Here is a 72,089-nt window from a genome sequence, read left to right as displayed (position 1 = left end):
CAGATTGTTGTTGTCATCAATCTTCTCAAAATAAATCTTCACAAGATAGTTCTGAAGCCTTTAATACCATGCTCTAGGAGCTCTATTCAAACCATACGAAGCTTTGTGTAGTCTACACACCATGTTCTTATTGTTTGGATTACAAATCCTTCAGGTTATTCTATGTAAACCTCCTCTTCCATTATATCATTCAGAAATTCCAACTTAACATCCATATGATAAACTTTAAATACTTTGTATGTAGAGTAAGAAATCATAGTTCTTACTCCTTCCAATCTTGCAATTGGGGAAAATGTCTTTCCATAGTCAATTCCTTCTTCTTGTGCATATAACTTCACTATTCTCATCCAATTTGTTTTTGTACACCCACTTGGTTCTAATAACATTCTTGTTCTCTGGTCTGGATACTAGGGTCCATGTTCTGTTCTTCTCAATGTGATCAATCTCTTCTTTCATGGTTTTACTTGAGTCTTCATTTTCTAATGCATCCTTCACTAACTTGGGCTCTTGCATGCTTAAAAAACATGTGTCATTTCTCAACCTATTCCTTTTCATTGTTTTATCTTCTTTGTCTCCAATAATTTGTTTCGACATACTTTGACAACCTTGGCTCAACTCTTCTCTCTTCATTGGGTATTTCATGAAGTTCAATTTTAGATTTACTATGTACTTCTCTACCAGTTAACTCAACATTCCTTTTATTTAAAATAATCTCAGTATTAGAATGTACTTCAGCTTTTGATTGCAACTCAGCTTTTGAGTGCATCTTGTCTCTTAAATGAAACTTGAAATCCATTGTATGTGACTCAAAAATTACTGATTCTTGATGATTAAAAACTTTGTACAATTATCAACATCATCAAACATGTCTTCATAGTAGTACATAAAGGTTCTATAATTTTTAGGTTTTTTCTTTGGTTCATCTTCAAGCACTTCTGTATATTCATCAAACTTTACATTTTCACTTTCCATAACTTTTATAGTGTTAGTAATTAAACACTTATAAGATTTACTTCTTGTGGAATAGCCTAGTAATATAGCTTCTTCACTTTTTCATCAAGTTTACCATTTCTTCTATTTCAATTGTTCAACAATTGAGGCTCTATTTGTATCAACATGTCTAGTAGTGATAGTTGATTGTGCATAATCTCTAAGACCTCCTAAATGTAGCTTCATCAAACTTTTCCATGTAGGAAAGTTTTCCTTGTTTAACTTGGGCACCTCTTTTCTATACATATTCATCTTTAGCTTTGAGTACTTTGAAGCTTTGTCTTCACAAGCACTTGGTGCTTTGATACCAATTGTTGAAATACTTTAGAATTACTAAATGGGGGAGGGGGGGGGGGGGAGGGGGGTGAATCAGTTATCCAAGGTCCAAACTTACAAATAAATTTTTTTAGTACTCTAACTTATTCTTATGCATATTGTTGTCCTATGTCAAAATAACTTTGTAGAAATGTAAACATGCAATACCACAAAATCAATCACACATTTTGACACAAGGATTTTATGTGGAAACCCAATTTTGGAAAAACTACCAGTAACATGCTACCAATTTTCACTCATCTAAAGTAAAACTCGTGAGGAGCCAACCCCATTAAAGGTTACAATGCACATTGTTAAATGTGACCCAGTTAAAGGAATTTCAACCACCCTATTAGAAGGGAGCCTTGTTAGAGGACTTTAGAAAATTCCATTAGAATGTCACCCTATTATAGGATTTATTAATGATAGTTAGTTCAACCTTAGTCCAAAATATTTATGCAAAATGATGCAATTGTTACAGAGTAACACTAGGACTTGATCTGATAACAATAAAAAGTCACTTGCAAATTACAAATCTCACATTCAGTCCTCCATTCTTCTTGGTATTCATCCTCTTTGTCTCTAACAACTTGTTCACGCTTCAAGCCTTCACCACCTTAAGCCTTCTTTCTTTATATGCAAACTACAAACTCTTCTATTTGACCACCATCTAAAGCAACACCCTAGACTTCTTGTCTTCCTTAGTTTCTCGCACACGAAACCTATTACTTCTCACCTATTATCTCTATAAATAGAGAACTTAGATATTTTTCTAGTTAATTGCAATTTTCCATTCTAGGGTTAGGTAAGATTAGATGAATCTACCCATCTTTTCATTTTACCCCTTTCTAAAAATTCCTCTACAATCCTTTTTGAATTCATCTCAAAATGGTTTATCTTGAATTCTATGCCACCAACTCATCATAGTTATCTTCCACACACTTCACATAATTCAAGAAATCAATTTTTTCTAGTTAGATTTGATAAATCTTCCATATAACTCATTTTACTCGTAATTGGTCAATAACACTCTATTTTCTCTACAAATATTGTTGTTTGACTCTCGACCAGCATAGGGTAGCTTAGTATCCACTAATTCTTTACTTTGGTGCTTGATGCATACTAACTTTCTTCACTTAGCACCAACTATATTTCTCTTGCTCGACTCATACTAAACTTACTGCTCAGCTTTAACTAATTTTCTACTTGGCTTGCACTAACTTTTCTCTGCTTGCACTATTTGCTCGATTGGGCTTGGCAAACACATTTCTTTACTTAGCCTTCTTCTAATCTTTTCTCAAGTATCCTATCATTATAGCCTTAAGTTGATAAATAATACACTATATCATCAATATCTTTCTTGGTCTTAGTGCTCCTTTTATACACCATATAACTCAACCTTTCTTTAGGTTCTCTTTTTATCCTTTCTTTTACAATCCTCTTCATCAATCAATGAATTGATAGCATTAGAACTAAAGTAAAAAATTATCTTACCAACAAGTAGTAGGTTTTACATTAGTGACAAAATAATGATTGTTTGATTATAGATTTCATCAATCTTCTTCACTTCAATCATCTCCTTTCAACATAGTACATTTACTAGGTCATTGGTAATCGCTCAACTCCTTATTGTTGTGGTCCTTTCTCCCCTGTTCTAGCTTCTCCAAAATAATCTTAATATTTTCAATAGTGACCTTTAAAATTGAGCATCTCAATTCAACAATATTTTTCATTGTCTTCTCTATACCCATGTGTAATGCTCACACTCAGAGATCCTTAGAATAAGGATTCAATACAAGCCAAGATAAAAAAAAAAATTACAATTATGAGTGCACACAACAATGTCATAAAAGGATCATAAAGATCACAAAAAAAGACTTAACCACAATCTTGGCAACCAACAAATCTCCAAATGCCACTATTCAAATTGATATGACCAACCAAAGGATGAAAAACCACTACAACAATAGAACCTAAAATCTCTAAACTATAGAAGTAAGAAAAACCTAGCAAACCCAAAGGGTATTATAATCACCAAAATGCATTTCCCAAAAACCAGTGGAGTTAGCCCCTATTTTTTGTTCAAGGACAACAAACTAATAGAATCTCATGTGAGGAAGTGTAACACTACCTGTGAGGATCTATCTTTTACATGAGGAAATGCATCAAAGGGTGTGAGGAAGTACTTGGCCCAACAACCAAGGTACCAAAAAGTAGTGTGGGGTCTCGCATGAGGATGCACACCAAGCCATGTGGATATAGCCAACACACCACATGAGGTTTTTTACTCTTGCACAAGAAAGTAAAATTTTTTCAAGAACATAATACAACAAGACAATAAAAAGAGAGGTAAAAATCAGGAAATGAATTTCCTCCACATCAGGGGATACTAGATCCACATATTGAGGCAAAGAAACTCAAAAAAATAACAGAAAGATAGAAGCTAAATCTAACCATCTATCAAAGTAGTTAAGGGAAATAATTGAAAGCAACATCACAATGTATAGAAGCAACATTGTAATGTACTAAAACAATGAACTAAGTACATGGTTCCTCCCAACCATAATAGCTCATGAGACCTCAAAGGTCCTAGCCATCCCCTATGCATAACATTCTAAACTGCCAACTACATAGCCAGAGCTATCTTATATGGATGTCACTACTAAAGTGAAATAACATCAAGAATAGAAATCTAACATGCTAAACAACAAGTGGTAGATACTCCAACTAAAAATTAACATAATCTAATCATATGCTAAACATCACAATATAAGGGGATGCATCAATAACTAATAATCACCTAAGCATGATATACAAGCATTTCAATGAAAGCATAAATCACAAGGAAGCATACTCTGGATGTGAAGTACCAAGTGAAAACATCCAACAATGGTCTGAAGACATCAATAGACCATCTTTGTACACCAATCCCCACCAATGGTCAGGATAGTTATGCCTCCCAACCATGTGAAACCCATAGGTCCACTCCAGTCATGCTGGTGGAGATAATGATCCAACTGCAAACACACATAAAGCATAATGTCCATGGCTAACACTCATGCTAGATAGTAAGAATGATAGAAACCAAGACCAATGACAACACATAAACTATAGGTCTTGGTTAGACACTCAATGGGTTACTATGTAGGGGCTTGTTGCATGGAGAGTCACTTGGCATCAAAAAGCCCAAGCTTAGATCATGTAGACTCACTCCCCAATGAAAGGATCTCACACTCACATCTCATTATCTTAAATTTTATTACCAACTAGTGTATTATTTAATTATCTCTTACTTAAAACTTTTTCATGCCAACCCTTGAGAATGGTAATCAGGCTACAGAAAAAGAAGCCCCCTCCATGAAAAGCTACCCTACCCTACCCATGCTCATCAATGATGAGTGCCCTTAGGCATGTATATTACCAACCCAACCCAAAATGATTATAAGTCCTAGAAATGTGATGGAAGATCGGGCCCCACAAGTCACCAGACAAATGTACATGCACATACTCATGTGTGGCACACCACCATCATGAAGATCATAACATAAGGACTAGATGAGAACACAATGTAGAAATACACTCAACTAATAAAAAACTTGGAAGGATAGATGTGACACATATCTCAATGCAACATAAAAGTGCAACAATGGTTTGACTAACATCAAAACAAATGATCTAGGTCCATGACCAAAATCATGTCAAGAAAACTTGAAAAAATAGGGTGGCACACAAAAGGAGGTAAAAACCCCCAAACTAGAAAAATTTAAAATTAAAACTCATTTGGTCCTTGGGAACAAAAGCCTCAAAAATCCAATAAAATTTGGGTTTGGACACTATATGGAAAAATGACTAGCATAATGGTGTGAAACCCCAAACCTTCATCCCAAAAACTAGGAAAAATGCTCATACCCAACCAACCAGGAAGAACAAACAAAAATGGAGGGGAACGCTAGTTCTTAGCCTCCAAACCAACAACTACTAGAAACATATACATAAACTAAGCTAAAAAAATAAAATAGAAGAGTCCTACCTAACAACATAAGGGGCTTAAGCAAGAAACTACACAATAAAATAAATTATCTAAAAAAACTACCGAAAATCATGGCATAGCAAGGTCTCCCTAAGCTGGATCCAATGAGACTAATCTCACAAAGATCCCATGTCCATAGCTCTCACAACAAATAGAAACATGATACCCCAGAAGAGGATCATGATCCTCTAGAATAGGATTCTCAAAAAAGCTCTCAATTTTGTATTTTGCAAGTGAGGAATTAAATTCTTCTTTCAATAGTTATTCACTTTTCAAGTGAATAATTGATTAGGGAAAATAGCTAGTTAGACTAGCTAGACTCCAAATCGACCCAATTAGGCTATTCCTAGAAATAGGAATTCATCTATGGAAAAGATGCTAGAAATTAAATTCAATAAAATTTAAAGCTTGAAAGCCCAAAATCACAAAAAATTCCTTAACAACTTTCATGACAATGCGAACCTCTAAATGCATAGACACACTCATAGGTCTAGTCACATAATGCAAATGAGTTTGGATTTAATAATCAATGAAAGGTTTAATTAAATAATTAAAATAATGATATGCCGACTTAATTAAAATAAGGATATGTTGACCCTACATGGACGATATTGGTAAAATGAACAGTTGAATCACTAACTCCATGTACCACTGCTAGGGATATAAATCTTGCACACTAAAGCACATGATCAAGTATAATTGCATAAAATATCACAGTCGAAGCAATTAATTCTTTAAATACCTAATTTAACCATTTATTCAATTTTACCAAAATAATCCATTTACGTCACTCATGTTTGCATAAAGCATAATAAAAGAAGAACAAAGTAAATATCCATAGCATAAAATCCACATATAACCAAATTAGATATATGACCAAATACTAGATAACTAGATATCATCATAGACCTACTATAATCTCAAAATGACATTATCATGCAAATATGATAAATTAAATAGCATAGTAGTAAAGTATCTATGATACTGAAATCAAAGAATAAGATCTGACCCTCAGGTCATCTCAAATGAAACATAATAAGGGTATCAAGTATCTCTCGAATCAAAATATAGCAAGGTTCAAACTAAAAACATGAAAGGCACTACACCATGACTCTACTACCTAACTTATCAACCCTATTCTAAAACTATTTCACCATTTTTCCTTTATTTTTGAGTGTCTCATCTACGAGTGGAACTCTTTTCATCATATTTGTTACATCTTTAGTAGTACCAACAAGACTAGTAAGTCTATCCAAGTGCTAGCCCAAAGTTTTCTCCCCCTTATTGGTTTTATTGAGATGCTCAAACTCCCTCTAGATATCTTTCATTTGATCCTTAATCAAATCAATATCCCTCCTCATTAGACCTAGGTTTCTAAACAAACTAGTCACATTCTCATGTGTTAGAGTAATTAGATATTTCCTAATTAACTCTAGTTGCATAAGCTAAACTTTAGGAATCTAATAATTAATTAATTTACTAATTATTATGATGCAACCTAGGTTAGACCTTTTTGATGGTTTTAGTCTCATTTATAAGGAAGATCTCTCATTGTAAACCTTTAAAGAATTGAGAACTGATATTCATTCACTTTTGATAATGGCAATTTCTCTTTTTTGTCATCAAGAATGTCTCATCTATGGATCTGGGAATTTCAGCCTCCATAGATTTTTTCTTCTCTCTTTTTGTGATAGGTGTTTGCATGCAAGTGATTCTTGGGAGCTATGGGGTTGATCTTTCATCAACTTCTACACCATGATCTTTAGTGTCAAAGCTTTGTCTCATATTTTCCTCTCCTAGGTTCATGTTAACATTCTCAGTATTATCTCCCAAGTTCAAATTGGCATCCCCTTTGGGAATCTTCTTCTTACCCTTAATGTCCATAGCCTACATATTGGAGAGATGTTCTGCATCTAATTTTTCCCCCTTACTCTTCTTTCCTTTTTTATCCATATTTTCCTCATTAGTACTCAAATCAGTATCATAATCCACCTCATCATTGTTTTGTTTCCTTCTCTTAAAATATGGCCTATGGTGGTAAGAAATCTTCTTATTATTCTCCATCAATTGAAACTCCTCCTCATCTATCTCATCATCATAGATATCTAATTTAAACTCACTCCCTTTCCTATCATAATCCTCAGGAGTCTTCTACTCATACAAGGTTTTTTCACTTTCTTCATTTTCAACAAATTCATGATTAAAGCCATAAGTTGAGATAAAAAGGTGTTGGGTGATGCGACGCGCTCCCCTGCCCACAGGTGGTTAATTATGTGGTGTTCCATGTTCACTAATAGTCATGGCTTTTAGTGCAACGGAAAATGGGCCCCACAATTGGTATCAGAGCCTGGTTTTGGCTTGGTCATGAGTTCAAATCTCCCCGGTGCCTTCCCGACCCACGTAAGCACCTGTATGCACGTCGAGGGGGAGATTGTTGGGTGATGCGATGCGCTCCCCTGCCCACAGGTGGTTAATTATGTGGTGTTCCATGTTCACTAATAGTCATGGCTTTTAGTGCAACGGAAAATGGGCCCCACAATTGGTATCAGAGCCTGGTTTTGGCTTGGTCATGGGTTCAAATCTCCCCGGTGCCTTCCCGACCCATGTAAGCACCTGTATGCACGTCGAGGGGGAGATTGTTGGGTGATGCGACGCGCTCCCCTGCCCACAGGTGGTTAATTATGTGGTGTTCCATGTTCACTAATAGTCATGGCTTTTGGTGCAACGGAAAATGGGCCCCACAAAAGGAAAGTTAATCCTAACCCCATGCCTAAAATGGTTCACCAACATGAAATGATGACCATAAATTTTGGAATAGAACTTATCTAGGGTAATGTACTTGATCAAAACAAACAAAACAAATCTCCAAGGGCTAGAAATACTTTTAGGGCTAAAGTTAGAGTTACTAATTTTAACCAACCTTTTTCTTTCCTTTTTTAACTCTATAAAAACATCAACAGATTTGTCTAAAACTTTTTTGTCCCTCAAGAAATTGATCCCCTCCATTCCCAAACCCATAGCTTCAGTGATAACATCCTCTATAACCTCCATGCATTGATTCCTTACTAGAATTCTTTCATTCTTATAGGTAATTGTGAGAAATTATCTAGTGATGGATGGATTACTACCCTTAATCATTTCTAGGTAGCTCATAATACTGCCCCTTTCCATAATGCTCCAGAATTCAGGTTTTTGTTTCTACTTTGAGCAATTACTAAGCTTGCATCTCTTCTTCTTGTCACCCATATCTCTTTTCCTACTGAAATTATATGTCTCCTCTAAAAAAGCAAGGAAATTCATAGTCTTGGCCTCAAAGAAACAACTATCTCTTATGTTCTCCAAAAGCACCCACAACCCATGTGATAAAAAGTAAATAATCACATCATAATTGTACCCCAGCTAGGAACTCCTTTTCCAACTGACCTCATAATTATACCTCATTGTAAAATTAATCATTTTTCAAATTTGTTTGCTTTTTTACTATCCAATTTTACTCCAATAGAGATTAGCCTTCAATAGGGATGTCACTACCATTATACCATACAATCTTCATGTAACTTTTACAAGCCATGTTAGCAGCCCAATTAGGCACCATATAAGCTTCTTTATAGTTATGGGTAATAACACATTCATCAAAGGAATTAATCATATTTATGGCTTTGTAAATAATATTATGAATAGTCCATGAAGGGCTAGTGACCTTATTAAGATAGTTGATGATGTTTAAAGAGTCCCCTTCAAGCCATATTTTCTCAAGATTCTTACTCTTAGCAAATAAGAGACCATGTAATGCAACACTAGCCTCTGCTATATAATTAGTTTAATTACATATAGGTATCACCATATCCCCATTAATATAATTATTTTCATCTTTGATAATGATCCTACATCCTGCAATCCCTAGGTTTCCCTTCGAAGCACCATAACAATTGATTTTATACCACCCTTTAAGAGGAAAATCCCATCTAGCATTGCTTCTAAGGTTGTTCTCCATATGAAGATGATGAATTCCATCCACCTTCTAGTTCTTAATTAAGGTAGTCTCCTAGTCACCTTTAGGATCTTGATCTTTACCACTCATCCTAACATTCTTAGTCGTCATCCTACTAATCTTGTAAAATATCTGGTTGGAATTTGACTCCTTATCACTAAAGACCCTATCATTCCTTTCTTTCCAAACCCCCCAACAAAAGTGAAGTAGGAAAAAGTTCCAAATATTGATAATTAGAATATTGTGAGACGGATTCTTCTAAACTATAAAAAAATCTTGGATATTGATAAGAAAGACCCAATCAATACACAAGAGTCTAAGAAACTTATCCCATAACTTTTTGACATACGAACAATGTAAAGTCATATGATCAACTGATTCCTCTTCCTCCTTGCAAAGGTAACATCTTTTGATAAGGAATAAACCTTTATTATTTAAATTATCCATGGTGAGAATCTTACTCAACAAAAAAATCCAAACAAATATGTTAACTTTAGGGGTCATACCCTTGAACAAGGCTTTCCCCCAGCAAGGTTCATGGCAATCTTCAAAATTATGAACATATAGAGATGAAACAAAGAATAATCCATTGGGGTTAAGATTTTAAATGAGAGAATCCTCCTCTTCAATTAAAAAGACAACATTCAGCATTATGTTTCGATCCTTGAGAGATAAATCCACTATAGTAAACTCCACCCATTTACCATCTTCCCAATCATTAGCAACATAAGTACCAAAAGCCATCTTACACTGCATCATATAGAAATTCCAATGCTAATCAATATTAAGAGGGTGATTGAGCACCTAGATATCATCCCATAATTTGACAATCTCATTGTTTCCCACTTTCCATCTCACCCCCTTACTAACCATCTTTTTTTTTTTGAGCATTTTTCTAGATTATGGATCCACCTTGAACATTGTCATTGTTAAGAAAATGGTGAAGATTCCCATTATCCATATTATATTTGTTATTCCAAATATTCTTCCATTCTCCATCATTATTAAAAAATCTCCAAATAATTTTATTTAGCAAATAATCATTCATATTTCTAATTCTTCTTGAGCAACCCCAAACTCCCTTTTCCAATATGCTTGCAAACCTTCTCCTAGACTATGAAAACCAATCTTTTTTTTTTTTTTCCATGCCTGTCTATAGGATTTTTTTGGATTCTCTCAATAATATCAACACATTTCCTAGGAATCTTAAAAAAACTAAGAGCATATAGAGGGATGTTTTGAATAGTAGTTTTTAACACAATAATCTTACATGCCTGGCTAAAGAGAGATCATTTCCAACCACAAGCTTGTTCTAAATTCTATCTATCAAGGATCTCCAAAAGGAATTAGGGGGATCAAGAAAAAGGGGTACACCAAGATAACACCCCTAGAGACTACCAACCTCAGAGCCCACAATTCTCTTGATCTTTTCTTTTCTATTCTCATTAACATTTATGAAGTAGATAGAGCTTTTAAGCCAATTAATAAGCTTACCAGTAGCATCTCGATAATTATCAAGAGCTTTCCTAATATTTGTAGCAATTTTCACCATAGCTTCTCCCATCATAATAGAATCATCCACAAATTTCTTATGAGAACAAATTTGATCCTTAGATGAGGGTCTAAGACTGATAAAGTCACCTTTTTGGACCATTTTATCAATGAATATACCAAAGCATTCTGTCATTAAGATAAATAAAATAGGAGATAAAGGGTCACCTTGTCTTAAACCATGTGAGGCTCAAAAGAAATGAGTCAAGGATCCATTAACCAACACCGAGAAAGTGGCAGAAGAGACCAAGATATGAATGATATCCAAGAATCTATCATTGAAACCAAAAGCTTGTAGGCCTAATCTCATAATGTCCCATTCCACCCTATCATAGGCTTTAGATAAGTCTAATTTTAGCAAAAACCATTCTTTGTTAGATTTTGTCAAAGAGTGGATTATCCCATGAACAAAAATAATAGAATCTATGATTTGTCTTCTTGGGAAAAAGCCATTCTACTATCTCAAGATCAAAGAAGGGAGAAAAGTCACAATCCTTAAAGTAATAACTTTGGAGATAATCTTATAAAAAGAGTTACAAAAACTAATAGGTTTGAATTGATCCATACTATCTACCTTCTACTTTTTGGGTATCAAAGCAATGTAAGTGTCATTTAGCTCTTTCAAAAGTTTCCTAGAACCAAAAATCTCCTTGACACCATTAATAACATTTTCTTGTTTGATATGCCAATAGGTATGAAAGAAAATAAAGGGAAAACCATCTAAGCTTGGTGCTTTATCCTGCTCAAAAGAAAAGATAGCCTTCCAAATTTCCTCCTTGGAAGGAATAGTAGTAAGGGCTCTATTCTGGTCTACATTCAAGATGTTAGGAATATAGTCCAGGAAATCTTTCTGCTTATCCCTATCAAGATGGATATCCTTTTTCAAGAACTCACTAAAATACCTAGTAGCTTTACCTCTAAAGTCTTTTTCTTCCTCAATAATAACCTTGGCCACCTTTGGTCTATAACTTTTGTTAGCCATTCTATGTTTCATAGTAGTCATGTGAAAGTACTTTGTATTTCTATCCCCTTCTTTTAAAAAATTATTTCTTGGGAATTTTCTCTAGAAACTTTCTTCTTTAGTAATAATGTCATGTAAGTCCACCAATTTCACCTCCTCCTCCTCCTTAAACACATTCTCATAACCATTCATTTGGATAATATCCTATATCTCTTTTAGCTCCTCCAAAATCTTCCTTTTGTAGTAAAAAATGTTACCAAAAGTTTCTTTATTCCATCTTTTAATTTTATCTTTAATATTTCTCAACTTCTTCACAACTTTAAAAATTGTTGTCCCCTCAACCTTAATAATCCACCATTCCTTTATAAAATTATCCAAGCTTGGATATAAGGTCCACATTTTTTGAAAATGAAAGGGAAAATTCCTTTTCATAGAAATGCGATCAACTAAAACAGAAATAGGATAATGATCAAACCCTGCTCTCACAAAAGATGATAAAGAGCAAGCGTAATTTTGAAACCAAGCATTTCTTATTAGGGCACTATCAAGTCAAACTTGTATGATATCATTTCTTGATCTTCTATTTATCTAAGTGTAGTTTATACCTTGTAAATCATTAGGCAATTTCAAACAATGATAGGGAGGATGAGTGTTAAAAAAAAAATTATCTCCTTTTCCCTACATTATGTCCACTTTTATATGAGTGGGTCCCAAATGACATGTCCCTTAATGGAACTTTTCAATGTGAGGAGTCTGTCTATTTGGTAATTTAATTACCTAATTTAATTAATCATTTCATTCTTTTAAGTGCCTTATAAAGTATGTATCATATCATTGTTATTAGAATTAATCATATATTTTATTTAAATCAATTGCTTTATTCAATATTTATTTATCAATATCATGAAGCTGGTGTTCATCAATAAAATCCATGAGATCAATTATGAAGTCTAGATTAAGTTGGCTCCTCCAATCTTCTCATTTTCTTTCAAAGGAGTATCGAAATCTCCCATAATAACCCATCCCTTGTAAAAAAAGTCCCTCCTTTGATTAGATATTTTAGACCAAAAAAAATTTCTTCCCCACTTTGTATTAGGAGCATAGACATTAGTTTGGACCCAAGAAGTATCATCCTTGGTATTCCAACATTTGAAATTCACCATATTATTGCTCTATGATATACTCTCCCCTTTTATATTACTACAATTCCAAATCACAACTATAACTCTAGAAGCCCCATCAGCATAAACCCCTATGGTTTTACCATTACTAAAAAAAGCCATATTCTCAAATTTATCTTTTGGCATCTTAGTTTCTTGAAGAAGCATCATATCTTGTTTATTATCTCTTATCATATTCTTCACCATATATTTCTTATGGGGGTTATTCAACCCTCTTACATTTCATGAGATGATCTTCATCACTTTTTGAATGATCCCAACTCTAGGATGGTTCTTTGACTACCATATGCTATATTCCCATTCACATCCATAGTTATTTTTTTCTGATTTGAATGCCTTCCTAGCATTGTGTGAGTAAAGCCAACATCTCTTGTTTTATTACTCCTAGTATTTCTAACAACCACCACATTCTCTTTCTTGCTCTTCTGACTATCATCTCTCTTCTTTATTTTATTTTATTTCTTTTCTTGTCTACAACAGTTTCTAATAATTTCTAATGCTTTCATTTTTTTCATGTAAAGCCATAACAACATATTTTAAATCCCCCCATTTGGGGTTGCTAACCTCATTTAGATTTTGTATTCCTACCTTTTGGGGTGACTTCATTCCCATTATGGAAATAGTTTGAGAGCACTCAAAAATTCCAGCCCTAAGAACAATACACTTTTGGGCATCCTAAAAGCTTATCTCATTACTAGTGATAGCACTTTCATAGCTAGCACTTGACATTTGTCTCTCAATAATGCTCACACCATAGATCCCTTTATCAACAAATGTATCTATTATTATACTTTGGTCTTCCTCATCATAGGTATCCTTCATAATCTAAGAGGTTGTCATAGAATACTCATTACTAGAACCCATACATTGAACTATCAAGGATGGGTCTCCATTATTATTATAATTTTTCTTCAACTCTTCAACTTCTAGCCATTATTGCTAGAATCACTATTTTTCTCCTTCAACTTCTAATCATTGCTACTTGTTAGTGTAAATAATTAATTATTATTACACTTTACTTAAGTTCACTTAGGATAATCCATTTTTATATTAGTTGTCATGTAGACACATAGGAATATGCATAGTCATATGAGTTATCTTGTTGACAACACATGAGCTACCAACTTATTTAAGCACATGGTGTCTACAAAATCTCTTTATGAGATACACCTATGTAAATTTATCATCTCATCATCACACAAACTCATGTGCTCAATGGAGGATAATCCACTCTTGGTGGACATGTGCTAAGTTGTAATTCTTATCTCTTTGTTGACTCTTAGTCATTCTAGTTGCCTTTATATACAAGGCACTTCTAGTGTGTATTCATCTCATATCTAATCATCCAATTATCCAATTATCTGATATCCATTCTCATTTGATCATCATTAGTCTCTCTTGTGCTATCTATCAAGAGCATCTTGATCTTGGTGTTGAATTATTTCCTTAGAAAAATTATTACATGGTATCAAAGCTATAGGAGTTTCATTACATAGTTATTGAAGAGATTTTTTTGCAAGTCAAGATTGGAGCTTGGTGGTGCAAATTAGATGTTGCACATTTAGATGGTCAAAAAACCCCCAAATTGACTTTTGTTTCATCAAAATTAGACATTTGAGGTGAAATCTAGAGTCATTTGATTTTTGGAGGTGCGATAGTGGTGATTCAGGAAAAATAATTACAAACAACGATATCTCCCTCATACAGACTCCTTTTGTCGAGCAATTATTTTTGTTTTGGGGTAGAATTTTGTGATCTACACATTGGTGAAAGTTGTTTGAGATCTTTGTTCTTGAATGTTTTTGAAAATTGCAAATCCCTATTTTTGTAACTTCAAATGCTTCATTCGAGCTCATATGGTTACATATTCAGGTGCTATTTTTTTTGAAAGTGCATATTTTTTGTCTACTTTCTAGATCTAGTATCAATTTGAGAAAATTATAAGTAGACATAGTATTTTCAAATTTTGGTCTCATTTTAGCCTATTGGCATTTGTAATTTACTAGAACCTTGAGAGATTTTGTGTCTTATCTTGTTGAGTCTGATATAACTTCATATTTGTTGCTATAACCATCAAAATTAGTAGTCTACTTATGCCCTAAATTGGCAAGTGGCTATTGAAATTGCACTAAATATAAAGTGCCAAATCATGTAGTAGGGGGGGGTTTCTTTGATTTTATTCATTTTGGGGGTGCATACATTATTTGATCTCATGGAGTCATGTCAAAAGTGTCACTTTTGTTTAAGATTCAAGTAAAAGGAACTATTAGAAATGGAGTGCTTTGATGATTGATCATCTAATAGAACATAAGGAAGTGTTTCCTTATCTATATTTGAAGATATTTCCACCTAATACTAATTGGGGACATCTTTCTCTTCTTCTTCACTTTATGTATAACAGTATGAGTAAGGAATATTTTTCTCCTCTTAGTAAGGCAAGTAGTCTTCATGACGTATGGATGTGTCTTTGGGAAGCATATGGAGATCCACGAGTCCCTCCATTACTAGAGGACATTCTACCTCTAGTCACTCTAATTGTGGTACCTACAACTCTAGTTGAGATCATACCTCCTGATGCTCCTATTGCTTCTACTGATCTAGTTCCAACCACAGATGCTCCTAATTTAGTGTAGTAGGAAACACCATGCCTTCCTATTTCAGCTTCATGGGATGACTTTCTTCCAAAGATTGCAGTGTTTTTTGTGGATTCTTACATTGAATATGTGGGAGACATTATTGATGACATCCATCTTTTCTTTGTTGAGGAGAATTCTTCTTCACTTGTTGTGAGGGAACACTCTGACCCTCAACCACCTAATCTTTCTTTTGAGACTGACACGATTGTGGACACTTCTTTTTAGTAGTTGGAGGAGGGCTCTTTTACTTCAAAGGAGACATATTAGTCTTTGGAGAATGTATTCTAGTTTCCTCAAACATCATATCTTTTGAGGATTGTTCCTACTAGTTGGGGAGCATTCTCTACTACACCTATGGCACCACTTCTTCCTACAAGGAGGAACATCATTCAGTTTTTATGGTGCAACTTCTTTAGTCATCAAGGAGCTTCTTTCATGGGTGTGCATTCGTCATTAAGGGGAGGCTACATTACTTCTATTCCCATATCTTCCTATAAGGATTATTCCTTGTATTTGGAGTTTGATTCAATTTCATACATGGACATGTTATCTTGTTTGCCACCTTCTTTTGGTCATCCACTAGATTGGCTTGTGGCATCTACATTCATCAAGGATTTATCAGCATATGAGTAGACTTTAGAGGCAACATCCATATCATACTACATATGGATTCCTCATTCATCTTCCTATCCATAATGGGAAGTATACTTGAACCTATACTTGGTGTATCTTCTTTAGGGAGAAATGTCATTTGTAGGCATTGGATACTTTTTTGTCTTCATGACATCCTTGTAGGATATTACTCAATATGGGAGGATACCATCATGCATTTTTTCTTTGGGGGATATATGCTTGTACATGCATGATGTATATCATACTAGGATGGTCTTGATTACTTCATCCTTGTAGTTTCATGCATCTTGTACTACTTCATCTCTCTTTTTGGAGGAGATTTTTCCCATGCAGTTTTCCCTCTTTCTCTATTTTTGGAGATATTGCATTGCATAACATTGTATGTAGAGCATTGCATTTGTACAAGGGTGCCTAACATGGCTTAGTAGTTAGGACCCACATTGCATCTTGCATTTAGCTCTGTGAGCTCAAGTGCATTCCCCTAAGTTGTAGTTAAGGTAGGGAGGGATGTGAGTTCAAATAATTAATTATTATTACACTTTACTTAAATTTACTTAGGATAATGCAGTTTTATATTAGTTGTCATGTAGACACTTAGGAATATGCATAGTCATATGAGTTGTCTTGTTGAAAACACAAGAGTTAGCAACTTATTTGAGCACATGGTGTCTACAACATATATTTATGAGATACACCTATGTAAACTTATCCTCTCATCATTGCACAAACATTTGTGCTCAATGGAGAATAATCCACTCTTGGTGGACATGTGCAGAGTTGCAATTCTTATCTCTTTGCTGACTCCTAGTCATTCTGGTTACTTATATATATAAGGACCTTCTACTATGTATTCATCTCATATCCAATCATCCAATTATCCAATTATCTAATATCCATTCTCATTTGATCATCATTAGTCTTGTGTGTGCTATTTATTGAGCTTCTTGATCTTGGTGTTAAATTATTGCCTTCAGAAAATTCTTACAAGAATAACTTCTCTTCTCATTATTTGTTAGGGTTTAGCCCTTAGGATTAGAATCCTTGATGCCCTTTTTGACCCATTCTTTCTTGAAATTGTTAGGTATATTGGCTTTTCTAGGGCATTCTCTTTGCCAAGTGTCCAGCTTTTTTGTAATGTAAATATGCAAATGGGATAGACTCATACTCAATTTTTTGCACCCATGTCTGCAATTTTGACTGTAGCGTAATGCATTTAGCCACATCCACACCTTGAATGAAACCAATGCAAATTTTTCATATGTAATTCATTTCCTCAACACCATAAGTAGGTCCATAGAAAGAAGCTCTCTAAAAGTGTTTTTGATGCCTTAAAAAACATCTTCCACCCAAAATTCCAAGGGCATATACCTGGTAGTTCCATCCAAATTGGTGCTTGAAGTGTTATTTCATCTTGAATAATTAGATTGGGTTGCCACTTATGCAGGAACATGGTGTTCTTCCCAATTAGCTACAACCCACTACACAAAATATTTCTATGATCTCCATCACATGAGAAACATAAAGATAAGCTTCTTTTGGATATCACAACCGCATTAACTTTCCCCTTTAGAACCTGTTTTCTCTTTACAAAGGCTTGGACAATCTAAACATTTGGTATGGCTCCCAAGAACCTCCCATTGAGTGTATCATCCATTCGAGAGATATTCAAATTAATGACTTGGTTTAGGATCTCTAACCCAAAAGAACCTCACCTAGAATTTGAAATGTTTTTCACATGGGGTAGAGTGGACTTATCGACCAATTTTATGCCAAATAGACTTGACCATTTTTTGGCATAGACCATCTGAAATGGATCAGAGACTACATGATTGGGTCCCCTTGGGTCTCTAGGAACATTGGCACCATTGGGATCAAAACCATGTTGACAATTCCCATCAGTCATTCCTTGTTGACCTCCATTTCTAGATCATCTTGCTCCGTCCTATACCTTACCACTTCCCTTTGTGTTTGAATTTTGAACTTCTCCTTTCCTACTTACTGCTCCTTCCATCCTACTCAAGACTTCTCTGAGAAACAACTAGTACCAAGAAGAATGAAAATTATTATCAAAGGTGAAGACACATAAATATGTTGTTGAAAATAGATGTATACCCAAAGGGGGAGAATTCATGAAGATGAGGATGCTAAAAAAATATACTAAGTGAACTTGATGTTGAATTTTGTTGCAAAGAACTTGAAATAAGGTCAAAGAGCTAAAATGTTCTATATTTGTCAATGTATACATTTGATTATCTTATGTGCAATGTTTTCTAGTGTAAAGTTTTATGTTTATGTGTTTCCATCACACACACATTTTAACATGATCCTTATAGGCAAAATTATCCTGGAATGAACACTGAGTCATTTAGTCAAAACAAATTTGGCAAATTGATCTGTTTCCTCCTAACTAGATGGATTAAGCTATTGCTATCAGAATGAGAAGTTAGAAACCAAACCTCTAGTATGAATGATTTAATTAAGCTATATGAGAATGCAAACTTCATCTAAATGAAATGCATATATTAAGCTAAGAATAAAAAGAATGTATTATTCTAAATGAATGCATTTTAACACTAAAATGATATTGCAATGCAAGAAATATAATAAGCTATGAATGTATGAGAAAATGGATATTTCAGCATAAGTTTGATGCAAAATCAATTCAACCTCCATAATGAGGAATTGAAGGTTCTTAAATAGAATTCTAGAATTGATCAATGGTCAAGATCAGATAGAACATATAGTTGAGATTGGAAGTGAGATTCAATTAGAGTGGAAACTTCCTTATGTAGATAAAATTAACTATTTCATATCTAAGTGTCATGGAGAGTTAACTGATTCTCTTCTAAATGTGAGAAAGAGTTAACTAAATTAATTCCATTTTGAGCTCTAGTTCACTCAGAATTTCCATTTCTCAACCGAAGAGAAGATTTGGAGAGGATATTTAATAAAATAAAATAGAATATGACCTCATAAATGCATAATCTCAATTAATTGAATAATTAAACTTAATAATTAAATCGAGGACATTATCTTATTAAATTAAATACATTTAATTCCTTTGTACATTAGCTAAAGAGGTAATTTAAATTTAATTAAAGTACGAACACTTATAATTAAATTAAACTTGATTAATAGGTATAATGTAGCTAATTTGAGTCAATACTTAGGAATTAAATAAAGAGTGTGATTAATGCAGATTAGGGTTTTTTAACATTTGACAGTTAGGTCAAGTAGCGAGTATCAAAATCAGAATTGCCTAGTAAAATAGGACTTAGGATTGATTAAATAGACCAAAATTGGTTTAGCATGGCAATGTGCCAATTTTGGGGTATTACATTTGCCCCTCTTTGAATGAATGTGCAAGCAACACATTCGATTCAAAGAAATCAAAAGTATAAAGCATAGATCAAGAAGAGAGACTAGCTTTGAAATTGATGATATAAAGACCAATTGATAAGCTTTTAAAGGTTATCTCTAGAACAAAGCTTAACCTTAGGGAATCGAGATAGAACACCTAAATACCAAGATTGATAAGCTTTTTAAGGTTATCTCTAGAATGAAGCTTAACCTTAGGGGATCCAAATAAAACACCTAGATATCAAAATTGAGAAGATAAAAAAATTTCAAACTTCACATAATTGTTCCCAAGATGAGACTCAATTATAAAGAGTCAAGGTTAGACTATCTTGATACCTATCCATTAGAAGATGACAAGATTAATCAAAATTCATAGAATTATCCCCATAATGAGGCTTAATCCTTAGGAGTTAGGATTAGACTACCTTGATACCTATCCACTGAATAGTGATCCAAAGAAAGAGCTTAGAATTGTCCCTATAATGAGGCTTAATTCTAAGAAAGATTTAGGATTATCTCCAGAATGAAGCTTAATCCTTAGCAAGAATTTGGATTTATCTCCAGAATGGTGCTTAATTCCCTAGAGTGTAGATAGAAAACTTGAAGACTAGTCCATTAAAAAGATAACATGACCTATCATGAGTCATATAATTATCCCCAAAATGAGGCTTGATACTTAGGAGTTAGGGTTAAACTGTCTCGATACCTATCCATTGAACTCTAACAAGACTGTTATATGATTGATCAATTGATGAAAAGACAAGATAGATGACATATATGCTAGATAGAGGGGAAAAACATGCCACAAGTGAGAAGATGCCATGAGTACTGAGGACATAAGATATAGATTGAATTGAAACTAGTTTTGAAAGATTCAATGATGTAATATCCTGCGCCCTTGAGAGTGAAATTGAAAGATGACACACCAAAATAGTGATACAGAGTAGTATACTAAAAGATACTAAAGATAGCTAACATTTAGAAGAATGTAGAATAGATTAGAAGAATATGAAGAAAATTGGGAGTCGATTTGAAGTGATTTTGAGGTCCAAAAGAACAAGTTTGACCAAAGTTGACTAGAGTTGACTTGAGTTGAATTTTTCCAAAAAAAATTGAAAAATTTGAAGAAATTGTGATTTTGAAAAGATTCCCAGATGCACAAAGTATCAGGAAAATGGACTGCACAAGTATTTGGTTGTGTTGGTCCCAAAATTTTAAAATACAATTTTGAGTTGTTTAAGTGTGTTAGATTTCAAATTTGATCTTGAAAATAAGTTCAGAATAGCCAAATTAGCCAGGGGTGATTTTTATGCCAATCAAAGCACTTTGAAAAAATAGGTCAAAACTTATACAAGGGCCCAAAGGGTCATTTTCAATTCATTTATGCTTTCATATTTTGTGGAGAAGAGTGCTCTAAGGAGAAAGATGGTGGTCCCTATGCTTTCACATTCATTCGAGCAGTCCAGGTGAAATAGTTGGCCGACAGAATATGGACATCCAGTGAGTCATTGGTAATCTCACTTTGTTTTGAATTTTTCATGCATTTTGTGTCATTTTTCACATCTTTGAGGGCATTTTTGAATTTTCTATGTTGATTCCTGCATGAGGATGTCATTCCTCACATGAAGAAGTACCACGATAGTACTTCTTCACTGAGTTCTGTGGGTTTCCTTGCATGAAAGAAACTCATCTCTCATGTGAGAAGCCCTAAACTTACTGACCTTTTCACTATTAGTTTTGTCTCTTTTCACACAAGAAAGTGTTTCCTTGCCTAGAGATGTGCAAGCCCGCACAAGAACATGAATTCTTGTGCAAAAATATGGTGTAAATTATAATTTTAATGTTTGAAAATTTGGTTTCTTATTGATTTTTGCGCTTTTGTTAGTCTTTTTCATTTATCTAAGATTGATAATTTGCCTATTGTTCTCGTTTATGCAAGTTCTCTTTCTTGATGTCGGATTAAGATCACATTACCCACCTTACAGAGCTTTGTTATGATAGTTAGATGATGTCAACATGACACATATCAATGCTCTTGGATTGTCACATCTTTTTCGAGTTCCAACATTGGTGGTGAATCATGACCTTTTGACTACATTGATTGAGTGTTTCCATTTAGAAATGACTACCTTCCATCTACCCCAGGGAGAGATGACCATCACCCTGGAGGATATCTACAAGATTCTATGGATCCCATTCCATGGGCCATGGGTTGTATATGACATAGTACCATAGACAGGTATAGAGACACTGAGGGCCATATTTTAGGAGGATCTGATCATGGGTAGAGCCATCACATGGGATGAGCTAGTACATACATATGAACCCACTCACAGGTTGCCATCAGTATTGGGTATATTTATTAGCTACTTTCTAATGCTAGATAGAGGTTAGCATGGGTTGGAGTGTGGATGGGGATAGATGTTGTAGATGATGTTAGGGGCACTTGAGCGATATGGATGGGGTTAGTGTATGCTCACCCATATGTTCCACAAGATGCACAAGATTGTATACCATGAGAGGAAGAGCATGGCCGCTAGGGTCTATGTTCTTTAGGTATGGGCATAGGAGCATTTTCCCATGACAAGACCCTTTTTTGTAGATGAAAGAGAGCCTATGGAGCCATACATATGTAGATATAGAGGCTAGTTGACCCAGGTAACTCTACGGAAGACTGAGCAGTGGAGAGGTCAATTGGATGAAATAGTAGCAATAGTATGGTGAACATGGAGGGAGACAAAGGCATGGGATGATGCATAGGTGGAGCTAGGATTCATGTTTGTATCTCAACCACTAATTGGTCACTCTGTGCAATTAATAAAGAGGTTCCCATTTACACAAGTCTGGTGATAGTATGGTCAGCCACATGACATATCATAGGAGTATTGTTCTTATGCCTAGCTTTCCATAGATGTTGATTATGGGTGGTCAACAAGATTATACCCAGGACAGTCGATGATCCATGTGTGCATCCTAGTGATGACCTAGTGGGATTACTTAATAGCCATAGCTAATGGGGGGATAACTTCATCATATTAGACACACATTATGAGTAATCCCTTTTTATGGTTCATCGACCTAGTGGGGATGACTGTACCTATTCGACCAATACAGGCACCATAGCCACTAATACAATAACCATAGCAGGAGAGAGCTAGGCAAAGGACATGTTAGGTTCCTATTCTGCCTTGACAGATGAGATTAGACCTAGATGTTGGTGGTAGTGGGATAGGACAAAGATGTCCTTGAGGTGAGATGGGTTCCCTAAGAGTTATCAGAAGAGACACCTAGAGACTGTGCATAGAAGCAGAGCAGGTGGGGGTGATGAGGAGATGCAAGATCAACCTATTGGTCTATAAGGAAGAGATATCCTAGCATAGAAAAAGGTCAAGAGATTGAGTTTGGACTGTGTAACAGCAATTGGTAGAGATGACCATATAGTTCACTGTGAGAGACACATGTGTAGTAGAGTGGGATCATGAGATCCACAACTTATGAGAGAAACTAGAGCGAGAGGCTCATAGGTCAAAGTAGTAGTAGGATGAGATCTGGCTACATTCAGTGAGAGTGGCATACTACTATATAGTGTATGAGGTAGCAGTCCCAAATGAGGTAGAGTAGGTGCCTCAATTTTCATAATATGTGCAAAAGTCAGGGGTGTATGGCCCCTAGCAAGACCATATATGCCTCTTCATCCTCCTTGTCTAGTTAGAGGTGAGGGAGAAGGACAAAGTTAGCTCATTTTGTTCTAATTTTTCTCTGTCTATGTATCAATTGGTGTGCTAGCACCATTTTGTATCATTTTGAGATTGATAGTGCTTAAGTAGTATACAATTTTGTAGTGATGTGTATAGTGGACTCCACACACACACACACACACACACACACACACACACACACACACACACACACACACACACACACACACACACACACACATATATATGAGATTTTTTATTTGAGTACCTTTGCATGTGTCATATTTCTTTCTTTATAGTTTTTTGTACAAGAGATGTTTATGTCATGATTATGAATGCAAATTGATATGATGTATGAATGTAGTGTAGATGAGATGAATCATGAAATTATGTATGAAATTCAAAATTTGGTTGAACTAACGTCTCATGCAGTGTTCCATTTTGTTGGTAGTGATAGGTATCTTATGAAGATTGAGAGGGAAAGTAGAAGAATTGAATGCTTGTGTAGTTGTGAAGGAATGTGATACTTTGAAGAAGCCAAAAATCCCTCGTTACAAAGGTTGCAAGTAAGTTAACGATTGAATCATGTGCTTATGCAATGTAGCCCTATGGTAGATACAACCCTAAGTCTAGTTACTAAGCTTAAAAAGTTATCATCACTAAGAATTCAGCTAAATCCAAAATGTCAAACAATTCCTACTGACATTGCAATCATGGGAATATGAATAGGACATGTATTCCTTTTTTTTTGGGATTAAATGTAAGCATTCAAGGCACAAGAAGCTAGAATGAGTAGAACATTTTTCTCTTTTGATGTAGCAAGTGAACATAAGCATTAGAGCATAAATGCTAGGATGATTAGAATGTTTCTTGCATGTAGACACACTAGACACATGAGAGATCCTTCTTAGGCTAAGTAATCAGTAAGTATTCTATCCACAATGACCCTTGCATTCATAACCTAGGATAAAGGTGTGCTAAGTATACTTGCAATGACCCATACATTCACTTAGCAGGACAAGTTTCAATATTACTATAGCATAAAGAATTCACTCAAACAAACAAGGAAAAGAACCGACCTCACTAAAGTATTTGTATTAAAGGAGTCAAGGCACACCTAGCCATCCAATATGAGATGGAGGCTTTTATAGTGGACACCCTTGTTATATGGACATTTCAGATCATCATAACTAAACCATCAAATAGAAAGAAAGGAAAGATCATACCCCCAATCCTCACTTCTCTAGTAAAAGGTGACATCATCAAGGTGCTCAAAGAGACATGATAATGAAAAAGAAAAAGAAAACAAACAAAAGCTCATCATTTTGCAAATAACTTCATTGTTTTGAGTTCAGTTTCTGTGTTATAGGATGGATGTTAAGTGTCAATGTTTAGAACACAAAATGAAAGAAACCTCCTTAGTAGAATGACAATAGTAGATAGAGAGAGTTAGAATAATTGGTGACTAAAGTCAAAGAGGACTCTTCAGTAAGAAGAACCTTAGTAGAAAAATGAGCAATAACAGGTAGACATAGTTAGGACAACTAGTGATTGATGTGAGAGATCTTCCATGAGGGAGATCTTAAAATTGACACAAGTGATAGTAGGTAGACATAGTTAGAACAACTAGTCACTAATGCAAGAGAGATCTTCTATGAGAAGAATCTCAAAAATGATATAAGTGACAATAGGAAGATGTAATTAGAACAACTAGTGACTGACGCAAGAGATTCCTATGACACTATAGGGTGTTGCCCCCAAGTTATGATAAGATTAAATCCATGAATACATGAGTGAAAACAAAAAACTAAAGCAATAAAGCAACTGTACAAGAGCTAGAAGATGTGCTACAAGATATAGCATTTGGAGCACGAGGCACTTGTTTACTAGGTTTTCACCTTCTTGGCAAAGATTCTTTTTTTTTTTTTTTTGCTATCATGATGCCTATTTGCTAGGTTTTCATCAATGACACTTTTTTTATTCATATTTTTTCAATTTTTGAATATTTCCATTTTTTTGGTAGTACCAAGACACCTATTGCTAGGTTTTCACCAAGGTAATATTTTTTTGAGGACTTTTTTCAACTTTTAGACTTTTTTTAGGACAATTAAGTATATACAGAGAGCAAATCAAATCAGTTATAGAACTGCTCCAGATGGAGAGTGTTGATAGCTAGTTTGGTTTGAACTTCCCTTTTTCCACCCAATGTTGTTGATTATTAAGCATTTCTCTAACAAAAAGATCACCCAGTTGGAAGTCATGTGACTTAACTTTCTTATTTTAACTTCTAGACATACACTACTGATAAGTTTAAAGATGATCACATGCCACTTACCAATGTTCATCTAATAATTCTAGCTCTTGAAGCTAAGATATTCTCTAGTCATCATCAGTAATGAGGCCCTTCATGGAGATTATCATAGTAGGGATCTCAACCTTAATTGGAAGCACAACATCTACTCCATATACCAAATTAAAGGATGTTGTACCTGTTGGAGTTCTGATACTAGTTCTATAATCCCATAAAGTTGGACTAATTTGAAGGTGCTAGTCCCTTCCAAATTTTTTAACTGTGCAATGCAAGATCTTAAGGATCACCTTTTTTGATGCCTTTGCTTGGCCATTACCCTAGGGGTAGTAAATGGAATACCACTGTTGTTTGATTCTGATTTTTTTGCACAATTGCTTGAGATCTTTGTTTTTAAATTGTCCTCCATTGTCAATAATGATGCAGGAAGGTACACCATACCTACATATGATGTAGTTCATAATGAAAAGAGCTATAGTTTTGTCAATTTCTATAAAGAGAGGGACTGCCTCTACCCATTTAGTCAAGTAGTTTGTAGCCGTAATGATGAATTTGTGTCCATTTGAAGAGGATGGGTGAATCTGACCCACAAGATCAAAGGTCCATTGTTGGAATGGCCACATCATGATAGGTAGAATTAGCTTCCTAGTTGGAGCACAAATAAAATTCCCATGGAGTTGGCATTGTTTGCAGGACTTGGCCTATTTGATTTCCTCTTGCTCCATATTTGGCCAATAGTAACTAGCTCTAATAATTTTATGAGCTAGTGTCAAGCCATTAGAGTGAGATCCATAAAGGCCATTATGTACATCTATTAATATGTGTTTAGACTCATCAAATTCTAGAAACCTAAGGAGTGTTCTATCAAGACCTCTCCTAAACAAGTCATCAACAATAATAACATACTTTGATGCATTGCAAATAAGGTGACATTTTTCATTCTGGGTTAGATTGTTTGAGATGGTTTGGTCACATAGATACGAGTATATATGGTGGTAGTGGGATGAGTCATGTCCTACAATAGAATAGATCATCCAAGATTCAAAGAAATTATAAGCAAGGTAGAGTTACATTTCCACTAGGAACTTGTGTCAAAGATCATTCTCTAGCATTTGTAACATGGAAGCAAGAGTAGTCATTACATCAGCTACGTTGTTGTCTTCCAAAGGAATTTTTTGGAAAGTGATATGAGGAAAGTATTTCTTTAGTTAGCCACCATGCATTTATAAGGGATCAATTTCTTATCTTTGATTTGACATACATCATTGACTTGGTTGATTATGAGTTGTAAGTCACCAAAGACATTTAATTCATCTAGTCTCCATTCAAATGCAATCTTCATATAATTAATTAGGGCTTCATATTTTGTAATGTTGTTTGTATAAGGAAACAAATTCATGTACACCTTGGGTGGTGAATACATCTGTAGTGTTATGAACAATAGCCCAACATTAGATCCCTATTGTATGAGGGAACTATCAAAGAACATTACCCAAGTCTAGTGTGTTAGGATGAGAATTGATTCATAAGGAAAGTCAATATTTAGTAGAAGAAGACTCTGCATTAGTGCTTTTGCTAATTTATTAGCAATCACTTGTCCTTTGATAGCCTTCTATTCAACATATTGAATGTCAAACTCACTTAGTATCATGACCCACTTAGCTAACCTTCCTGTTAGAGCTGCCTTAGTGAGTAAGTATTTCAGTGGATCAATTTGAGCAACCAGTCACATAGTATGAGTGAGCATGTAGTGTCTTAATTTTTGGGAAGCAAAGATGTTTGCCAAGCAAGCTTTCTCAATGATACTATAATTCATTTCATAAGAAATTAGTGTGTGACTCAGATAGTAAATAGCTCTTTCCTTGTTATCATTAGCTTCTTGAGCTAGCAAGATACCAAGAGATGACTCTATTGCTAAGATGTAAAAAATTAGAGGCTTCCCATAGATAGGAAGCATCAAAATTGGTGGATTAGCAAGATATTTCTTTATCTATGTTAGACTCTGATCACACTCTTGGCTCAAGTTGTATTTCACACCTTTATGTAGAGTCTTGGTAAAAGTTTGCGATCTATCCGTGACCTGTGAGATGAATCTGTGAATGGATTGAAGTCTTCCTTATAAGCCCTTCATCTGACTGATATTACAAGGTGGAGGCATGTCCATGATTGTTTGAACATTCTCTAGATCAACCTCAATTCCTTTTGCAAACACAATGTAACCAAGTAGTCTCTAAAATGTTACCCCAAATGCACATTTCTTGGGGTTGAGTCTCATATTGAATTTCTCCATGTAGTCTAGGATATGTCCCAAATCTTGAAGGTGAGTGTAGCATTTTGTGCTCTCAGTCAAAGTATCATCAGCATAGTCTTCCATTGTATTATGCATCATATTGTGAAAAATTGTAGTAACTACCCTCTAATATGTGGCACCGGTATTTTTCAGACCAATGGCATCATGTTCCAACACAACATTCCCCATGCACAAGTGAAAGTAGTCTTTTCCTAATCTTCTAGTGCAATTTTGATCTAATTATAGTCAGAAAATCCATCCATGAGTGAGTACATTTCATATCCTACTGTCATGTCCACTATCATATCAATGTTGGGGAGTGGAAAATCATCCTTTAGACATGCTAAGTTTAGATCTTGAAAATTTGTATAGAATTTGATAGATTTTTTGTTCTTGGAGATTGGAACAATGTTGGATATCCATTCAGTGTAATCAATAGCATGGATGAAACCAAATTTTAGAAGCTTTTCCAATTTAGCTTTTACACGTAATGCAACATGATGTATTTTCCTAAGTTTCTGTTTGACTAGTTTAACTCCTGTTGCAATAGATAAATGGTGCATTATGAGGTTAGGGTCCAAGCCTAGCATGTCTGAGTATGTCCACAAAAAAATTATCTTTTTCTCTTGGAAGAAGGCAATGAATTCCTCTTTTTCTTCTAGAGATAGCAACTATGCAAGATGTATCATGTGAGGATATTCCTCTATTCCCAAGTTGATTAGTTCTATTGGCTCTATCAACACTGATGATCTTTCTTGAAAATAACTAGGAAGTGCATCAAATATCTCATTGATAGGTGCCTTAGAGAGGTTTTCACCTTTGGATACATCTTTTATTTTTACTATTTTTGGTTTTGATATTGCCACAATGTGGTTTTCACCATTGGACCTTCTATTTCTTTTCTTTTTGATTATGTGATTGAGATATTTGATGTCAACTTCAATCATATTGATACACTGTTCACTAGCAGAAGATGTTATAGGTTCGATAGTGTTTAAGTAATAGCCAAGAGCATAGTCATTATAGAATGTAGGGACTTCACTAGATGCATTGAATTTCTAGTCTATGACCTCAGGATAGTTGAGTGAAAGAGATGTTGTGGGTTTGATTGCATCAATAGTATAATCATTAAATGCTTGGACAAGCAATTCAAGACCTAGAGCAGCTTCATCCACAAGTGTGTTCAAATGTCCTTGAATACTAATGTCATTAATTGAAGACTTGAGGACACTCAAGACTCATCCAATCTAACCCTAGACAATTCACCTACTTTGAGCTGATTTTCATAGACATGTACTTGATCTATATATTTGTCTATAGTTTCTTTTGAGAGAGAGTTGAATTCATATCCTTGAGAATCTCTTGTGTATGGGGACAGATTGTAGAATTTTCCAACAATGATAGGGATAAATTCTCCTTCATCATCTAGATTTTTACAAAGGTACTCAATGACTAAAGCATGACTGGACTCATCTCATTCTTGTTGGATATGGGGAGAATCAGTAGTGTCATCAAAAGAATCAATATCACCATCTATGGTGGTGACACATGGTACAAATTCTATACAAGTTGATGAAATCCAACCTCACAGCTCACCAAGATCACCTGCATGCAAATAACTTGTCGAAGGGAAACCAAAGAAGGAAGAGGTGGAGCTTGGAAAAACTAAACGAACTGAGAGAGAAGATATTGCAAACAAAGAAAATGTATTGCTATACAATATGCCTTGAAAATGAGTTCAGAAATACAATGAGAGAGCTTGAATATAAAGGCTTCAAGGAAGCTTTTAGAACAAGCTAAAAAGTGCTAGAAGATAAGGTTTACAACTAAGAATACATCCAAAAAAGGTGGGATATCATCGATTAAACACTAGTACATTTGAGGTCATTTTTTGACTATTATTGGTCAAAATTTTGACCCAATTTTTGACCAAATCTTGACCAAATTTGACCAACCCATTGGTCAAAATTTTTCTCGTCAAAATTTCAACCAACCTACTGGCTGGTCAAAATTTTGGCCAATACAATGGTCAAAAACTTGCAAAGTTGTTGGCACTATTTCTGCCATGCATTGGTCAAAATTTTGACCAATGCTTGGTTGAATTTTTTTTTAGGCTCATAGTTATTGAGGTCCACTTTAGTAATAGCCCTTCCTATGAAATTATTGTCTAAAACCTTTCTAATGAGATAATGTGTTATGAGACCTTCATCAGTGGGATGGAACATGAATCCAGGAGGCAGTTGTGCATCACCCATATCATGACTGTAACTAAAGTTAAGAGCCTCTATTATTGAATTCTCTTCCCTATCACCCATATTCATTTCCTTTGTTATTCATAATTCACATGAATATTATGAATAGCAAAGGAAATGAATATGGGTGATATGGAAGAGAATTCAATAATAGAGGCTCTTAATTTTAGTTACAGTCATGATATGGGTGATGCACAACTGCCTCCTAGATTCACATTCCATCCCACTGATGAAGAGCTCATAACACATTATCTCATTAGAAAGGTTTTAGATAGCAATTTCACAGGAATGGCCATTTCTGAAGTGGACCCTAACAATTATGAGCCTTAGGGAGGGTTCAATTCCCTCCTTTATTATTTACTATACGTATAATCCCACACACCCATTTGATCTCGAATGATCATATGTACTGAATGTTGAGTGTCTATGCTGAGTGCTCCAAAACCATCCATTTCATAACTTCATCTATACACAATGTCTTTCTAGTTTCTTTCTACTCACACACCCATTTCATTTCATTTGATCATCTAAAAATTGTGTCACTCTAAGCTCTCAACTATTTCCTCTTGATTGATCATCTCATAACTGTTGAATGAGAGCTTTGGGATAAGCTATGGACATCCATCAAAGCATAAAGGATTTTTTTAGACAGTGTAGATCAAGTAGTAGCATTTGCCTTGGGAGACATGCTTGCAAAATGGAAGCATAGATAAGTCATGTGAACTATTTGACAGGATGCCTGAATCTAATGTGGTCATCAAAAGCCATGGTTACTAGATATGCACAAAATAGATATATTGAGAGAATATATTTGTTTAGTTGCAACTTCCTTGGTAGACATGCATGCAAAATGTGGAATCATAGGTAAGGCATTTGAACTGTTTTATTGACTACCTCCATGAAATGTCATCTAATGGCAAACCAATATTGCAAGATATACATATTGTCCCAGTAAGAACCAACATCAATATCACATTAAAAAATCCAAGAAAATCCATAATACATATTAGTTCTATTTTACTTTTAGGTGTACAAAACTAAAAATCCTTATATAAAAGGAAAACTATTTTAGATATGATTATATACTCTATTGAAGCATTGAGAAGTTGGCATATTGTATAACCTAAGGCAAGGACATACAACAATCTAATTTTCATCTTCCATCAAAGCCCCACCTAAAAACTATGATGTTGGAAAATTGATCATACACAACCTAAGCAGGTGAGTTAAAACCTAGGTTATAGGTTAGAATAGTTCTTGAAGCAAGCAAAAGAATTTTCCAAAAAACCTTTGGTATATATCCTTTACTTCTTATAGGTAATGTCTGCACCAATTAGAATGATTGATGACATTTGGAAAAGGCTTACGCTGCATTAAACAAATGAGCATCCAAGGGTAATGCTAGTTGAAGCAAGAACACCTTGTGAGTGATACAAGCTTCAATATCCCACAAAGCATTAAATTAGCATGACTAATGACATTTGGAAATGGCTTATGCTGCATTAAACGAACGAGCATCCAGGGGTAATGCTAGTTGAAGCAAGATCACCTTATGAGTGATACAAGCTTCAATATCCCATAAAGCATTAAATTATTCCATTGGAAAAGGCATCTTCAATCAAAGTTCATGTTGAGCATTAATGGGAAAATTAGCATCATGATATGGAACAAAGAGTTAATCTAAATGAGAAAAGAGAAAAATGTAGAGAGTCAACCCAAAATGTGAATAGTCAAGAAACAAAATGTTGGAAAATCAATTTCAATTGGTCTTTTATAATGAAAAAGGTGAACTACTGAAGGGGCTGAACCAAAGTGTAACAAGAATTGATGCCACAACTTAACCTACCAACATACATAAAGTTAAGTTTGTTGAAAAATTAGGCAGTTGAAACATCTCAAGATCTATTAGTGACATCATCTATAAGATATTATGTATTTGAATTGATGTTCTCAAATAATGAGGCACAATGCACCAATATAGAAAATCTAGAATAACAACCCTTGTAATGTAGGAAATTTTGGATGTGGCAAGTGAGTTTGATAAAACTACAACATAAAAGACTACAAAAACCAAGCCACATTGGTTTGAATTAAATAGACCACTCTACATCATTGTCAACAAAAATACTGAAAAGAACAAAATCAGTAAACTCTACAAAGGACCTAGGTGACAAAAAAAGCAATTATACAGTATCAATGCAAGATATAAAGGACATCTTTTAGGTTTAGATCATCAAACAAAAAAGAAGAAGATAAATTTGTTATAGTAACATGCCTATTAACACTCTAAACAAGGCATTACAGGTCCAAAGGATGTATGAGGCTCTTCTGATTTTTCCCATTAATGTGTTTAGAAAGAATAACTTAGTTCCATTGAAACGATGTACCCCAATCTTTGCAAGCATAGAATAGCACTCTATTTTTGATCTATGAAGAGGAGGGCAGCTGTTTACAATTACAATAAGCTTTTCTACAAACCAATAAAACATACAGTGGTCAGTAACCTATCATTTACAAAAGAAGTGTACTTAGAGGCCATACTCATTATATTTGAATATCCCTTTCTCTTCAACATCTAGACATGCACAAACATAAATGTAAATACCATGAACCATAAGTTCTCCACACTCACCACATAGCTCCTAAGATCTCAAAGTACTTAATGTTTAATTCTATACACACTTGCAATATTAGTGATGAAATGTCATTTATCAAATATTGACAAAGTCCATGCAAAGTTCAAACTTCCTCATCCACATGAAATATTTTCTCAAATATCACAACATTAACCAACATATTTTCTCAAATATCACAACATTAACCAACATTTAGAACATCCAAGTAATGTTGTCATAAGAAATCTTATACAAAATTTAGCTTCAAGATGCATACAACTTAACATATTCAAGCTCATGCCAAAAACCAATTGGATTGTGCATGTTCTTTAATCAGCACCACATGAACAATAAATATCAATTCTATTCATTTCAAATAGTGATCCTATAATCTAAATAGAAATTTAGAGGAAAATCTAAACAAGAATGACATTAACTCAACTAGATTGTTTCCATTCTTTCCAAAACTATGATAGCTAGCACTATTCACTTTCAATTATTGAATTTTCAATCTTTTGAATCCTCCATTTCTTGTTCTTCATACTAATATCACCTAGATTCTCTAAAACATATATAGTACTTTCTTGGAAGTTCTCATAGAACTTTTTCATTCCTACATTTTGTTTGATAATTGGTTACTTTTATTTATATTTACTAAATTGTTTTTTGCAAAATTAATGTAAAGGAGTATGTCCTGACAACAACCCATTTCATGGCCTAAGTTGTAATTTCTCCTTTACAAAAAATTTAAAATTATATACGCTACACTATTTTTGCATTAAGAGGGATCAAAAATCATGAAAATGACAACATTCAATATTTTTTATTTGGTGCAAAAGGACAATTCTCCCATAAAACTAATGGTACAATTTGGATGTCAAGGATCACCCAACTTCATAAGACAAAAAAGAAAACATCCCACCTTTGAAGTAGGCATATAGACTTGTTTATTGATCTCTGATCTTGCCATAAGACGTCAACAAAAGAGTGGTAGGCCATGGAAAAAAAAATGTAATATACATGAAACAAGTTCAATCAACTAGTCCACATTTTATCTACCATGTGAGGGATGATTAAGATTTTATACATTAGGATATTCAACAATACATAAGTTAATAAACCATTCTATGGTAACAACATATATATGCATTTTATATAAGCAAAAGGTAAGAAATCTTGGACGTCTCACCTGAATTGGTGTCATCAATTCTAAAGGCTTCTCCCAACTAGACTACCTTGTCCTTTTATTGTAATAGTACCTACATGAAAAGAGAAATCTTAAGTTCACTGATATGACCCACAAATATCTAAAACATGCATGAATAAAACTAAACTTGATCCTATAAAGTAATATTTATTTCAAAATTTTCATGAATGCTTACCAGCAGTTCAGAAGATGGAGGATTCCTTGCCATGTGAGCTTGAGGACCAGAAGGATGTGCATAGACTAATGGAGTAGTTAATGAGCTTGGCCTTGAAATTTTGATTAGATAATAGATAAAATTTATATTCTTGGAAATAGTTAAAATAGGACCTCAAGACTACATAAAAGGAACTAAATGCTTAAAACAAATTGTTGTAAAATGTGTAATTATGTACATTGTCACAACTAACTGCTCAAACCCCACTAAAAATAACCAAAAAATCAGCAACATAGCACTAATAATAACAACATAACAAATCAAGACATGCCCCATAGATCACTTCAAACTATTATGTTCCAAAGAAGAGGTGTTTGTGGTCAAATATTTTGGGTAGCCATGGAAAATAGCAAATAAAGCACTGAGGAAATCAGAAACACTGCTATATATGGTAAGCATGATCTTCACAAGTGGATTTTGGCACCTTCTACATTAATCATCAGACTGGTTAGTGAACAAAATGACAGTTGCAAGACTGAGAAACTAGGGTTGAATTAGACTAGATTTTAATCATATACATCTTCCTTCTATCAGATGCAATATCATTTTACCGGCACTAGTACATTTGAGGTCATTTTTTGACCATTTATTAAATTGGTCAGTATGGAAAGGGAAAATATGGCTTTTTTTATATCTATGCCCGTGTTGGTCAAAATTTTGACCAACACGAGCTTAATATGTAAAAAGGGCAAATGCCGCCCATTTCATTGATTCTATTCAGCTTCAACACGCGCGGGAGTTGAGGAACCAGATCTATTTGACCAGAGATCTGCTCTGATGGGTGCATTGATCTTGAATTTATTTCACTTTTTTTCTGTTATCATTCAGTTCTAGAGAAAATAGCATCAGGGTAGGGTTTACATTTGTTGGGAAAGAGCTACATTGCATGATGTGAGCTATGGGCTAACTGGGGCTCGATTTGTTAAAATAGTATTGATATTTATTTTTTGGCAGTCGATGCATTTTATATAGAGTTAAATTCATTATGATGTAATAATTTAGAATTCCTGAATCATTGGATATCGTAGGTAGATTGGGGTTTTGTCCAAAAAATTTAAATTTAGTATTATGCTATAAGATACCTCATGTGTTGGTACCTGATGTTGAGACTTACATGTAGGCAAGTGTCTCGCCGAAGAGTTATCACATTCATATGACAAAACAATGAACCATATTGCAGCTCTTACATCTACCAGATATGGTGTTAGTAGAATGAACATGCTCAAAGCTTGCTTCTCTCGAGAAGTACTGCTTATGAAGAGAAACTCTTTTGTCTACATATTTAAAGAAGGACAGGTGAGTCACTTGGATCCGAAATTTGGGGAGCTCAAGCATTCCTTTTATTTATCTTATTAGAGAAAGAAGAATGAATCCTAACAAATATATAATGTATATTGTAGTTATTGGGGCAATCACAATGATGCTATTTTTGCGCACAAAAATGCACCAGCAGAACATTATAGATGGAAATCTATATATGGGAGCTATGTTCTTCAGTCTAGTCCATATGATGTTTAATGGATTTCTAGAAATGTCAATGACAGTTGGCCGCCTTCCAATTTTCTACAAGCAAAGAGACCTCCTATTCTATCCAACTTGGGCTTATGCATTACTAGCATGGATAGTGAAGATCCCACTATCTTTTCTAGCTAGAAGCATTGATTTGGGTTTCAGTTACATACTATGTTATTGGCTTTGCACCAGAAGCTGAGAGGTAACTCTAAAACTCTGTATCTTTTCTCATATGCAATCTTGGATGCATAAAAGTCATTGTGATCCACTCACAAGAGGTTTAATAGTTCTTTGTGAATAATACTATTTCATAGATGTGAGAGAAATAATAAGAAATATAATGATTTTAATCTTAACTATTATACATCACTTGCTATATTTATAATACTGTATTGAAGTTATTCTTTTCAACACAAACATTCCATCTATGGTCAAGAGATGGACAGAATAATTAGTTCTTCAAATTAATTTACCTAAAAAAGACTAAGCTCGGGCCTCCTTAATTTAAACAAAGCACTTAGTAATGATCTTCATGATAATTTCAAGAACACAAAAACTGGTCTGTTGTTGTAGCAGATAATTTGGAAGCTCACAATGTATTATTTGTAGCTCAATTCTACCTCTTATTTACCAAGTTCAATGATCCTTACTTATTTGTTAGAAGTTGAGTTTGGAAAATGTTACACATTGAAAAAAATAGATTCATGCTATATAGCTCATGCTTATGATGCTCTGTACTCTGCTAGCTAGTCAAATTTGTATCCCCCACAACAGTCGGTTTTGGATTTTGTAACTATTTTATTTTAATTTCCTTTTAGTTATGCAATTAGAAACATGTCAAATGAGCAAAGAGATTTTTTTTAAACTTTGAATTCTATATAGAAGTGCGCACAAACATGGCTCAGTTTGTTAGGCAGAGGTGAAATTAATCTTGACACTTAATAGTTTCTTCGTACAAATCACCATCTGCTAAATCTTATCAATACATATTTGGGCCTTGAACTCTAAAGTGTCCTAGTTTTTCTCATTCCAATGTTTCTTCCATGCAGACGGCAACCAGAATTTCAATGCAAGCTCATTTTATTCAGTTGTCTGCGATCATTTTGATGTTATTTGAGAAAATAATTTTACTTTTTCCCCCAAAAATTAACTTGTTGAAACCCGTCAGCTAAAAGATCTTTGTTCTAAAAATTGGGAAGGTAGATAAGTGTTGATTTCTATTAATTAAAAAACCCTCAACAAACCACTACAAGAACTATTCACTCCATTGAATTGATTGTCTCCTTGAACAACAATAGACAAAAGACTCCACAAAGATTGTTTGTGTTGTTATGTCATCGAATTCGCGCACATCATGCTGATGTATGATAAACATCTTACAAAGCTAACCATGTTGATGATATTTTAGTTATAATGCTAGCTCAAAAGATCATTTACATGTTCAAGAAGCCATCCTTAAATTTCTTTACGGCATAAAAATGGGTGTGGGGAGTATTGAGTGGGTATTGGAAGGGAGTGACAAAACAAGAGTTTGGGACAATATTTTCTGAAACTAGGAGGATTCTTTAGTATGTCATGAATGCATGTGCTGTGATTTAGTTTCTCTAAGTGAAACCCACATTCAAGAAGCCAACCACCAAAGGTATAAGACCTCTACGATCACTACTCAAAATCTTTACTTACTAAGATATTATATGATAGAAGAATTAGTCATTTTGTTTGTATACAAATAAACCAGTGGTCATCAACCTGTTAACCTTCTTGGACTATGCCCTTTAAGATGAGATGTTGTTAAATCTTCACTAATTTTGCCCATGAATTGATACTTCTTAAATAGGCATATTCCTTTGTCTATGGGGAACATTTAAAGCAGACAACCTTTAAAAATCATTAGTCCCACATATTTTGGCTGATTAGGAATATAAGCACCTTCAATCATGTAAGGGAATGGACTCACATCATGTAAGTCTCAGCATCATGTATATCCTGATTCTCATAACTCTGCTCCACAAGAAAATCCCCCCAGCACTGCTTTAATCAAATGCATCAGGCATGCACAATTGAGACAAAAGAAGAAAGGAGATTCTCATTTGGTTGTAGATCATCTTATTCTAGGATTATTGGAGGATTCACAGATTGTGGACAACTTTGAAGAAGCAGGCATGAGTGCTTTGGGTCTTAAATCTGAAATTGAGAAGCCGAGGGTAGAACAAAAGAAGTTGGAGACTACCTTTGGTCATACAAACTTCCAAGCTCTGAAGATCTATGGGTGCGACCTGGTGGAACTAGTTGGGAAGCTTGACCTAGTTATTGGCAGAGATGAAGAGACCAAGAGAATCATCAAAATTTTGTGTCAGAGGACGAAGAAAAATCCAGTGCTAATTGGAGAGGCTGGTGTTGGAAAGACTACTATGGTGGAGGGACTGGCTCAAAGGATTGTTAGAGGAGATGTGCCAAGGAAAGTTGTTTTCTGCTAAACAGGTTCTTATTTTTAGCAATTCTGAAGTAAAGAAAAAGCTTAATAAGAGAGGAACATTTGACGTTTATGCCGGTCTTTTTATTTTTATTTTATATACCCCAGAGCTTCCTGTAGGATAGATAGTAGTAAGCATACATTAGTACTTGCAGAAGGATTTCATAATTTATTTTATGTCAGTTATATTATTGTTCAAACTTTACATTCGAATTTTCCTTTGGTGGCAATATATACGTTACACTATTCTACATGGCACACCTCTTTCTAAATTAGCAATTGCCAGTTCAAATGATGCAACACTATGCCCCCTTATATATTACTACAAGCTGAAATTAATAACATTGGAGCAACTTGCACAAGCTATTCTAAGCTCTAGATATCTAGTCAACATGATTCCTTGTGCATTCTGGTTAAAGATTGGCATGTGTCCTTGTAAACTAGTTTTGCCTTTGTAAGCTAACATATAATAAAATGTTGATGCTTGGGAATATTTAAGTAGTATTAGGATAGGGACTGGCATTAAATTGCAGTTTTTGTAGTTGGTTTGGGACTTCATGAATTTTCACTTTGACATTCATAAAATTTCTTTGGAATGTTGCAGTAATTTGCTGGAATTTACATTGATAGAATTAGATATGGGAGCCCTAGTTGCTGGAACAATGTAAAGGGGTGACTTTGAAGAAAGACTTAAATCTGTTTTGAAGGAGGTGGATGAATCCCAAGGAAGAGTCATTCTTTTTATTGATGAAATACATTTGGTTCTCGGTGCTGGTGAGTGTTTTTTTTTTATTGTTTTCTTTCTCCATTTGATTAAATCTAAATATGTATCATTATAATTAGTTGTCTTCAATTTGACAAAGGGGGTTTGTCCCAGGACGTGCTGAGGGTTCAATGGATGCTACTAATTTATTGAAACCAATGCTTTCTCGCAGCCATCTGAGGTGTGTGGGAGCAACTACACTGGACAAGTATCAAAAATACGTAGGGAAAGATGCTGCATTCGAGCGCCAATTTTAGAAAGTTGGCCCTTGATTAATTTTATTGGTGCATTTTATTTTCAGGTTTGTATCACTATAGGATCACAGATCACCTTGTGAGTAGATTATCTCAACAAGTGTCTTTGGCAGGTGTACGTGGCTGAACCAAGTGTGGCCAACACAATCAACATTTTGCATTGTCTGAAAGAAAAATACGAGGGTCACCATGGTGTGAGGATCATGGACAGAGCATTAGTGGTTGCTGCCCAGTTATCAAGTCATTATATAACTGGTAAGTTCTTCAAATAGATATTCATATGATTTAAGTGGTGATAGAAAAAGATGACATTGTGTGGCAGCTCTTTAGATATGAGATTTTATCATAAATGGACAGAATTTTGATTTTAATCAAGTGATTGTGTATAATTAATTACTTGATTTTAAAGTATAAGAAGTTTGTTGAAGCTTGAGACTCTAATTTTCATTGAGTAGAATGCAGACATTTTGTGGGCTTTGTGAAATTGATTAATTATTGTTTTCTTGTTTGGACTATGAACAGACTGAAATCTTCCTAACAAAGCAATTGATCTGATTGATGAGGCATGTGCAAATGTAAGAGTGCAATTAGATAGTCAACCTGAAGAAATTGATGCACTTGAAAGGAAACAAATTCAATTAGAAATTGAGCTCCACACTCTTGAAAAGGAGAAAGACAGAGCAAGCAAGGCTTGGCTTGTGGAGGTTAGTATCGAGATCTGCCTTTCTTTTAAAAAGATTGTTTTTCTATATTGCATGAGCATTGTATGCACACATAGAAAGAGAAGATTACTGTGGTATGCAAGGGATTTCTGTAGGATAACATACTATTCTTATTTTTCAAATTCCACAGGTTCAAAATAAGCTTAATGAGGTTAGAATGTTGGGATTTAATAAATGGTTATTGTATATGAGCAATGTTAGTATGCGAATAGAAACCAAATTTAAATAAAGCTTCTACAAACTAAACAAAATTAATAAACTTCAAGATAGACTAAGATGAGCTCTCAATTGAGAATATGAGCCTTTAATGGGCTCTCTCAATGAGAAGCTCTCTTGTTGAGTAGCTTTGTCTAAATAGATAGGATGTATGCTCAAGCTTTATGCTTCAAAAAGGGCTTCAAATGGAGTTGGAATTTGGGTGTGAGTGTATGGTTTTGATGTAAAATGGTTTCTCAAAATGGCATTATGACTTTACTTCATGGATTGTGTTATTTTGCAAAGGGGAAGGATCCAATTTATAGGCAAGAGGCTTGAGGGATTGAGGGCTAAGATTCAAGGATGGGAAAAAGCTCATGGAGGGCTTAGATTGCATGAGAGGAGAGCACATGGATTGTGCTTCCTTACAACCAATCAAGGAGTGACACATGTCACATGGTGAGAGGATGGAGGAAAGGGGAAGGATGAGTCAACAAAGGAGGCTCAAGGGATAAAATCTTCATAAAGACCCTTCATAAGTGCTTTGTAAGAACATTTATGACTTTGTGGGATTTATAAAGTTTTGTGGTTGAAGATATTTGTGAGAGATACCATGAAATTCGAATTTGAGGGCTTAGGGAGGTTTTAAGCTTGCTTAGGGTTGTAAAAATGATTAGAAGAAGGGTTAGAGATGGCTTAGGACTAGGCAAGTGGATGGCAAGTGGATTGCAATTAATGAGGGTGGGTGAAGGAGGAGATATTTGTTAACTTTGGCTTGAGTTAGCAAGTCTTAACCCATGTTTAGGGAATGTGACAAGGTTAGGAGGGGATTAGGATTAGGGTTAAAGACATCTTCTAGAAGAGTCTAGGCTTTGGATGAGGATGAAGACTTTCTAGAAGAGTCTAGAACTTCCTAGGATAAGATTTTATGAAATAAATAAAGTTTTATTTATTTCAAGGGTTTGGGTTGAGGAGATATTTATTAAAATATTTTTAATAAACATGAGGATTAATATTTAATCTTGATTAAATATTTTGAGTTGGGATTAGGGGTAGGAAATGATGAGATTAGCCTTTAATCGAAATTAAAGAAGGATTAGAAGATTTTGGAAGAGGTTATTGGTCTTAAGGAAATTGGTCAACTTTTGGGAAAAAAAAAAATAAATTATTTATTTTGGGATTTTTGGTCAATTTATTAATTAAATAATTAATAAATAAGGAAATAATGTTTAAATAAGATTTAAACATTTTTGGGAGGGATTCCTTAATTAAATATTTTTAATTAAGATAAAGGGATTTAATGGCATAAAAATTAATTAATAATTAATTAATAAATGATGATGTCATCAGGACTTTTTTAGAAAATAAAAATACTTTATTTTCTAAAGGTTTTTTAGGTGTCTACAGTTATAAGAAGGTATTAATGGCCATGGACGAACTACCCACCAAATAGCATTGTCATTGTCATATTGTGGTGAGCATTCATATCTGTAAACAAATTGGGCGCCAACATTAGTAGGAATGATCATGAGGGAGTTCCATTGTTTAACATTCAACCTCACAAGAGATGGTCTCTTGTGAATCATTCCATGTGAAAAGATGCATCATATAGATTGATTTCATTCAATAAATGTGTAGTTGATTCCCAAAAAAGTGACATCTATATCTTTCAAAAGTTATGCTACTAAATGTTGGGCTTGATCTGGCATAATGAGCTACTTTACATTCCTCCTATGACCTTATTCTAAATATCTCTAGGATAGATGTTTATTATTAAATCCATTCTCTACTTTGCATGTTATATAGCAGCTTGAGGTGTCCCTTATTGCTTGCATTGTGGTAATAGCCAGTGTTTGTTTGTAGAAAAAGGGTGAAGTTGAATTCCTTTTTCTAAAGAGATGAGCTACTTACTACAAACTCTCACGAGGAAATAGGAAGTTGACAAGCACATTAGGGATACATTGAACAAAGTTCTGGTTCTTCATTTTGGAAGGGCCACAGTTATTGTCTGCATGTAGCTTGATGAAATTGTAATGTTTCCTCTCTAATGCCGCCAACTACAATTAGGCCATCAACCCCTGCCCACTACTCAAAGAAGAATGACTAAAACACAATGGAACTATGCTTCTAGCTCCACAGTCACCGTGAAAGATCTATAACTTTCATAATAGTTCTCTAATATCCAAGATACATTTGTAACCACCACCTGCTGCAATTAGCAATTTGGAAATCCCTGTGATGCTATAACTGTCTGTTTTTCCATTTTCAAAATTGAATTCTATTTTCTGTTTTTTGGATAAGGAGCTTATTTTAGTCACATATGATCTCAAGGGCCATTAACCATCATATAGGTTAACCATTTGCAAATTTTATAGACTCCTGTTCAAATAGTACACTTTATTAACAAGAACAGATTTCCACAATTAGTCATAGTAGAGAGATGCATATTCTGGATTCAATTTTGTTTTATCTCCTATTGCTCTTCTCATCCTGATGATGGATCACTGAGTGTGATTTGAAATGTTGATGCAAAAATGTGGCACACAATCGAATCCAGAATATGCATCTCTCTGGTACACTTTACTTTCAGTTGTATTTTATTTTTAAGAGTGCTTACAAGTTCCATCATTGCCTTATTCTTTATTTATGAACTGTTTTTTTCATCATCAAATGTTTTGGTGTCTTGAAATTCATGTTCTATGTCATTAGCCTGTGTGAAATGACTAATAATATTGCTCATTTCAATTTCCAATACTGAAGGTTCTTACTCTTCTGAGTTACTAGAGTTGAAGAATAAGTAATCTTTTTTTCATCAGGGTGAATTTCTCTTGTTTTCTCTTGTTATGAGAAGCATCTTTTGATTGTTTTATGCCCCATACCTCCCATTTCATGTTTTTTTGTTTCTTTTATTAGAAAATATCTAGAATCATAGAATGACTTGTTTGTCTTGGGTTTAACTGTAGCACTAATTATATTTTTATTAAAAAAATAATTTTTTTCTTTCAAATGATTTCATCCCTTTGACTTGAAGAAAATAATAGCCTAGTTCCAACCACTACCTGGTTTTCTTAGCCTTTGATGAGTAGTTGCTGATGCATAATGAATTATGGAAAAAAGATGTCTGACACCAACCACAATTTCATTCTGAAAAGTGAAAATTATTAGTTGGGCCTGTATAATAAAGTTTCTTGTCTGTTCATTTACTCTTTTATTTTTGATTAATAACTTATTAAAAATTATGCAGATCTTTCACCTCCACATTTTAGCCCTCTTGTGATCTGTGTCTTGCAAAAGTGCCTTCGAGTTGTCGAGTCAAGTTCCAAAAGTCAGAAGCTTGCCCACCGGACAATGATTTCATTCTATGTAGCCAGTGTGATGAACTTTCTTTTGCAGGCTCAAGTGTGTATCTGTTCTTCCTCATATAGTTCATTCTGAGTTTGAAGTCAGATCCTTATGTTGACAAGTGGATATTTCCTCTCACAGGTTAATTCAAGGTCATTATCTTTCACAATTGTGACTACTTTGCTTCCAAAAATCAATCAAGTATACCAATTTGATCATGATTCAGAAGATTTTCTTTGTGAATGGAGTCCATTGAGAAGTTTGCTTCATTTTTCCCAAGGCATATTATCCAAAGAGCAAGTGAGATCCAATTTGGAATCAATAGATACTCACTTTTTGGGAAAAGGCAATCCTACTGTTCAACGATCTCTTTCCCAAGTGCTGTCACTTGTAGAGAATATAGATTGTGAGAGGAAATCTGGTGCAGCAACTGCATTTGCATCCTCCATAGTATCTGCAATGCCAAAGGAAATAGTGGAAAAATTTCGTTCCCTTGTTACATTATGCCATAAAGTGTTTGGAAAGAACTTTTCTGTCTTCTTGGCTTTGTTGTGTGCACACAGAGATCTTTTTGGTAGAATTGCTGAGGCCTAGGATGATTATTTCTTATTGGGTCTGAAGCTTGCCAGATATTTTTATCAAACAAGTAGAGATAATGGTAATCTCCAAGTACATCATGTTGATAAGCAAGACTCTTGTTTGGATGATGGGTTCAAATTTTATCAAATGAGACATAAAACTACAAAGAAGCAGTCACTGTCTGTACTTTTATTTTATCCATGGGTGGTGGATGTTCTAATGATTCGGCTACTGTAGCTTTTGTTTATTTTATCCAATCCATAGCATTCTCTATTTTGTTTATGTTAAGTGAAAATTTTTATCAATCAAAGCTTTTGAGCTGTGTGTACATGAAAGCCATTCTGGAGGCAAAATTATGTCAAGTTTCTTTTGATTACATTAACATGCTACAGTTGATTTTGCATTGGATTTTACAAATAGAATCATCATTGAGCGAAGAGGCAGACTCAAAAGAGCAACTAGAAACTTGATTTTCTCTCTTAAGGCATATTTTGATTCATGCTATAGAGGGATTCTGGAGTGATTATTGTACAGATAGACTTGATGCTAGTTTGGATATGATGTCTATTGAAGAAATCATTCCCACAGTTCTAGGTCATCCTGTAATAAACATGTTTATGCATAAACGGATGTCCTATTTAGTTTCAAAGAATACCAAAGCCTTAGAGAATTGTGATATAGAGCATGAGGACTTGCATTGTGATCAATGGCAGACAAAAACTGATCAACCAAAGTGGAAGATATTTTTGGGTCTATGCAAGGATAAGCTTCATGTATTTGATAATGGCATACTCAACTTATTGATGACCTTGATGGAGTTTGTGTCTTCCTAGTGTAAAATCAATCAAGGTCACACCTTAAATCAGTGGGAGTCATATTGTAAAGCCATTATAGCATCTTCCAAACCTCTCATTATGCAGTCATTTGCAGTATTTAAAATCAAAATTTCTAAAAGAATGAAAGGAAATTCTTATGAAATATCTCCTTTACCTTCATTTTATGTGCTTTTTGTGTTAAGTCCATTTGTATCCCCTTTCAGTTTACTTGAATTAGTGCATTGGTTATTTTTCAATGACATCTATGAGCATAAGGAAAATGCAACCTCTATTCCACACCCAAATATCTCTTATTTGGATATTGGACTATATTTTGGGACTATAGCTTTTGATATGTTCCATGGTTATTTGAATCAGGCTAATGGAGATGCTTGCATTCAAAAGTTCTTTTGGGATTTGGAAGGTCAAAATATTGATCAAAATTTAGTTAAGGAATTTTATGTAAAAATTGTTGAAGTAGCCATTAAACAGAATCAGGCCACCAAGATGCACTTTGCTTAATGGATAGAATGCACTATGAACCTTTTAAATTGGTAGTTTCATGAATCTTGATTTTGTTTTAAAATAGGATAACAATTCAGTGGATGTCTTGTTTGAGATTAAAATGGTGGGTATATGTTTAATCTAGTTCTGTACTGTATTGCCTACCAGCTTTCTTCAGCACACTGAAAAAGTTCTTTAAATAGCATTCTCTACTTTTTGTTTTCTACATGTTTTGAGTTTTTTGTTTTTGGTGAATTGCTATAAAAGGAGATTCCTCCCATTATATTGAAAGAAAGTAATTTGATTACAATGACTTCCTGTAATTTGGCTAAGATCATGATGCGAATGCCTTGAGTGATGTCTTGCAGTCTTTTGATCTAATCAGGAGAAAATAGATTTCATTGAAGTTTATAAAATAAGCATTTGTTTGCATGTTATTTGTTGCCAGTCTTTTCATCAGAGTGATGCATGCATCATGTCTTTGCTCTTGCTTGCTATTGAAATGCATTCTCAACCAGGCCTCCTTTTGAATCTCTTCTCAAACCAGCAAGTGTCGTTAATGCCACAAACCTATAGACTCAATTCACTATGTTGTTGATCACTCTTCTACCACATTCAAATTTGTTGAGTGATTTTTATTTTGTTTAGTAGATGTATTCCTATTTTAAGCTGTAGATAATGAATTCGAAATAGACTTTGTGAGCGTACTTCAATTGTCAACTTGACAAGCTGACTTGGGGAGTCGGCCTGGCGATCTAACATGGTGAGTGGGCTTAAAGTGGCAACTTGGTGGGGCAAGTTGGCGAGCCGACTTAGCGAGGCCACTTAGAGACGTGACATGGCGAGCTAACTTGGTGAGCAAGCTTGATGAGTGGACCTAAAGACTGACCTTGATGAGGCACTTTGGTGGGGTGACTTGATGACCAAACTCAAAGAGTCAACTTGGCGAGCATACTTGAATAGTCGACTTGGTGGGGCAAGTTGGTGAGCCGACTTAGCGAGTCCACTTGGTGAGGCAAGAGGTGAGTCAACTTGGTGTGGCGACTTGGTGAGCTGACTTGGTGAGCAGACTTAAAGATTGACCTTGATGAGGTGCTTTGGTGGGGTGACTTGATGAGCGAACTTAAAGAGTCAACTTTGTGAGCGTACTTGAACAATCAACTTGGTGACATGACTTGGTGGGCTGGCTTGGTGAGCCAACTTGGTGTGTGTACTTGAACAGTAGACTTGGTGAGCTGACTGAAAGAGTCAACTCATTGAGGTGACTGGGTGGGAGTGACTTGGTGAGCTAACCCGGAGAGTTGACCTAGGGGATGGGCTTGGTGAGAGAACTTAAAGAGTCAACTTGATGAGTGCACTTGAATTGTCGGCTTGGCAAGGAGACTTGGGGACTTGGTGGGACATGTGGGCGAGCTGACTTGGTGAGGCAACTTGGTGACATGAATTGGTGGGCTAGCTTGGCGAGCTGACCTTAAAGAGTCAACTTTGTGAGTGTACTCAAACAATTGACTTGGTGACATGACTTGGTGGGCTTGGAAAGCTGACCTGGCGTGCGTACTTGAACAGTAGACTTGGTGAGCTGACTTAAAGAGTCAACTCATTGAGATGACTCGACGGGGGTGACTTGGTGGGCTAACCTGGAGAGTTGACCTAAGGGGCAAACTTTGTGAGTGAACTTAAAGAGTTGACTTGGTGAGCATACTTGAATTGTCAGCTTGGCGAGCTAACTATGGGAGTTGGCCTGGCAAGCTGATATGGTGAGTCGACTTAAAGTGGTGACTTGCTGGTGCAAGTTGGTGAGCTAACTTATTAAGGCCACTTGGTGAGGCGACTTCACGAAGTGACTTGGTGAGCTGACCTACTAAGTGTACTTAAAGACTGACCTTGATGAGGCACTTTGGTTGGGTGACTTGATGAGAAAACTTAAAGTGTCAACTTGGTGTGCCGACCAAGTGAGTTTACATGGTGAGCGAGCTTAGAGAAGCAACTCTATGGGGCAACTTCGTAAGCACACTGAGTGAGCCCACTTGCTGGGGCAAGGTGGTATAATCACTGGGTGAGTTGACTTCGTGAGCTGACTTAATGAGTCAACTCATTGAGGTGACTGGGTGGGGGTGACTTGGTGAGCTGACTTGGAGAGTTGGCCTAGGGGGCAGACTTGGTGAGAAAACTTAGAGAGTTGACTTGGTGAGCGTACTTCAATTGTTATCTTGGCGAGCTGACTTGGGGAGTCGGCCTGGTGATCTAACATGGTGAGTGGGCTTAAAGTGGCAACTTGGTGGGGCAAGCTAGCGAGCCAACTTAGCAAGGCCACTTAGAGACATGACATGGCAAGCTGACTTGGTGAGCAAGCTTGATGAGCAGACCTAAAGACTGACCTTGATGAGGCACTTTGGTGGGGTGACTTGATGACTAAACTCAAAGAGTCAACTTGGTGAGCATACTTGCACTAGTGCATTTGGGTTCATTTTTTGACCTTCATTGATCAAATTTTTGACCTAATTTTTGACCAAATTTGACCAACCCATTGGTCAAAATTTTGACTAACTCACTGGTACATGATTTGTCTCAATCATATAACTAATTATATATTTTCATATTAGTTACTGTCAATGTTTTTTAGGAATTCTATAAAATAGTTCACATGCCTTGCGTATGATATGACATTTTGCATGCATCCTGCACTCTCTCTCATCTGGATAATGATGGATTACGTAGAGTGATCTGAAACCATGATGCTAAAAAACACACAATCAAATCCAAAATGAACTTGCACTACAAATGGATTGTGGAAATCTGATATTGGTAAAATTGCATGCATGTCTACCAGGACAATCACAACTTAAACATATATTTTTCCTAGTAGACATGCATGCAAAATTAACAATATCAGATTTCCACAATCCATTTGTAATGCAAGTTCATTTTGGATTTGATTATGTGTGTTTTTTAGCATCATGGTTTCAGATCACTCTCTGTAATCCATCATCAGCCGGATGAGAGAGTGCAGGATGCATGCAAAATGTCATATCATATGCAAGGCATGTGACTATTTTATAGAATGCCTAAAAAACATTTTACACCTACCTGTTGGTAGAAATTTCTACCTTCATTGGTCAAAATTTCTACCTTCATTGGTCAAAATTTTTGACCTTCATTGGTCAAAATTTCTACCTTTATTGGTCAAAATTTTTGACCTTCATTGGTCAAAATTTCTACCTCTATTGGTCAAATTTTTTTCCTTCATTGGTCAAAATTTCTACCTTTATTGGTCAAAATTTTCTACCTTCATTGGTTGAAATTTTGACCAATTCCTGATAGAACTTGCACCATGGCTATGGAGGTTTTTCGACCAATGTATTGGTCAAAATTTTGACTAGAAAAATTCTGACCAATGGGTTGGTCAAAGTTGGTCGAAGTTTGGTCAAAAATTGGGTCAAATTTTTGACCAATAATGGTCGAAAAATGGTCTCAAATGTACTAGTGTACCCTTATTCATATACCAACAACCTGGAAACGACATCCTACCCAACATAGAAAGTGGCAGTTACCATGTATCAAAAAGAAAATATCAATCTTAAAATCCAACAATTTAACAAGTGGGCAAGATGGACACAAATATCTCCCTAGTAGTAGACACTAGCCACTGCACAACAAACTTTAGTTGAAAGACATCAATCCATCCCCTTGCTCATGCCCATGTTTCCAATTAAACTTCATTACAATGCCCAACATAACCCCTCATTTATAATGATAAAAGGGGAGAGAACAAACTTTCACATTCAAATCAAGAGTAATTTCTTGAAACAATTGGTATATTCATCTGTTATGCATTCTTTATTCTAAATCAAAAAATAGTATTTTCAATTTTTTGAAACCTCTACTCAAAATGTTAAACAAGCAGATGTGACAAACTAGCTTCCTAGTAGATTAAAGGTACATTTTCTAAGGTCTTGTAGGTGAAGGTGAAGCTTTCCTAAGTTTTTCCAACATTTCTCAGAACTACCAATTATTAAGCTAGAATTCTGAAAAAATTATAGTTTTAAATGCAATCCCCATTCCATACCCATTTTTTCATACCCAATGTCTCCCATCTTAGGTAACTATGGTAATTACCAAGTAGAAGGCTCAAAATAAATAGATAGACATCTTTGAAGGCATTATAAATAGATACAAGATGTTGACATTTATAAGGAAATATCTAGTAAGCATAAAAAATAAAAAAGAGAAGTACAAACTAAATGAGTAGTCCTTTAAGATTTAAGTGGTACTATGTAAAAATTATACCTAACCCACTAGTTACCGAGGCAAAATAAGCTTCACATTTAGAGAGATATTCCTATTCTAAGGTACACAATCCTTATGAAATATATAAGATTAGCTACACCTTTGGCACAATCCCATTTATAGCAAGAGGTAATTGCAGTGGCTCTGTTTGCCATCTCCCAAATAGCACAATAGCATGCCCTTCAAAAGAGTCATCTTCAAAGAATGTAGCCTCTATATCAATACTACATGCTAAATTTCAAGAAGTTTCCAAAATTTGGGATCAGAATTCAATTGTGATAGAATGACTTCCCATCAACTACACTCTGATGCAACTTAACTCCTATTTAACTTAAAAGTCTTGTTTCCAGATTAGTAATAGTAACTAAAGTAATATTAAATAGAGAAACCTACCATCTATCTAAGCCTGGTGATAATAATATCTCTAGTATTCTAAAAATATAGCAACCAACCATTGGAGCTTAGGCAAAGTGAGCTTACCTCACATGCTTGAGATGCCTTGCCAAAGTAAATCATTTTCCCTCTAGAGAGCAAGTAGAGGCTATCAAAGAGTTCAAACACCTCATTTTAGGTTGATGAACTAAAGCTATTATAGTACACCCATCCCTCACCAAGATTCTTAATGTTTGGGTAACAAATTTCCAAGGTTGTTGTGTGCATCAACCTATATAGTGTACTAAAAAAATCACAACCACAGAATTCAGGCAAGTCTTGAAGTACATACAATAATGTAAAATTTCAATGAGAGAGAGGCTTACAAGATGAGGATTTAGATGAAGAGCTTGATGACAACACTCTACAGCTTCACTCAACCTTCCTTTTTGCATGTATGCACTAGCTAGATTGGACCACGCATCATAGAAGTTTGGTCGTAACTTCAAAACAAAATTGGAAAAACATAAATTAACAAAAATATAAATTGAAGATCTAAAACCACTCTCAAACATCATGCTAATATATAGTGGAGTTAATATATATTCAGATAGTAAGGAGACCAAGAAGTCTTATAAATAAGATGGTTTCTTGGAATAAAGATTTCCAGTGAACATAAACAATTAGCATAGCATCAATTCCAATCATGTATCCATCATAGGGTTCAAATGAGATTCAAAATATCAATAGACATTTCTAGCAATTGCCATTGGATGGTATTGATCCATTGCAAGAGATATTGGTAGCATGGTTGTATGTTGTTTTAGTGAGAAAACAATTTTATGGTGATTATCTAAGTCCACACCAATAATGATTTGCAAATAATTTGTCAAGTAATAAACAAATGGTTCTGAGATAATATAATCATAAGTGGCATCATTAAGAAATGGAGATAATCAAGGAGATTGGATGCATCCCATTCTCATGTCTATTCATGCCTCAAGAGTGGATATCTTTCAAAATCATCAAAAATAGATGACTTATGTTTTCTTATCATCTTGGATATGCTCTATTTCAATACAACAACCTAATGAGCTTTACTGGAGCAAGTATGAACATCATATATTAGAGACAATATCTGAGAGATCACACACTTTAGATTGTATATCAGAGACAACATACATTGAAGTGAAAGAATTCATTGATAACTAGATATTGGAATAATAGTCCCAGCATTCCTTCATAGCCACAAAGGGACATTATATACATAAAATTTAGAGTTGTAAGAGTAGACTATTTTTCATGCTATGTTTGAGAATACCAACCTTCCAAATTTGAATCCTTCCTGTTGACTTCACCTTGATTGACCCACTGTCCCAATTTCTTTGTTTCTTCAACCAATTTAACTGATGAAAAATGTACTGCAATGAATTATATTCCATTATAATCATAATTTTGCAATCAATTGTTATCAAGAATATATTTTGTTCTATTTAACACCATAAACACCTAATGCTTGTTGCTGACAGGGAAAAAAGATTGAACATGCTATCAAGTGTTACAATTTTATTAGTACTCTAAGAATTATTGACTAGCTTATGCATCAAGTGGTGCTTCATCATTAGATAAGAAATATGCATTAATACATTAAATAGATCCTAACATTTTGAAATAACTGGACATTGAGGAACTCCTTTGTGAATAAATCCTTTCTTTGCCAATGAAATCTCTTTCTGTTCATTATTTAAGCCTAGAAAACATGGTTTCTTTTCAATTGTAACATGAATCTCTTTTTTGTAAAGAGATCCTTTCTTTGTTAATGACAACTCTTTCTGTTCATTATTTATGCCCACAAAACGTGGTTCCTTCTCAATGGTATCATAAATCTCTACAAGGGAATTGTCAAATTCTAGGCTTTTACCAATTTCTATTTCCTCATTATTTGTTAGGAACTTATAATCTAAAACTTTTCCACAATCATCATATAAGAGAACCTAAGAGTTCACAATAATGCGTTAGTCCAATGTCCAAGTAATTTTATAGCATAAATTTCAATAAATCGCTAATTGACACCATTTCTACTAGATTCAACTTTGTAAATCAACAACAAATATGTTCTAATTTCTAAAGAAAACATGCATATGACTTTGATAGATTATTGACTATGAATTCATATACACAAACATTCTAAACTACAAACAATCATCATAAATTATGATGTAGCTTCTAAATTCTTTTATTAAAAATTGTGAGAATTGCATGTGCATGCCGTCTTTTCTCATGTTTTGGTCCTATGACTGAGCTATCCTTTATGTATCAAATAGCATATAAGATGGCATATTGTGCATGGAAGTAGCCAAATAACTCTATCCAATTCGGAGCCTATTGCCACTAATCCCTAAAAATTGATCCCAATCTCTAATTTTACTATTTGTTGCCCAAGTTTGGGTCTACAAGTATAGAATTAATCATAAGCATCTACAAGTCGACATATCTGAACCCTCAATTTTTATTGTAAACCCATGCTTACATTTTGACTAGCAGTTCTGAGCTAATTGAAGTTCTAGTTGTTCCAAATTGCACACTACGATAATTTAATTCTATTTCTAATTGAACAATAATTCTAAACCCTAATTTTAATGTCATTTAAATTTCTTGACTAACCATACCCAAAACCCTAACTCTATTTATGACATATATTGTAGAACCCTAATCATGGAGCAAAACATAAACTTAAATGTATAATAATAAAGTTTTTGTGTAAACCACATTTGATAAACTTGATCAAATCATTAACTCATATCAACTCACTAACTCATCATATTTAAGTTGCAAATTCTCTCAACTTAAAAGCACAGATTCTCTTGAATTGGAACTGACTAATAACTAAATTGCCTTACCTTGTGAGCATCTGGTGTATCTGAAGTTATCCTGCATCTGCTTTTTGTCAAATTGTCGGCTCATCCCTAGCTCCTGCATCATAGTATGTGTCAGCATCTATCATCCCCAGCTCCTGAATCAAAAAAGAATGGTCTTACTAAGACTCACTAGATGAAATTCAATCAAATATGTCAGATCAAATAAATCAAATAACTGACCATAGTTTTGACCATCATCAATTAGAGGGAATGACAAAACTATCATAGTGCAGATTTATAGACCTGCACACAATTAGATGTAACTCTTGAAACCGATATGATATCGTCAATTGCTTCAATCAAATGGTAGATAATTAGATTTAAAACAACATATCCAAAAATTATAAAAATCTAAGGGTTCAATAATAAGTTACACCTTCTGCGCTTGACTGTATTTTCTATATCAATCATGTATTTATCTTTTGGTTCAAGAGTGCATGTAAACATTTTCTAATATGACCAAACAGAAACTTGTCATTTTCTCCATTGCATTTCTAATTGATTTAAATTTTGTAATTTATAATCTTGATTGAACTTCCAACAAATCTTGATCACATTATATCTACAATTCATTTTACTTCTGACAGATTCTTGAATCCTTTACATCAAGAAAATTGCATAGATTCATAACTTGGACTTCCATATTGTATAACATGTAAAGAAAAACCAAGCCTATGTGATGATGATTTTTAATCATGACCCAAGTGTTTCAATTGGACCTTTAAACCATTTTTTCAAATTAAAATAAGGTAAAAATTCCTTTATGCAAACCAATCCCTATCTTGGTCAATATTTATTGCCCATGAGAACTGACTCTTTTCCATAATTGGAAATTGCTTGAATTGGTTAAATAGACATAGAATGGCTTGAAGGTGTTCCACATAAAATTAATATTTATAATTTCTTTTATGCCCATTGTCTAAGTTAGCTTTTCAAGAATGGGACAATAACAAGACAACATTATCACTCTCCCAATTCTTGGATTGACTTTGAAAAAAATTGATGAAAATAACTGAACCGTGATTTTGTAATATATTAGACACAATGAATTACCCTATGATTTGGTATCACAAAACCATTTCTTGGCACTCTCAGAAAATTAGAAATAGAGTCTTTAACTATTTTCTTGAATTGATACCTCTCTCCAAAAAAGTATTGAAATTTATTCTTAAGTCTTCGGTCTTGTTTTCCAAAAACAAAGACACACAAATTAATTATCCAAATATGCAGCTAAAAAACCTTTCTTGCATGGCTAACATAGAATTTTTAACTTCATACTGATTCTTACTTAATAGTCACAAAGTTACCTAAACTGAGAATTGGTTCCAACAAACAAAATATGAGCTAATAAAATTCAATATGAAATTTAAACTAAAGAACACAATTTTAACATTAGATTGGGTTCTGAACTTAGTAACTCAAAACCACCAATATTAAGTTATTAGATCAGTGTTAAAATTAGACAAAAATATGTAAAAAACTGACAATGTGCAGACCCAGATGTCAAGACTCCAAAGGAACAAAAAAAATAAAAAGTCATAGTTTCAACAACCATCCTTCAACATCACACACTAAGGAGAAAATTAAGTTTGATAAAAATAAGTCAATTTTAACTATTTAACACTTTTAGTGTTGAAATGAAGCTTACTGTGTGATATTTAAACCGTTTGACTTTGAACAAAGAAACTAGAATGCACAAAACTTTGTATTATGTTCATTTTCCTATACATAAAAGAGATTGATCTTTTCTCTTCTTTTTATGCTCTATTTCCCCAAGTTTTTTTTAAAGACTCCATCAAACTATATAAAACACCTGACTCCCTACTACCCTTATGAGGTGGTTATAATACTACTCAAAACCAACTTAACTGATTTCCACTCACATGTGTGTATGGGTTAATCAACCCATTACAATGATTTTTTTTCAAATTGAAAACTCTAAATTCTTGATTTCTCAATTTCCTCTTAACATTCAAATGGTTGACATAAACATAGTTTGACACTAATTCCCATGAACTCTCATAGTTGATGTTAGAGAACATTAGATACTTCCAAGCTCAACATGAAAATCTTGTAAACAATCTTGATTTTATGATGATCCATTGTGTTGATCCTTCATGTTTTCTGTGGTGCTGCTGCATCATCATGTGACACAATAGTTTGCAAATAGATAGTAACAATTGATGCTCATTTACTGCAAGGGGAAAAGCATGAGAAGAGATAATACACTAGCTGTAGAATGTGATGTATTATAAAAAAAACTCAAAATACTGTATTAGCTTAGCCAAATTGGATTTTTTTCAAAAAAGAGTGTCTACAATGAAGACAATCTATGTAGAAGACTTATATGCTTGAACTTAAATTCACTTATTTCATAGCTTTTCGTACATAGATTAAAAAGTTACTTCAAATTGTAATTTAAGGTCTTTTGTGAGAATTGGAAAGTTACCCCACTTGGTCATAACTAGTCCTCCTTAGAGTTCAATAAGGACAAACATTCTATGAAAATAGAAATAGTATTTGGAATTATTTATTTCTGGTATCCATATTTGTTGAGGTTATGCATTGAAGCTTGGAATTCAAAACTTGGATATGGGTTGGAACTTGGAAGCCTTACAACATTAAAGCTTAGATCATGAACTGATTTTAATGCCCCAAGGAAATGATTTTTAACTCTTAAAGGCATTTAGATAAATTCCATGGGAAAATTCTACTCTAAAGGTCCTCAAAGATGTAGAATAAGAAAATGTAGAAACTACTGTAAACTTATTTTTTTTGGAAAGTTCAGAATTATGTCTAGAATTGTTATTTGGATGAATGTGTTACTTCTCTGATCATTCATTTATCCTTGAGAAGTAGTAGGTCCGATTGCTCCTAATTGTAACAAATGAGGTATTTTTTCTCGATTTTGGTCCATGGTGAACCATTTTCTCTTTTGCCAAAATTGTCCAACTCTAATGATTGGATGGAGTGGAATCTGTCAATTATTCATTTCATTGACCACTATATCAATTATTTGATTAGTAGTCATTTTCATGGCATTGGTCATGGTTTGGTCTTGTGCTCTATAGTGGCTTAGCAACATCTGATATGTGCATGAGTGGTGGGATTTTTGGACAAGGAATTCTGCTTTGAGCACTGGATTCAACTTGTGGTAGTGTGCCTGCATTATCACTTGTCTTCTTGTTGATGGCTGAGGTCACTATTTTCCATTTGGACCATTCACCTACTCTTTTTGAAGATGCAACCATAAATTTCGTCCTCCTAAAATTGATGAGTGCTATAAAGCTAATCAAACTATTGCTTGTATTTCCCACTATTATGCTATAAAATTTTGTGAACTTGCTATCTTTGTCAAATGCATACAAATTTTTTTTTCTTATTATCTAGTTCCCTTTTAATTTGGGGTTAGGACTCTTCCAACATGAAATTTAGTGCTACATCAATGGATGCAATTGGTTGAGTAAGCTTTTTGAAATGGATTGTATCTTATGAAAATGTGAAAGTCTTTTGAATGTAGCTGCATGTTGGTGTGAATAAGGTTATTTGCTACCTAGCTCTTTCTTAGCTCTTTTCATGCTAGGTTAAGCTTACTTAGGGTATCTTCATCAAATGCATACAATAAAATTTGTTTTCTTATCTAGTTCCCTTATAATGTGGGTTAGGCCTCTTCCAACATGACACATAGTGCTACATCAATGCATGCAATTGTTCGAGTAAGTTTTTTTAAATTAATAAATTAATCTATGTAATAAAGTTAACAAGATAGAATGTAGAAAAATTATTATTTAGATAGAAACATACAAGAAGGTAGGTATGAGTTCTCCTTTCAGAAGTCTACTAATGAATTAGACAATCAAGACAAATATTACAAAAAGCTAGTCCACAAAGCTAGCTTGAGAAATTGACAAAGACAAATCAAAATGCTTTAAATATTACTATCAAAATTTGGAAAACATGAGAAAATTTGTAAGGTTATCTACTAGACATATTATTTTATTAATCTTAGAACTTACACACATAAATTTTATTAAACAACAACCACCTAGTGATTGCCTTAAGCCTGTTATAACACATAGCAAGCTTGTCCAAGTGTAAGGCCAGACCTCTAAATCAACACCACCATCTACCAAATTTGGGAAGGAGCAAAGGGGAGTCCAAATGAGGAATTTCAAGGTCCCCAAGTTAACCCAATTTGGTTTTAGAGGATGGGGGAAACAAAGGATTATTTGGGGAATTAGGAGCCGAGAAATGGGTAGAGTGATCCAGAGTCCAGGTAGATTCTGTCTCCCAAGAAGACCCTCTAGTAGAATCATTAGAGACCTCAATAGTTTCATCAGCCAGCTCTAGCTGGTCTTCATTCTTATGTTTTTCTCTACGGTTAGAAAGAATTCTAGTAATAAAAATAGGGGAATCTCTAGGGGTATTATGAGTGTTTAACAACTATTTAACAACAAATGAAATAGGGGGAAGTCAAGGTTGTTCAATTCCACAATAAAATTTGGGGTACTTTGTAGAATGAGGCCCATGTGGAATTTATAAAGCCTAAACATCGAACCCCAATGGAGGGGAAAGCTACCTTGACCATAGACCTTTCAATAGATAGGGAAAGTGAAGAGAAAAACTAAAATAGAAAACATAATTTCACATCCCTCCAAAAATGATTCAACATCAAAAAAATGTGAGAGTGCAAATGTTTGTACCTACCTTTGCAAGTGACAAACTTAATGATGATCATTGCCACAATTTTCCATAATCCAGGCAATTGCTCTCTATTAAAACTTGATTATGATCTCAAAATATTCTCAACCACATACAAAAATATTTTGAAAGCCTCTTTTTAGAACATTATGGTGTTATGGAGGATTTCCTCTCCCTCCATACTCAAGCCATTGATAAAAAAAATGGTCTCTAGAGTCACCATAAGCTTCACACTTCCTATGTTGACCTTCCCTTCATCCCAAGAAATCACAATTTGCCAAGAAAGGTCAGGGTTGTAACCCTTCATGCCTTCAAAATACACTACCATTTGCCCCTTTTCCATAATTTCCTAGACTTTGAGATCCTTCTTGTATTCTTTGCAACTATCAAGCTTAATATGATTCGGAACCCCACCCAGTTTATCACTCAAGCAATAAGGCACAAGAGTAATGAAATTGCAGACCTAGAACCTTACTAACATAGGAACCCACAATGAAAAAACATAAGCATTTGTAAGAAAATAAACTCATAAGCCTTAAGAATACAGAGGATACTAAACTTGCCTCAACGCGCTGCAAAAGACACCATGTGAAAACACACAAAACCCAAGTGTTAACCTGCGCGCACAAAAAACATACAAAAAAGAAATGTTTCATTTTTTTAACATGTAGCCCTGTGTTGGTTGAAATTTCAACCAACACGAGGCTTACATGTAAAAAAAAGAAATTTTTTCCTTAACATTCTGACCAACCTAAACTTATTTAGTTGATGGTCAAAAAATTTGGTAGAAAAATGAGGTTAAATGTAGTAGTGAAAGTGAGAGGATAAGTATGACTAGATAGGAACAAACTCTCATGTTGTCAATAAATCCTAGACTACAACTATTAACTAAATGCATTAACTTAAGTAAACTTAAGTAAAAGAATACATAATTAATAAATAATTATTTACTCTGACACCCCCCTTAAGTGCAACTTAGGGGAGTGCCTTAAGCTCACAAAAACTAAGATGAAATGTAGAATGGGTCCCAACAACAAGGCCATGTTAGGTACCCATGTACAATGCAAAGAAATGCAACCTCTAAAAATAGAGAAAGAGAGAAAACCACATGGGAAAAAAACTCCTCCAAAAAGAAGTAAGAACACCTAGTGAAAGACTAAAGAAGCCTCCAACTAGAGAAATGTCCCATAAAATAGGAACAAAGAGTGATCATAAAGAGTATCAGTGAAGCATGAAGAAGCCACAAATTCTATAATAAAAAAGAAATTGTTGATCTAAAGAACCTCCATGGAAGAAGAATGCACAAACTAAGCATGACTATATGGTAGATGATCCATCTCACCGAAATGCATATGTAGCTAGCCACTACAATTGCCTAGTATGTAGGATCAGATACTAAATACATAGTTCACACTATCAAACCATCAAATGAAGGAAGCATTAGAACAACAGAATAACCCCCCTTAATGTGGACAGGGTGAGATGACAGGCAACTGAGAAGGTGGGCCAAAATCCTCTACAGAAAGAACCAAGAACGATGAGAGTTGAAGAGGTACAAACACCTATAAAGGCATAGTCACTGATGTTGCATGGGACAAAAAAGGAAGAGGACACAAAAGTGGCAAACAACTATCCCCCCATGGTGCTTTATAAAATAGTGCTAGTACAACTATCTAAAAACAATGTTCATGAACTCAAAATACAAGAGTGGCACTTTATCTTAGTGTATTTGCATAAAGATGCTCACAAATGATGGCTACAATGATCAAAAGAGGAAAAAAGCTAATACAAAAATAGTACAACCTAAAACAAAAGATCCTATTCCATGAAAATGATCCTCGAACTTGGAACACCCAAGATATCCACCATAGAGAAAAAAAATGCCAAAAACATGATAGAAAGAGCATGGGGTAGAATTTGAAGGAAATGCTAGTATTTCTAAAAAGATGACAAAACCAACTTTCCAAAAATATACCATTTTCAAAAAATTGGATATGGGATGCAAAAGATATGCTTGCCAGAGTGAAAAATAGAACTTTGGACTTCAACTACAAAAATGGGCAATAAAACTACATCAAAACCTTAAAATACCTACACCAATGCCTTTGTCTCAAAACCAACTTTTCAAAGCTTCTTTTGGATCAGAAAAATACCTCTGTATGCTCAAGATATGGCCAAAAAATTGTAAGTAGGTCAAAAAGGACCCTAGAGAGGTGTTGGAAGGTGTTGATGTAGAATGACATCATGATAACTTCAACAAACCATGTGCATAAAGTTGACGACTAGATAACTATTGCAACAAAAAATGGGCCACGTGGCATGCCACGTTGCAGTGCCATGTGGCATCCACATGGCATAAAGCTGATGTGGTGAGTGAAATGGCAGGGGCCATGTGGTAGGTGCCAACATGGCACTCATGCGAGTATGGCACCTATGCCATGTGTCACCTGCAAGATACACCAAGTGTGTGAACAATGCCATGTGGGTAGGGTGCTATAGGTGGCTATAGCCTAGAGATCATCACTAGTAGTGGTGGTTGCAGGGGTAGCTATCATCAGTGTCATCATGGCAGAGGAGGTGGATGGGTGGTATTGGGGTGGCCACAGAGTGGCAACCATAGGCGGGCTATTCTACGGTGGCTTTGTGGTGCCACTCTAGTAAAGGTGGTCATAGAGTGGTGCATTGGTGGTGTCATGGTGTCATGGCAGTGGTCACTCAATGCTGCAACAAAAATTGATTTTTTTTTCACTTCAAAATTCTATACAGTAGCCTGTAAGGGGGCCAAAAAAATTTTCTCAAATGCTCAAAAGCCAAAATTGAAAAGTTTTATATGAGTTCTAACTTAAATAAGCCTTCTAAACTCAATGACAACATTCATTTAGGTCCAAAGTGCTCAAAAAAATGATCTTCCCTTGGATTGAAGAAAAAAATGCACAAACAAATCAGGGTTTATGATTTCAAATTGTGGCTTCAAAAATCTTTCAATGGAGAAGCAGTAGGGAGTCTTTGATACCATGTAGAAGTTGATGAAAGCCAACTTCACAACTCACCAAGATCTCCTGCATGCAAATAATCTGTCAAAGGGAAACCAAAGAAGGAAGAGGTGGAGCTTGGAAAAACTAAATAGACTAAGAGAGAAGATATTGCAAACAAAGAAAATATATTGCTATACAATATGCCTTGAAAATGAGTTGAGAAATACAATGAGAGAGCTCAAATATAAAGGCCTCAAGGAAGCTTGTAGAACAAGCTAGAAAGTGCTAGAAGATAATATTGAAAACTAAGCATACATCCACAAAAGGTGGGATATCCTCAATCAAAGTGAGAGGATAAGTATTACTAGATAGGAACAAACTCCCGTGTCGTCAACAACTCCTAGACTACAAATATTAACTAAATGCATTAACCTAAGTAAACTTAAGTAAAAGAATAAATAATTATTTACTCTAACAAATTCATCTAGTTCTACAAATAATTTAGCGAGATCATCATGAATTGGATAAGGATAGGGATCCTCATTGTCAATGTTGTCCTCATGGTCATCTGACTCAGCTTGTGACTCATGTTTAGATGAACTCTCAGGTTTTGGTATAAATTTGTTAATCCCTCGATGGAAGGAAATCCTCTTGAAGCCTAGACTGGATGTATCTCAATTCCTTCCACCTATTGCTTTGATAGGATCAACTAGACCATTTTTGTTGCATCCAATAGGACCATTCCTCTTGTAGCCAAAGCATTTCATGAGTTTTAGCCTTGGACCATACTTTTCAGGAGTAACCTCATGAGACTATTCTATGAGGTCAACTAGAGTTTCCTCTTTGTATATCCAAGCAGTAATGTCTCTATTTGCATCTTCCTCCTTAAGAGGTATAGTAGCTTTGAAAAAGGTACCATCATACTTATTTTGAGGTGACAGCACAAAAGGTCTCTTCATTTCAGATGGTCTCCCATAATGATGGTGTAATGACCCTTTTTTAGATCATTCATTTTTTTGCCATCTTTCTCCGGTTCTCTCTTTTGTTGCCTGTCAGGGATCCCTTTGATTTCAACACTGCCATGTATGTGCTATGGTTTTGTTTTTTTTTTTTAATATAGTCCCAATACTGAACCATTATCTGATGCATGTAACTTTTGATTAACCTCACTGCTGATTCTTCCTCTGTTATCAGTGATTAGATGTTGACCATAACCTTTTATGCCTGGATGTCGAATCCAGGGATTATCTTGTGTCGTCACTAGCTAAATTGTTGTGCGTAAGGTCATTAACTTAATCATTCTGACTATATATCTTTAATCAAGTCCCTTTTTCCAAGTGTGACAATTCTATTCACATTTAATATCTTTAATACGTTGAGAAATATGAAGAGATACATCTCTTCTCAAAAGGTTAGATTTAGTTATTAAAAATATTATTAGAAAGAATACTAATATAGTTTGATAAATTATAATATTTCATTTTTTATTTGTATTCTTATTATTGGTATATGTTAATTAATTTATTTCTATTATCAATTCTTCAATATTGTTTATTCTTTTTCAAATAAGTATACATCATAGTATTGGATGTATTACTATTTTATATTACATTTATTATTATATTAATATAACATCATTATTACATCAATATGTTGATATAAAAATTACGTTATATTATGGTAACATATCTAACCTTACATCATACTTAAAAAAATTATTATATTTATTTTTATCAATTAACATTATATATATCCAAATGTGATAATATCTAGATATGTTATTATTTCATTGTTTATAATGTAATTGTAACATTTATTTATTCTTATATCTTAACATTATTATTATGAATAATAATAATTTATATTATTACTATGAATAATACAAATGATTAACTAAAATAAATAGATCATAAGTATTTATCAATATTATTTCTTTTGTGAACAATCGATAATAGCGTATGAACTATTATTATATTTTATCCAATTATAGGATTCCCTCTTAAAGTATGATATAAGAATAGGGTAACATATATGTATTAAGGTACATATATACAAAGGAATGATATTAATACATTTGATATAATTACGTAGTATTGAAGAATCATTCTAATTAATGAAATGTCGACTTGTTTGATTTTGAATATCAACTCATTTAATATTAGAATGGAGGTTGATGAATAATAATCTACAAATGATGTGATAGATATCCTTTCTCTTGGAGACAAGGACATATTAATATGTTAACTTAATTTCAAATTATATCATTATTAATAATAATTAATTTATCATTAAATCTTATAAATATGGGGATATGACAGATGGGGAGACTCAGGAAGAGATGTCAGAGACAAAACTAGTTCTACAAGGTATTCACCCATTTCAATTTCTTTTAGATTTAGTGACTACTCGATCTGTTTCAGCCTATCATCATGATATTATGTAGATTTCATATTAGCAGGTCCAAATCTTTCAATAGATTTCAGCATGTTACAAGTATAGCTAATATTTGTAGGTATGGTGATTTCAAAGCCATGAAATGGAAACCTAACACATTGGTGGTAAGTTGAAGGCACAACTTGCATTTTGTGTACCCATGGTCTTCCTAGTAGGATGTTATATGCTAAGGGGATATCAAGGGCCTGACAAGTGTTGTCCCTTTCTACAAGACCAACTCAGGGAGGGAAACATGATAAGACCTAAAGATTTATGCTCAACTTTGTCTTATGCCTTAATGGTTATCTTGTGACAAGGATCAATGGACTCTTTAAAATAGCCCAATTACCTAAGAAAAGTAGTGGAGACAATGTTTAAACTAGCCCCATTATCAATGAGCACATGATGAACATGCCTCTAGTGTATCATGACTTCAATATGTAGCTATTGATTGTGTGGATTACTTAGTGAATTGTCATCCTCTTCAAAGAAGGACATGTAGTGAGGTGAGGTTATATGGCCTACCATAGATTGGAATCTATCAAGATCAAGATCTGGAGGTACATTTGCCTCATTGAGGTCTTTGTTGAGAACTTGCCTACGAGCAGGAAAAATTTTGAGCAATTTAAAGATTGTTATTTGAGCACTTGTCCATTGTAATTGGTTGAGGATACTATAACTAGTATTTGTAGAAGATGTTGCAATTTTTTTACCTTTGCTAGATGGACTAGCAAGAGGTTTTTCTTTGTGTTATTCTAGCTCAAAAGTAGAAGGTGGAGTGCTTTTGAGTACCAACTTGGCACGAGAACATGTAACAACATTGGCACAAGATTGTGATGGTTTGTTGCTAGATGCATTAGAAGTAGGGTCCCTTAAGAAAAATGGTGTCTTAGGTTTAGGATTATCTTGTTTTCCCTTAATAGTGATGATGTTGCAATACTCAAAATCCACAGGTTCAAAAATGCTGATTACATCATCATCATCATTAAAGTAAGTATAGTTGACCTTGTTATGAGCTTTCTATTTTCAGTTTTCTCCTTTCTCATAAGATGGGAATGGTTCCTTGAAAGTTGTGTGATCTAAGTTCTTGTTATGTCCATCCACAAAAATTTCACCATTGTTAATTAAGTCTTGGACTTTGTGATGGAGGTTAATGCAATTGGTAGTTTTGTGACCTTTGTTTTGATGGTACTCTCAAAATGCGGTTTCATTCCACCATGTGGGTCATGGTTGTGGATCATAAGGATGAGAGTTATTCAATGGAGAAATGAGATTTTTTTGTAGTAGGGTCTTATAGACCACATCCAAGGGTTCACCAAGAGGTGTATATTCTCATTTTTGGCATGTAACTAAAGATGAGCTCTTCAGCTTGTTTCCAAATTTCTTGTTGTCATAAGGAGGTTTCTCAACATTCTTGGATGCTTTGAGATTATCTATAAGATTATATGTTGCTTTGGCAAGTTTAGGAGTAATTATATCAACAACTCTATCATGCACAACCTCTCGGTTCTTGTTTACATATTTAGATTTATCCTTATTAGAGGTTAATCCTTGTTTGGTGTCATTTTAAAGGGTGAGTTTTCCCTTTTTTACTATGAATTCCTCAATTTGGATAGCTTGTGTGACCATGTCTTCAAATGTGCATGGACCACTCTAAAACCAAAGTTAGGTAGAAGATTATCCGTAAAGATATCAAGTTTTTCCATTTAAGAATCTTTAGTGAATATTTGGTGTAAAGTTCCCTCCATCTTTAAAGGAATGTGAGGAAATGATCCCTAACTTTTTGTTTAAGGTTACACAAGTCTTGTATATTAACAAGGTGTTGTATGTTGTGTGAGTATTTTTGGATAAATAGGTTAGCAATCTCATTGAACATTTTGATACTAGTAGGCAAGCATGAAAACCATTCCATGGCTTGGCCACCTAGACTTCATGGAAATAGATGCATTAGATATGTCTAATCATGGATAAATTTCATAGACAAGACACCAAATTCCTACAAATGATCTTGGGGATCAGAAGTTTCAAAGTGTTTATCATACTTAGGTAACTCAAATCCTCTTGGAAAAGGAGGTGTGTATATAATCTTGTCAAAAGGAAATGGACAAAGAGTGTCTAAAGTGTATGTTTTTGTAGGTTTATCTTTATCACACATCATTTGGGATAATTGTTCTTGCATGATCTTCAATTTTTTTTGAAAATTAGATTTTTTAGTTTCCTCTTCAAGTGTAATGATTGTTTCGACATTAAAGTGGTGAGGTAGCTTGTCTTCCCTTGAAATTTGTTGAGAAAGTATTTCTCTTTCTCAAGCAAGATTTCCACGACTTTCTGGAAATTTTTATCCTTACAACATCTTTTAATATATTTACGAAGTATCACTTCATTTTCCTCATTCTCATCAGTTAAAGTTTCTTTATGTATTTCATTTTTGTGGTGATTTTGTTCTCTACTATGTTCTTTGTTTTCTTGGTCTCAATCAGCCATTTGAGGGATGTGATAAGTTTCAGTGTATGTTGGTTGGAAAGGTCATTTGAATAAGAATTCAGCTATATTGTTTGGAGATGTATGACCATTTCTAGTTTAAGGATCCTCTTGATACAAGGGATTCCTAGTTTGTTGTAAGTTTATAGAAAATGTTCTCTAAACATGAGGAGATGTAACTGGTGAAGGAGATTATGAAGATTCCTCACTGGATGTACTGGATACTGACTATATATAAGTCAAGAAGAGACCTCTACCAAAATTATAGCCCCTAGCTCTACCTCATATAAGTATAAGGGGATAAAACATGTTTCCACTTCTTTTTGCCAAGTCATAGACAATGACAAAAAGAAAAAGCCTAAACAATGACTACACTAGAACGCAGCCTCAAAGTGAGATAATTTTTTTGTATACTTGGGTAGGAGTCATCTGAGTAATGGCTAGAATAGCCAAGGTTTATGACTATCATGACCAAGTATGACAAACACAAAAGGACAAATTAAGATAAATAAGTGAGGAGACTAGTTCATACATAGGTCACAAGTTTTCAACTAAGCAAGAAGTCATTGTTTGACACTATTTGCAAATAGAAAAGTGATAAAAAGTTGTAGACCATATCAAACTTATAGCATAGATAGCTCTGACATAATAGTTTGATATTTTTCAAGACAAGATCTCATGTGAGGATTCATAGGAAACCACATGAGAAAGCACAAAGTAGGTGAAGATTTAGAACAACCATTTTTGATCAATTCTCTCACACGAGGACTTGATCAAGTTGCATGAGGAGTTGAAAATTTGAGAAAGAGGAAGAACTTTGGCATAAAAGAAAGTGTTTAAAAAAATCTTGCATGGATATTAGTAGAGAGTCATGTGAGGACTTGCACAAAGCTGCATGAGGAAGTGCTAAGAGGGTGTTTTCGCACATGAAAATTTGCAGACCTGGGCATGAGAATCTAATAGATTGATAGTTTTTGACTAGATTTGAAGAGATTCTCAATGGTTTCAATAGTTCTAAATAGATGGCTGATTGTGTTGACAAGTTTTAGATAGACATCATAATAGTTTGCAAGTTTTGGGCATCATTTTGGTTTTTAGATAAACAGTTGTTCTAAAACATGGGAAGCAAGGTGTAGTCACATACAATCCAACTGAGGGTAAAGAAACTTGGAGGGATGAGGGAGGCTTGACCTTTAGTTTGTTTGATAGGATTTTGGACAAGTTTAAGGACTCAAAAAAGATACACTTTATCCCTAAAATCAAATATGGTAGAGGAAGCAAAACCTTTGTCTCACAATTTATGTGCATGCATTCACCTCACACATTTGTGTCACCCCACTAGAGGGCACTCATGTTTTTGGTGTATTCCAAGGACTCAATAATATATATGCTAAATGAGAACCCTTTTGGTAGGGTTCAAGCATGTATACCACATTCCAGTATCCAGTTACATTATTATGGTGTGTATCTATAGGAGAGATTCTTCCTCCTACTTGCACAAAGATTATGCCCTCATTCGAAGGTGAACCAAGTAGCAACTAACTAAGAGGTTTTTACTTGGCTTCCATTCATATTAATCCCTAGTGACTTCACAAATGAATTTGAGGCCAACAACCCACAACATCATCTATAAGTGCACACACATGACTAGCAAGACTGGGGTCAGCACCAACTAGTGTAGTTTATAGAGCCTCTTCTTGATATGTGATATTAGAATGAAGAAGAGGGAATTAAAATGGATTTGGAGTCTTTTTCTCAACAAAGCTTCTTTTTATTATAGCGAGTTGGAATCTTTGGAAAAAAAAAGTGTGCTCACTTGGGTCATTCTCGAAGGTTGTCTCACTCTAGTAGAATCTCTAAAAGGTTGACTCAAACTGGTGGTTCAGATCTAAGGGTCTAAGTTTTTGATTTCCCTCAATGGGAACGAGCATACTTCTCTACCACATCACCTTACCCAAACACACAAGACATATTCATCACTGAGTCAGCTTATCGATCATAACTTGTCCTTTCTCAAGATTCTAATTTCCTAAAAGGAGGTCAACATCCCTTCATAGAAAAGACTCATACAGGAGAACCACTAACTTTCTTACCTCCCTCGGGTACCATCTTTCAAAAGTGTCTAGGTTTCTAATTTCCTCTTGGGCATCACTTCCAAGTAGTGAAGATTTAAACTACGAATTTCACAAGCCCTACTTAAACTATGTGTAAGAAAGTAGTAAAAGAAAACACAATGTTTAATTGGGTTTAAAATAATTTATTTTATGTGTGTGTCTTCAAAAAACATCCTGCAATCAGATGGTTAGTGTTGTTTCAAGGGTTTATCATAGGGTGCCTTTGACAAGTGTCCTACAGACTAATGTTAAGCCATTTAAAAGATCAAAAATTAAAAATTAAAATTCTTAAGAAATAATCATTAGTCAAATCATCATGATAAATAGAATCTAAAAATTGCATTTTGCATTTACTAATGTAGAATTTTGTGCAAAATCTTGCACAGGCTTGTGCAAGAAAAATGGTGTGTACCCATTAGAAACTACACAATTATACACTTTTTTGTGTAAGGAAGTGTAGTGAAAGGGGAAAAATCTTAGTTTCTTCATGTAAGAATGAGATTTTTCACGTGACAAACAAAAGTACTATACGGACGACAATGATAGAATACTAAAAAATGTAGAAAAATAGAACAAATGAGGCCAAAAATTTGATTTCTTAGACCCATAGTGGGTGCCATAAATGTATACAAGAAATGTGGGCCTTAGTATTCACACACACACTTCAACATGATCCTTATATGTGAAATCATCCTAGAATGAACATTGGGTCATTCATCCGAAACAATTTGACAAACCAGTTTATTGCCTCCTTACTCGATGGATAATGCTTTTGCTCTTAGAATGAGAAGCTAGCAACCAGACCTCTAGTATGGAGGAATTAATTAAGCTATATGAGAATGCAAATTTGATCTAAATGAAATGCATTTATCAAGCTAAGAATAAAAAGAACATACTATTCTAAATGAACACATTTTAACACTAAAATGATATTACAATAAAAGAAAGATAACAAGCTATGAATGTATAAGCAAATGGATATTTCAACATAAGTTTGATGCAAAATCAATTCAACCTCCATAATGAGAAATTGAAGGTTCCTTAAATAGAATTCTAGAATTGATCAATGGTAAAGATCATATAGAATAGATGGTCAAGATCAGAAGTGAGATTTAGTTAGAGTGGAAACTTCCTTATGTAGATAAAGTTAACTATTTCAGATCTGAGTGTCATGGAGAATTAATTGATTCTCTTTTGAGTGTGACAAAGAGTTAACTGAATTAATTCCATTTTGGGCTCTAGTTCACTTAGTATTTGTATTTCTAAATTGAAGAGAAGATTTGGAGAGGATATTTAATTAAATAAAATAGAATATGACCTCACAAATGCATAATCTTAATTAATTGAATAATTAAACTTAATAATTAAATTGAGGACATTATCTTATTAAATTAAATACATTTAATTCCTTTGTACATTAGCTAAAGATATAATTTAAATTAATTAAAATATGAACACTTATAATTAAATAAACTTAATTAATAGGTTTATGTAGCTAATTTGAGTCAACACTTAGGAATTAAATAAAGAGTGTGATTAATGTAGATTAGGGTTTTTTGCATTTGACTCTTAAGTTAAGTAGCGAGTATCAGAATCAAAATTGCCTAGTAAAATAGGACTTATGATTGATTAAATAGAACAAAATTGGTTTAGAATAGCAATGTGCCAATTTTGGGGTATATGCAAGACAACTTGGTTGGTGAAAGAAGAGATACAGTATTAATCAAGCTACTAGAGTTGTCATTAAGCACCTCATAGAGAAAATTATAACTTTAGTGTGAACTAAATGATCCCAGTGTTAATTGAGTAATTTATTTCTTGAGTAAACTTGTAGTGTTCATCAAGCCTAAGCAGGAGGAACAAGTTAAGAAAAGATTAATTTGAGGCTGACTTTTCATAAAAATTAAGAATGTTTGAAAAGATCAAAGGATAAAATAAAAGTTAGTTATAAGATCTATGCTTGGAGAAATATAATGAACAATTGATGAAGGAGATCAAATAAAATGGATCTATTAGCACAAATTTCTTTAGGTGTAACTATTTTCCAAGTGACTAAATTCATTGAATCTCAAATCTACAATCATGATTAAGTGGAAAAATCTTGAAGAGTCTGGAAGGAAAAAGTTACCTATTTAAGGAGATGAAAGAGACTTATTCTCATTGTTGATTTTCTAGTTGTTGATGATTATGCAAAGTGAAGGGAAGTAGATGGTGAAAGGATAAATGAGAGAGATGCATTGTGAAGATCAAGTAAGAGGAAGTGCTAAGTGACAGTGTGAGTGTGTAAATCAACTAGAAAGAGATCAAAAGGAAGAAACTAAGCTAAGTATAAATCTAATCAAGAAAGGTAGTGCTAAACCTAGTAGATCACTTGGTTGTTACTCTCTTACCATTCTAGCAAATAAAATCTCTTAACTGAGTAGACCTAACAAGTCTTTTAAACTATATATGGTGCCATCAATTGGTGATGTCTGTAAGTCCTTTAAAACAAGCCACTCTTTAGAAATCTCATGAAGGAGTGATAGGGTCTAGATGATCTTTTCTTAAAATCCTCTAACTAGGTCACACTATAAATGTGCATGTAACCTTTAACAAGGTTGGCTCCTAGTAGAACTCACTTAAGAAGAGTGAAATATTTGGGTTTCCAATTCCCAAGTAGCCTTTCCCTTTATAGGGTTTCTATGTTAAATATCTATGTAAAATGTGTAATTTCTTATGTGTTGTAAAGTTTAATTTCATGTTATTTATTTAATTTTGTAACTAAATAAAAGCTAAGTAAAATACTCTAATACTTGGTATAAGTAAGAATAGTGAGATAATAGTATAAAGTGAATTTTTTATAAGTTTGATTTAAGAAGTTTAATTTGATTACCGAGTTATTGATGTGAGTTTATGAAGTTTAAATTGGTACTAAAATTTTTGAAAGGCTTATAGGATAACTAAATATAATTGATTCACCCCCATCCCCTCTTAGTTATCTAACTTTCTTAATGAGGACTTATGGTCCAATTATAAAGATAGTAATTACAATGCCAAAATTGGCTATACTAATATCACAATTCCTAAATAGTCTGTGTATACCAAAAATGAGGTACACTTCTATAAGCCATTACACTTGGGAGAACCTATGAAGTAGGGACTCTTAAGCAACATCTTATAGCTTCCTACTAATAATGTGCAAGGGAAATAAAAGATATATTATGATTATGGATCTGGAAAAAACCAAGATAAGTGACCCTTGTAAGGTGAACTACAAGATGGAAGACTCAATGGAGTAAAAGCAATGATATCAAATAATTCCTAAGTGAAGATGCAATGCAAATGAAAGTAAGCTAAGATGAGAATGAAAGAAATAGCTTGTGATGAAATACAAGTACAAGGAAAGTTAAAGATAATATAAGTACAAGGAAAGTTGAAATCTATTCTAAAAATGTAAGAATACTATTCCCCTAACTAAGATATGTGGTTTAAGCTAAATGCAATAAAGGAAAAACTAAGCTAATATGTAAGAAAATTAAATGAGAAAGAAGATGTGGGTGCTCAAGTGATCAACAAGTCAATTGAAAGTGTGACAACATAATAATAGCCTAAAATTTTAAGATTATCAGAGAGTGAGGAGAGAGCCTCATTCTAAAGAGAAATGGAGAGGGAGAAATTAAGAGGCAAAATCAATGGTAGATAATTATTCTTATTTTGACTTTGTGCACAAGATTCTTAAGATGCAAAATCAATGATTGTGTTTAAGAGGAAAAGGATGAGTAGAAGGGATTAAGAGGCAACATAGATTCCTCTCACCTTGGAATGTGTGCATTCAATGTATAGATAAAAGTCTTTTTCTTTTATTTTTAAATTAGGAAATTCCTTTTTTTATGTGCACACATAAGATGAAGGGGATTTTATTTAATTAAAAGGGAGAAATTTCTACTAATTAAATAAAGACATAGGATAAGGTGGAAAAACTATATGATAACATTAAATAAATGATTGAGTTATGATTTTATCAAAGATAAATGGTTGATAAATATGAAAAATTGATTAAGTAGAAGATGTGGTCTAGCATAGAGATTAAAATTCTAGAAAGGGGTGTTTATAGTTTACTATACCATTCTCTAGGTGATTAGAATCTACTATGTATTTTGCATCTAATTTAATTCTACATCAATGCATCACAATGTCAATATAGCAACAATACCCATGCTTGCATATGAGATCTATCTTTCCTTCATACCGCTTTCAATTATTTATTCAATTGGATGGTAAAAAAATTCACAAAATGTGTGGCACAATATCCAAAATTAAATATTAAGAATTAATATCCAAGGATTATCATATAGTGTGTCATACCTACCATGCCAAGTAATTGATTTGGTAAAACAATTCAATTCCTTAAGCCAATTTACTCGATCTTCATAACCTA

The 72,089-nt window shown here is 34.2% G+C and overlaps 1 pseudogene; it reads left to right on the top strand.

Annotated features, from left to right (window-relative positions):
• The first annotated feature begins 35,396 nt into the window (after window positions 1–35,396).
• Window positions 35,397–44,087, top strand: LOC149529837 (chaperone protein ClpB1-like; annotated as a pseudogene).
• Window positions 44,088–72,089: the final 28,002 nt, after the last annotated feature.

This window comes from Cupressus sempervirens, chromosome 11 (assembly GCF_028749045.1).
Source record: "Cupressus sempervirens isolate cs-2001-9-10 chromosome 11, ASM2874904v1, whole genome shotgun sequence".
NCBI lineage: Eukaryota > Viridiplantae > Streptophyta > Pinopsida > Cupressales > Cupressaceae > Cupressus > Cupressus sempervirens.
Note: the sequence above shows the minus strand (reverse complement) of the source record. Positions and strands in the feature narration are given on the sequence as shown.